At 42.6% G+C, this 71,517-nt stretch overlaps 3 protein-coding genes across 4 annotated transcripts in view; all 3 read left to right on the top strand.

The window, feature by feature from the left end:
* slc44a2 (solute carrier family 44 member 2) overlaps positions 1-13,062 on the top strand; it is a 31,194-nt gene extending 18,132 nt beyond the window's left edge. Inside the window, exons 8-22 of one of the 2 annotated variants that reach the window (XM_056279627.1) lie at positions 717-843; positions 1,073-1,156; positions 1,541-1,653; positions 2,341-2,472; positions 2,819-2,918; positions 3,211-3,303; positions 3,983-4,067; positions 4,775-5,037; positions 5,159-5,253; positions 5,373-5,476; positions 8,690-8,763; positions 8,943-9,013; positions 9,136-9,224; positions 10,165-10,249; positions 12,821-13,062. In XM_056279627.1, the coding sequence (XP_056135602.1) occupies positions 717-843; positions 1,073-1,156; positions 1,541-1,653; positions 2,341-2,472; positions 2,819-2,918; positions 3,211-3,303; positions 3,983-4,067; positions 4,775-5,037; positions 5,159-5,253; positions 5,373-5,476; positions 8,690-8,763; positions 8,943-9,013; positions 9,136-9,224; positions 10,165-10,249; positions 12,821-12,930 (1,625 nt within the window). In that variant the 3' untranslated portion in view covers positions 12,931-13,062. Of the gene's footprint in view, positions 1-716; positions 844-1,072; positions 1,157-1,540; positions 1,654-2,340; positions 2,473-2,818; positions 2,919-3,210; positions 3,304-3,982; positions 4,068-4,774; positions 5,038-5,158; positions 5,254-5,372; positions 5,477-8,689; positions 8,764-8,942; positions 9,014-9,135; positions 9,225-10,164; positions 10,250-10,661; positions 11,317-12,820 lie in introns of those variants that run through there. The other variant, XM_056279626.1, reaches the window with a different exon arrangement.
* A 4,037-nt stretch (positions 13,063-17,099) lies between these two features.
* odad3 (outer dynein arm docking complex subunit 3) lies at positions 17,100-41,888 on the top strand. Its single transcript, XM_056280518.1, has 12 exons — positions 17,100-17,240; positions 17,461-17,538; positions 18,349-18,540; positions 18,778-18,879; positions 20,622-20,747; positions 27,865-27,987; positions 28,608-28,757; positions 30,441-30,601; positions 31,154-31,310; positions 37,803-37,952; positions 39,247-39,331; positions 40,798-41,888. The coding sequence occupies exons 1-12, from the start codon at positions 17,100-17,102 to the stop codon at positions 40,920-40,922; spliced, it is 1,590 nt and encodes a 529-aa protein (XP_056136493.1). The 3' UTR covers positions 40,923-41,888.
* A 2,190-nt stretch (positions 41,889-44,078) lies between these two features.
* Positions 44,079-66,596, top strand: rgl3a (ral guanine nucleotide dissociation stimulator-like 3a). Its single transcript, XM_056279897.1, has 17 exons — positions 44,079-44,270; positions 49,601-49,887; positions 52,139-52,183; positions 54,051-54,220; positions 55,890-56,044; positions 56,218-56,529; positions 56,787-56,890; positions 57,277-57,361; positions 59,719-59,793; positions 60,837-60,923; positions 61,040-61,072; positions 61,190-61,311; positions 61,520-61,615; positions 61,836-61,971; positions 62,061-62,321; positions 63,994-64,105; positions 65,549-66,596. Exons 1-17 carry the CDS (start codon positions 44,079-44,081, stop codon positions 65,701-65,703), a joined length of 2,427 nt encoding a protein of 808 aa, XP_056135872.1. The 3' UTR covers positions 65,704-66,596.
* Positions 66,597-71,517: the final 4,921 nt, after the last annotated feature.

The raw sequence follows: 71,517 nt of genomic DNA, 5'->3' as shown, positions 1-71,517 counted from the left end.
CTGCCTAAAGGAAAAGACAGGGACTTCTGCATATGCCATCCAAAGAGATAAACCAAACAGGGCAAGGATAGGTATTCACAGCAATAATGGCTAGATTTCAGATTTCATAACACTAACATTGCCTGGGAGCCAGGAAAGCCTTTCTGCATCTATTCCTGTAGATTTTCGTTGTGTAAGATAACATGTATAAGCATCACTACATACAAATTCACATGGCGAATAGGAATGAATATTTCATATATAGTATATGTAAAAAAAAATAAAAAATATATATAACACACATGAGTATCGTGATACTATCTTTCATAATATTGTATCTGTTTTCAAAAATACAGCATCAAAAGTAGTGGCATTGCTTCATTGTGTTGTTTCCATCTCTGACCACTAGATAGCAGAAGTGGTATTCCAACAGGGCTGCACTGAACCACAACGACAGGCGTGGCAATGCCTGCTAGTGATGGTTGTGATTACTCTGATTTTACATATGTTGAGGTGTTTTCTTTATGATGTTTTTCTAAAATTTTTACAAAATATTGCAGTGCATCCCAGTGTTTGTTTTATCACAATCTATTGAATCATGACATCTGTATTGTGATACGAATCGTACTGCCAAATTCTTGTCGATACACATCCTAATTTTCGAAGTTTGAATATACTTCCAACCTCCCTCATTTTCTGTAATCACTGGTGGATTAAAGCCCCTTCTCTCCCTTCAGTTACGCGTCGCTGTCTGCCTGCCTTGGGAACAATGAAAGGTGGAGTGGTGGTGGTCGGCAATGAGACCACATTTGATGATGGAGAGGGGGACCATGTTAATGCCACGCAACTGTTAGAAGCATCAAAGTGAGTCTGCTTTATAATATGGCATTGCAGCATTGCACTATTCCAAAACCACCATCTCAAGAGGGAAAAACAAATCTACAACTTCTGTTAAGCTTTTCCAATTTAGCACATAGAGGATTCAAAATATGGTCTTCAGATAAAGCTTAAATACAACACTACTCATTTGCTCACGCAGTCACAGCAAACCAGAAGCTTGTAAAGGGGTTTAACAAACTGGTATTTATTACAGGAAGTCCAATGTGGTTCTGGAGGCTCGCCAGGTGGCCATGAGGATCTTTGAAGACTACACTCAGTCTTGGCACTGGATTTTACTGTGAGTCTGGCTATTTTCTGTTTATTTCAGTCATGACAGCAGAACACATAACCACAAACAATCTGACAGTTTGTGCATGTAAAGAAGATCCAATTTTTTTCACATTTAATAACAAGTTTTTATAGTAAATTGGTGTGGTAGCTAATAGGGGATATAAAAGGGCATCATCAATTGCTCAGAAACATACATTTATTAGTTTGTAAATGTTTAAATCAGAGCATGTGAGAAAGCATTTGACTTGGACTTATACTCACTGATCTGTTTGAACCCAGTATCTTGAAGAAAGTGTGTATTGCCCTCCACTGTCTCAGGCTTTTGCAAGGTTAAGATGGTAAGTAGTATTAATGCTCTCATCTGGTCTACCCCCCCCCCCCCCCCCCGCAGTGGTCTGGTGATAGCCATGTTTGTCAGCCTGATCTTCATTGTCTTGCTGCGGTTCCTGGCAGGTATCATGGTATGGGTCATGATCATCTTGGTAATCCTGGTCATTGGTTATGGTAAGTCATTGCAGAGATAAGATGGTGGCAGTTTGAGAATGTGCTGATTTAGCTGAAAGTATAAAACAAATAAATGTTCAAAAATCACATTTTGTGGTCTATTCCGTTGCCTACCAACATGGGGATCACCAGTTCAAATACCCGTGTTACCTCCGGCTTGGTCGGGCATCCCTACAGACACAGTTGGTGAGAAGCCGGATGTGGGTATGTGTCCTGGTCGCTGCACTTGCGCCTCCTCTGGTCGCTCGGTTACCTGTTCAGAGGGGAGGGGGAGCTAGGGGGAATAGCGTGATCCTCCCACGTGCTATATCCCCCTGGTGAAACTCCTCACTGTCAGGTGAAAAGAAGTGGCTGGCGACTCCACATGTATAGGAGGAGGCATGTGGTAGTCTGCAGCCCTTCCCGGATCGGCAGAGGGGGTGGAGCAGCGACCGGGAAGGCTTGGAAGAGTGGGGTAATTGGACAAGTACAATTGGAAAAAAAGGGGGGGAATCCCCCCCCCCCCAAAAAAACATTACATCTTGATGGGCGACTTCCCTTATGTGTTGGGAAATGTGTCATTGTTTTGTCAACTATTTCCCCAAACCTCACTGATAATGACTAAAATCTCGTGTGTGTGTGTGTGTGTGTGTGTGTGTGTGTGTGTGTGTGTGTGTGTGTGTGTGTGTGTGTGTGTGTGTTTGCTAGGCATTTTCCACTGCTACATGGAGTTTGCTAGTCTGAAGGGGGAACCTGGAGCAGATGTCACCATCCGGGACCTTGGCCTGCAGACTGACTTTTCTGTCTACCTGCAGATAAGACAGACCTGGCTGGCCTTCAGTGAGCACCATTCAAAAACCTTTATATCACTTTTAGGTCAAAGTATTTTCATCCAGTATACATACACGCCCCCTCTTCCACACCCAGGGATTTTATCTATTTATTTGTCTTGGATTAATATATTACAGGCTTCATAAGTGAGTGGTTCTATGTGGTTTTTGTGTGTTTAAGTGAGCACACGAAGACAAATTCCAATCAATTCTGTTGACATGGCAATAAAGTTTTGAATCTTGAATCACATACAAGCACTATGGACACAATGAAAGAGGGTCTGAGTGAAACGGGCTTTACATCAGTGTCTTTGCTCTAACCTGCTGTGATCAATTTCTTCCTGTCAACATCCCAGTGATCATCCTGGCAATTGTGGAGGTGGTGATCATCTTGCTTCTCATCTTCCTCAGAAAGCGAATCCTCATCGCTATCGCCCTCATCAAGGAGGCCAGCAGGTTGGTGTTAGACTCCTGTCTAGTCTTGTTGTTTTGATGATCTGTAGCAGGTCATGTTCGTGTAGCAGTGATGGTTATTGAGTTTTATTTGTAAGGCACATTTTCCTTCACTGTGGGGAAAAAAGATCAGTTTGTTTGGTTGTTTGTGTTGATGAAACTATGAGACAGTATACTACTATCTTGTTAGAAATGTTAAAAGTGCTTGTGGTTTTGCTTGGGTTTAGGAAATTCACTATCAAGCGTTATCTGTATGTTTTTTTTACATTTTCTTGGACACTGTTTTCTCCTGTAGAGCTGTTGGACATGTGATGTCATCACTGTTCTACCCACTGTTGACCTTTGCCCTTCTGGCAGTGGTGATCTCTTACTGGGCCATCACAGCTGTGTATCCTTGTGTTTATTCAATGCTAGTTAAAAAGAAAGTGAAATCAAATATATTATTGCATGACTATACTATAATTCATATGAGATACGTACGCTAGAGACTGGTCTAGCTTTTTTTTTGTTTTTTTATTTTGACATTTCCCCCTTTTTCTCCCCAATTGCACTTGGCCAATTACCCTATTTTCCCAAGCCATCCTTGTCACTGCTCCAACCCCTCTGCCAATCCGGGGAGGGCTGCAGACTACCACATGCCTCCTCTGATACATGTGGAGTCGCCAGCCGCTTCTTTTCACCTGACAGTGAGGAGATCACAAGGGGGATGTAGCACCTGGGAGGATCACGCTATTCCCCCCCGAACAGGTGCCCTGACCAACCAGAGGAGGCGCTAGTGCAGCGACTAGGACACATACCCACATACGGCTTCCCACCTGCAGACATGGCCAATTGTGTCTGTAGGGACACCCGACCAAGCCGGCGGTAACACGGGGATTCGAACTGGCGACCCCCATGTTGGTAGGAGACAGAATAGACCGCCACGCTACCTGAACGCCCCATAATCTGGCTCTTTGACATGTGTGCACTTGACCCTTTTTATTTTAGTCCACGTAGTTTAGGCTGGAAGTTTGCTATTCCAAGATATGCTCCATCTGTATCACAGTTTCCTTGACCAGCTCCTCCAGCTTCTTATCCACGTCTAATAAGCAGGTCTATAAAGTATTCAACAACTCGGACTGTGAGTACTCAAGAGAGATCTGCGATCCTAAGGTATGTCACTAATTGTTAGAGCCATGTTAATATCTGCTCATTGATCAGGTTTGCGTGATGCTCAAAGCAACAGAGACATTGCCAAGCAAACAAGCCACCCACATCTTTAGGTACAGAAAGAAGTATAAAGTCATTTAAGTACTCAAAACTGAGGTTTACTCACAATTTATTTTCTGGTACATCACACAAATGAAGTTAAAGGAATGAGAATTCAGAATCAGAATCAACTTTTTGCCCTATACACAGCCACATCAATGGCTTTTTTCCATGCCACCCGTGGGCATTCAAAGACTGTGGACTATTAAACTTCATCACAGTTCACAGCACTTCAGAAAATCATTGCGCCAAATTGTGTGTTCTTCATCAGGCAGAAGCCAATTAATAAAAGAAAATAAAAGTTCTAGTATTGTGCAAATTTGATTTCATCATTTTCCAAACCTAGCTGTAAATTTTCAACCCAGCTGCCCCAACTGCTTCAACCACTCACTTTAGCATCTCAGTACAAATACAAATACATAAAAGATAGGTCTTTTCAGCCACAATGTACAATGCTGTTATACTTATTATGCCTGGTATCGGCATTTTTATACAATGTGGTTTGTTGTGATTTGTCCCTAGCTTAACTGTTGCTTGCAAAATCACAAATGACCTGTGCTACTGTTCTGTACAGTCATGCTTTCTAATTTAAAAATTACTGTTTTCCACAGACCTTTAACACCTCCAACATTTCAGCCCAGTGTCCTGATGCTGAATGCCTGTTTGCTTTCTATGGCGGTGAGACCCTGTATCACAAATACCTCATCCTGTTCCAATTCTACAATGTCTTCCTCTTCTTCTGGTGCGCCAACTTTGTGACAGCGCTGGGCCAGGTGACCTTGTCAGGGGCCTTTGCCTCTTACTACTGGGCCTTCAAGAAACCCAATGACATTCCTGCGTACCCCATCTTCTCCTCCCTGGGACGGGCTCTTAGGTTAGAAATTGGATGTTTGTACTTGTGTTTGCGTATAACACCATTACTTTATTTTTCTAATCCTCTGTTACCCTCATCATCTCTTTCTTCTTTTTGGACCCTGACCACCCTTTTTGTCCAGATACCACACGGGTTCCCTTGCCTTCGGCTCTCTGATCCTGTCCCTGGTTCAGGTTATCAGGGTCATCCTAGAATATCTGGATCACAAGTTGAAAGGTTAGAAATGATAAAATTTGACTGACTTAATATGCCGACCGGTTAGGTTGAGGCAAGGGGTTGAGTTCACACATTTATGAATAATATCCATACATTAAAATATTCTCCTAACCTGTTAGGTGCCCAAAACAAGTTTGCCAAGTTTCTGCTGAGCTGCCTAAAGTGTTGCTTCTGGTGCCTGGAAAAGTTCATCAAGTTCCTCAACAGGAACGCTTACATCATGGTGAGCATTTTACATTGCATAGAGCTGCCTAATTGAGCTCATGTTTAAACATTACATACATGGGGTGTCCAGGTGGCCTGGCAGTCTCTTCCGTTGCCTACCAACACGAAGATCACCGGTTCGAATCTCCGTGTTACCTCCGGCTTGGTCAGGCGTCCCTACAGGCACAACTGGCCATGTTTGCGGGTGGGAAGCCGGATGTGGGTATGTGTCCTGGTCACTGCACTAGCGCTTCCTCTGGTCAGTCGAGGCACCTGTTCAGGGGGGAGGGGGAACCGGAGGGAATAGCGTGATCCTCCCATGCGCTACAGCCCCCTGGTGAAACTCCTCACTGTCAGGTGAAAAGAATTGGCTGGCGACTCCACATGTATCAGAGGAGGCATGTAGTCGTCTGCATCCCTCCCCGGATCAGCAGATGGGGTGGAGCAGTGACCGGGATGGCTCGGAAGAGTGGGGTAATTGGCTGGATGAAATAGGGGAGAAAAAGAGAAAAACAAAAAACATTACATACACTACCGTTCAAAAGTTTGGGATCACATTGAAATGTCCATATTTTTGAAGGAAAAGCACTGTACTGTTCAATGAAGATAACTTTAAACTAGTTTTAACTTTAAAGAAATACACTCTATACATTGCTAATGTGGTAAATGACTATTCTAGCTGCAAATGTCTGGTTTTTGGTGCAATATCTACATAGGTGTATAGAGGCCCATTTCAAGCAACTATCACTCCAGTGTTCTAATGGTACAATGTGTTTGCTCATTGGCTCAGAAGGCTAATTGATGATTAGAAAACCCTTGTGCAATCATGTTCACACATCTGAAAACAGTTTAGCTCGTTACAGAAGCTACAAAACTGACCTTCCTTTGAGCAGATTGAGTTTCTGGAGCATCACATTTGTGGGGTCAATTAAACGCTCAAAATGGCCAGAAAAAGAGAACTTTCATCTGAAACTCGACAGTCTATTCTTGTTCTTAGAAATGAAGGCTATTCCATGCGAGAAATTGCTAAGAAATTGAAGATTTCCTACACCGGTGTGTACTACTCCCTTCAGAGGACAGCACAAACAGGCTCTAACCAGAGTAGAAAAAGAAGTGGGAGGCCGCGTTGCACAACTGAGCAAGAAGATAAGTACATTAGAGTCTCTAGTTTGAGAAACAGACGCCTCACAGGTCCCCAACTGGCATCTTCATTAAATAGTACCCGCAAAACACCAGTGTCAACATCTACAGTGAAGAGGCGGCTGCGGGATTCTGGGCTTCAGGGCAGAGTGGCAAAGAAAAAGCCATATCTGAGACTGACCAATAGAAGAAAAAGATTAAGATGGGCAAAAGAACACAGACATTGGACAGAGGAAGACTGGAAAAAAGTGTTGTGGACGGATGAATCCAAGTTTGAGGTGTTTGGATCACAAAGAAGAACGTTTGTGAGACGCAGAACAAATGAAAAGATGCTGGAAGAATGCCTGACGCCATCTGTTACGCATGGTGGAGGTAATGTGATGGTCTGGGGTTGCTTTGGTGCTGGTAAGGTGGGAGATTTGTACAGGGTAAAAGGGATTCTGAATAAGGAAGGCTATCACTCCATTTTGCAACGCCATGCCATACCCAGTGGACAGCGCTTGATTGGAGCCAATTTCATCCTACAACAGGACAATGACCCTAAACACACCTCCAAATTGTGCAAGAACTATTTAGAGCAGAAGCAGGCAGCTGGTATTCTATCGGTAATGGAGTGGCCAGCGCAGTCACCAGATCTGAACCCCATTGAGCTGTTGTGGGAGCAGCTTGACCGTATGGTACGCAAGAAGTGCCCATCCAACCAATCCAACTTGTGGGAGCTGCTTCTGGAAGCGTGGGGTGCAATTTCTCCAGATTACCTCAACAAATTAACAGCTAGAATGCCAAAGGTCTGCAATGCTGTAATTGCTGCAAATGGAGGATTCTTTGACGAAAGCAAAGTTTGATGTAAAAAAAATCTTATTTCAAATACAAATCATTATTTCTAACCTTGTCAATGTCTTGACTCTATTTTCTATTCATTTCACAACATATGGTGGTGAATAAGTGTGACTTTTCATGGAAAACACAAAATTGTTTGGGTGATCCCAAACTTTTGAACGGTAGTGTATATATGCCAAAACCTTTGCGTACGCAGTTTCCCAGGCATATACAGGATTTCCAAAAAGTAAACTAGATGAGAGAACGTGTGTATCACCATGCAAACTTTGACCTATATGTATGCACAATTTGGGAACAATGGGGAAATTTGGGACTCTTATGGTAAAGCAGTGAAATAAAGCTTCATTGCCTTTTCTCTCAACATATTCCAAACTGTCAGTACAATTGTTTTGAAACAAGTATCAGCAGTATCAAATAATACAGTTGTAGTCTTTATCTATCTAGTTGTATAGGTAGTTTATCATGTTCCTTCTATGATTTGATGCTTTTTGAATTATGTGTAATTACCAGAGGTGGGACCAATTTGTTGTTTTCCAAATCACAAGTAAGTCTCAAGTCTTGACACTCAAGTCACAAGTCAAACAGGCAAGTCCCAGTGATACACTTTGAGTTTCAAGTCCTAAACAAGTCATTATGTGCCCTTCATCAAATTTAATACCATTTCAAAATTTTAACAACAGTAACAAGAGTAATAGTTAATATGATAAATTTACACAAATCATTAACTCTTTTTAAAATGTGTATTTATTACAGATTGATTCAAAGTGGATCTGTAATTATGGAAATGAAGAGTTGACTGGCTGCTCCCTTTTTAAAAGCATTTTATCTTTGGGCTTGGAGAAGGTACCAAGTCTTTCAAGTCAAAAAGTTCAAGTCCAAGTGAAGTCACAAGTCACCGGTGGTCAAGTCAAAGTCAAGTTGCAAGTCTTTTCAATTTTGTCAAGTCTTAAGTCATCAAATTTGTGACTTGAGTCTGATTTGACTCTAAGTCATGTGACTCGAGTCCACACCTCTGCTAATTACAATGTATGGATTCACCATCCCTGTACACAACCATGGTGCTGTGTGTGAGTGTTTGTGAAGGGAAATTAATGGATTTGGCATGTGCAAGGTTTCATAAATCCAATTATTTTTTTAATCTACACAGTTTTCTTGTTTTGTGCATACACAACTTTAGTACAGAATCCATGCAAAGTTTTGAAGCCCCAGGTCTGGACACTGTGTAAAATTATTTCAAATTTTGCCTCTCTAGATTGCCATCTATGGCAAAAGCTTCTGTACCTCAGCTCGAGATGCCTTCTTCCTTCTCATGAGGAACATTATCAGGTGGGCATTCAAAACACAACAGACAAGCCGAGAGATGTGACAAAGGTTACGTCAAAGCAATGTTGTCTAAATTACAGTGGCTCCTACAATTCTTAGATTTAACACCAACATCTCATCCAGTTACCTGTTTAATTTCTCATGTTATTTCATGGCCAACATCGTTTCACCTCTCCATACAGGGTTGCTGTTTTAGACAAAGTGACTGACTTCCTGCTGTTTCTTGGGAAGCTCCTCATCGTTGGAGTCGTGGGTATGGAAACTTCCTTTTTGTATTAAAGTCTTATTTTCTAAACCTCACTAGAGGTTTGTCTGAGCGTTAATTTGCATTCCACTTTAAAGTCAGTAAAAATTTACAAATATCTTTCTTTTCAGGGATCTGCTCTTTCTTCTTCTTCTCGGGAAGGATCAAAGCCATAGAAGAGGCCGCCCCGTCACTCAACTACTACTGGGTGCCCATACTGGTAAGAAACCACTATGTTGGGTCTGTGGTGCTGTAGTGGTGTAAGCATCGGCTTTGTGTTGATGCAGTTGCCCACTGGGGACCGGGGTTCGCGCCTCGGTCTCGTCAGATCCGACTATGGCCGGACTCGATGAAGCAGCAATAATTGGCAACGCTGTCTTCGGGAGGGGGGCAGAGTCAGCTTGTGTTCGTCACATGAATGCGTCTGTGGGTGTGTCGGAAAAAGCAGTGGTTCGGCCTGGATTCGCCTTGTCACGAAAGTAGCGAGGCATCTCCTTCAAGACAGTTTTTGGTCAAAGTGAAAACCTCTTGGTGTACTGTATAGCTGGAAATTAAACCTTTAAGTGTTGTGTTAAGCTGGAGTGAAAACCTTCTTGTCTAGTGTTTGGCTGAGATATAAAACTCTGTGATCATCTGGGTAGTGTAGCGGTCTATTCTGTTGCCGACCAACACGGGGATCGCCAGTTCGAATCCCTGTGTTACCTCTGGCTTGGTCAGGCATCCCTACAGACACAATTGGCTGTGTCTGTGGGTGGGAAGCTGGATGTGGGTATGTGTCCTGGTCGCTGCACTAGCACCTCCTCTGGTCGGTTGGGGCGCCTGTTCAGGGGGGAGGGGGAACTGGGAGGAATAGTGTGATCCTCCCACGTGCTACGTCCCCTGGAGAAACTCATTGTCAGGTGAAAAGAAGCGGCTGGCAACTCCACATGTATCGGAGGAGGCATGTGGTAGTCTGCAGCTCTCCCTGGATTGGCAGAGGGGTTGGAGCAATGGCCGGGACGGCTCAGAAGATACGGTAATTGTCCAAGTACAACTGGGGAGGAACAAGGGGGGGGAAGCCCCCCCCCCTCAAAAAAAACTGTGCTCCCTGTGTTCCTAACAGTGTACATGATGCTACAGTAGAAGTGTTACGTTATAACATTATGGTTCTCTTTGCCAAGACGGTGGTTGTGGGATCCTACCTCATCGCCCATGGGTTCTTCAGTGTGTACGCCATGTGTGTAGACACGCTCTTCCTCTGCTTCTGTGAGTAACTCTTAATCATCATTGAATTTAGTGATACAATGGTTAGTTTCAGTGTTCCCCATGAGATTTCTTATCTGACAGGGTCTTTTTATCGCCTTGCCCTCTGTTTAATCTCTCATACAACTATCTAAGTCTGAGCTGCTGGCCTCCTCCTGTTCTTGCCATGTTTCTGACTTTTCTTCTTATTTTCTCATCTCTCCCCTCTTTATTTCACCTTTCTCTTTATTTTCACACCTTATCTGTTTTGGTACATTATCTCATATTGTTCTACTTTGCCACTAACCCGATCAAACATGAACACACACACACACACACACACACACACACACACACACACACACACACACACACACACACACACACACACACACACACACCACGAACATTGACACCATACACGCCTGCTCAAAAGGTGAGGACTTGGAGAGAAACGATGGCTCCTCCGAACGGCCTTACTTCATGTCCCCTGAGCTCCACGAGATTCTCTCAAAAGTGAAGAGGATGGAGGAAGAAGAGCAGGATGGCACAGAGCAGGCCAATTCTGGACAGCTGGTGGACCAGGTGAAGGTGGAGGAGGAAATTCCTCTCCACGAGCAAGACGGAGAGGTCCAACTGAAGCAGCAGGATGTGCTGAAGCAGGACAACGAAAACGAAGAGGAGCAGCCCCTGCAGTCCAAGGCAGGGACCGATATACCACGGAAGGAGGAAGAGGAGGTCAGACAACTGGACGAGGGTGAAAAGAAAGAGGGACCAGAAGAGGGTGAGGTGGAGGGAGTGCAGGAGTCGAAAGATGACGATAAGCCCAGTGAAGAGGCACCTACACCTGTGGAGGCTGAGGAAGCAGAGACCGATGATAAGGGAGAGGAGAAACAGGAGGCAAAAAAAGAGGATACTACCTCACCACCACAAGAGTAGGCATTAGGGTTAATGTATTGGCAAAGACATAAAAAAATAACAGCGCTCGGTAAAACTGAAATATAAAATACATGTGCTGAAAGGAGCAACTGTACCTAACAAACTTGTGATGCAGACCTGTTAGATGTACACTTCACACTGAGCTAAACTAGATTACCTTGCTGATGTGAATGATATAAGCCTTCTTAGCCTTTCTCTTCTCAGAGAAGGCTGTTGTATGATGGTCAAAGCCCAGTACCTCTCTGTAGCTTGAAAAATATTGTTCTGTTGTGTTGGTTTTAGACAGTGTCGATTTGGAAATTGTGAAAATCTGTAGAATATTGTAAGTGCTGAACCTGTGCCTGATTATTATCATTAATATTAACTGTTTTAATCCTGTTAATGAACACACTACACAACCACTTAATATGATGTTTACAGTAAAAAAAACGTCTTAATGGTGAACTATCTTCACCGTTTACAACATTACCAGCTGAAGCCAAATGGTTATGGGCATATTTGATATACAGTACACATATTACACCTTTTTCTCCCAAGGAACTACTGTGTTAATGCAGTTGTATATGTCTATCATGTATTTATTATTGGTTCGGGCTTGTTGAGACCCCACCAAGATAGCTCACTCGGATGGGATCTCATGTATTGTTTCTCCACCTACTTGCCTTGGTATTCCAGACTGGCGTAAGTGCTGTGATTGTGCTACGATGACGCAACCATCTTGACCTCTAAGACTTTGCAAAACTTAAAATTGTTTACTGACCCTACATGCCTTGCTCTCGCTCTCTCTCTTTTTTCCTCTCAATCGATGTCCTTATGTCTCCCCTTCTCTCACTGCTGCATGGTGTGAACATATCTAATGACTGCTTCGCTTCTGACACGTTACGGCTCTGGATGCTTTTGTACCTTTTCTTGATCATCAAGATATGAATGTTGTAAGCAACTTTTTCACTGACACTAATGACATTCCATGTTTACTGGATGTACTTATTGATTAAAGGTAATTGCATTAATCACTACAGTTATGTGTTAATGTATGCATGTCGTGTGCTTTTACATTTGGATCAAGGAAAGAGGTGAGTTTGCATGTTCATTTAGGTATCTTTTAATAAGGTGAGCCAAGCTCGAATCCCTGTGTTACCTCCGGCTTGGTCGGGCGTCCCTACAGACACAATTGGCCTTGTCTGCGGGTGGGAAGCCGGATGTGGGTATGTGTCCTGGTTGCTGCACTAGCGCCTCCTCTGGTCAGTCGGAGCACCTGTTCAGGAGGGGGGGGGGCTGGAGGAAATAGGGTGATCCTTCTGTGTGCTACGTCCCCCTGGCGAAACTCCTCACTGTCAGGTGAAAAGAAGCGGCTGGCGACTCCACACATATCGGAGGAGACATGTGGTGGTCTGCAGCCTTCCTCGGATCAACAGAGGGGGTGGAGCAGAGACCGGGACGGCTTGGAAAAGTGGGGTAATTGGCCAAGTACAATTGGGGAAAAGGGGGGGGGGTGAGCCAGGGCCTTGTGTACATTTCTAATTACCTAGTTAGGAGACAAAAATGATTCCAGATATGAACATAGTAACAGTGTATACATATAAGAAGAGCTATTAGATAATATTAGCGTGTGGATAGGCTCTTTTGTATTCTCATCTCCTTCTGTCCTTGTCACAGTGGAAGACCTGGAACGTAATGATGGAACAGCAGAGCGGCCATATTTCATGTCCCAGAACCTGCTCTCAATCCTTAAGAAATCTAATGAAGAGATCAAACCTGTGGAATAACTCAAACTTGTACATGCATGCGTGTGCGTGTGTGTGTGTGTGTCAGAGAGAGAGAGAGAGAGAGAGAGAGAGAGAGAGAGAGAGAGAGAGAGAGAGAGAGAGAGAGAGAGAGAGAGAGAGAGAGAGAGAGAGAGAGTGAGTTTTGTAGTGGCGGGAGGGGGTGGGGTGTTAAGCTTAACTACCACAGGAGTGTGCCACATCTGTGCTATATAAAGTGTGTCTTCAATTTGTGATACTTTGGAAGAACAGCACATTTCATCTGTCACAATTTAATACAGAAATAACATCTTTATTTGGAGCTTATTTGTTTTATCTTGCTACATGTTTTCCCCCTTATCCTCAAGATTTTTATCAAAGGAATATGGGAGCTCACTTTTTAATTTAAAGTAACAACAGATATTTAAGTATTAATATGCTGCATTAATTAATTTTCTTTCTTTATTTTTCCATTTTATTTTTGTTTGAAGTTTGGTCTAGTGCCTGTTTGGTTGTACTTTGACGACTGGCTTGTTCTGTGTTAACAAGTTGGGCATTCCTATTAGTTAAACAGCCTGTGTGAAGGATCTAAAGGGTCTCTAATCTACCTGTGATGCTGCCAGCAGCATGCCAAATGTTTTATGTTTCAGCCTCATCAAGCATTTTGCATATTGCATTGTTCTCAAGTAAATTACCAAAGCAATTTTGTTACTCTGTAAGATAAATATTTCCGTTGCTTCAACAGCCGTAACAGATTACAAGTGGAAAGCACTATATTTTTTACTTGGCTAAAGTTCATGCTTTTAAAAAAAATTTTTTTTTACATCCAGTATTTCAATGAATGGCGAGAGTTTTGTTTTAATAAAGATAGAATGACTCTAATGGGAGGATACAGGTGGTTTCAAGCATTGCTTTCCTTAAATAGATAGGCCTCTGCATTTAGGCTACATTACTAAACAGTCAAATAGTTTAGCGAATCCGGGGGGCAGCCGGGAACCGCCGCAGCCAGGACGCGAACCCGAGTCTCCCGTACCACGGGCAACTACATTAACCAGTCGATTAAAGCGCCCGACCCTTTAGCCAAGGGCTAGCGAGTCTAGTTATCCGTGATCGTTACACTACCCCCCTCCTTTGGGAAGCGCGTCCCCGCGCTTCAGCATATCAGATCCCTCACGCCTCTGGGCGCACGCGCTCCCGGTGGCCTCACCATCCCACTTTTGACACCAATGTAACGAATTGGGGGGGCAGCCCGGGAACCGTCGCAGCCGGGATGCGAACCCGAGTTTCCCGCACCACTGGTGACTACGTTAACCAGTCGACTAAAGGGCCCGCCCCGTTAGCCAAGGGCTAATGAGTCTATTCATCCGTGGTCGTTACACTACACTACACCCCCACCCTCCTTCGGGAAGCGCGTCCCCGTGCTTGAGCATATCAGCTCCCTCACGCTTCTGGGCCCACATGCTTCTGATAGCCTCACGGTCTCGCCATCCAATTTCTGACACCAATGTAGCGGATTTGGGGGCAGCACGGAAACCGCCGCAACCGGGATGCAAACTCGGGTCTCTCGCACCACGGGCGACTATGTTAATCGGTCGACTAAAGGGTCCGACCCGTTAGCCAAGGGCTAGCAAGTCTATTCATCCGTGGTCATTACACTACCCTCCTCCTTCGAGAAGCGCGACCCCACGCTTCAGCATATTGGCTCCCTCACACTTCTGGGCGCACGCGATAGCCTGAAGGTCTCACTATCCCACCGCTGCCACCAACGTAGCGAGTTCGGGGGGGCAGCCGGGAACCGCCGCAGCCGGGACGCGAACCCGGGTCTCCCATATCACGGGCAACTACGTTAACCAGTCGACTGAAGGGTCCCCTAAGCCAAGGGCTAGCGAGTTATCCGTGATCTTTAGGGGCAGCCCGGGAACCGCCGCAGCCGGGATGCGAACCCGGGTCTCCCGCACCACGGGCGACTACGTCAACCAGTCGACTATAAGGTCTGACACGTTAGCCAAGGGCTAACGAGTCTATTCATCCGTGATCGTTACAATGGCATAGTAGCGCATATCATCACTTTGCTAAGCTAACCAGTCAAATTACCTCAGTTTCACTAGCCAACATATTAGCTTGAAAAAAAGTGAAATAGGCTGTGTGATTAATATGGAAAAGCTACTGACCTATATTTTCTGAATTCAATTCAATGTATTGATAGTGTAACCGGTGGTGTCTTGCGTGCGTTTGAAGTATTGGCCCAGACCAGGATATCTTTGGAGGCAATCTCTGTTTATTCGGACAAGGTTAAAATAAAAAGAATCAAAGTCCTCCGGTCAATACTAACATGTGCTCTTCAGCCCCTCGCATGTATTACACAAAAAGCGCGCGATTAGGGCGGGCGGCATACTTTATAGAGGGGGACCCACGGAAGTGACTGTGGGGGAAAAGGAGCTGAACAAACGTTCCGCACATTGACTCTGGGGGTATAACATGTTAGGTTAACAACACATACAATACACTCTGTTACACTAGCACATCTGTCACAATCCAATACAGTAGTGACATCTTTATTAGGATGCATAGGAACTTTTAAGCAGTAATTAACTAGCAACGTTGTTCTTTTGCGCCTTATCCGTACCCATCTCTTTCTCTGAGATGGGGTCACATGAGCTTACCACAGACGACCATGAGGGGTAAATCAAAAAAGTCACTGTTTTACCTGGTTTCCATCAGTTTTTGCATTTTTGAAGGTATACACGTGTTCCCAAAGGTCTCTGTAGTCTTGCCAGTGGGGTAAAGTGTCTAGCTGGGGGTGAGTGTTTAAATCACACGTAACGACGGCCTGTGCTGCTGATTTTGAGTTCCAAGATGACTCCGTCTGCTGCACTTGTTTAAACGTTTGTTTCACCTTCAGCTAAACAGCTTCCTCCACTGGCACGATTGCAGAGACCGTTGGGAACACGAGTATACCTTCAAAGATGCAAATGCTGATTGAAAAAAGGCAACATTTTAAAGATTTAGGGCTGTTACGTACGTATGTTCAATCACAATACTAATCTGTGTAAGAAACGGATACATACCAGATATGAAATTTTCTCCGCAAATTTCGCGTTTGATATTTGCTCTTCTGACCACGTCCTCCCGACGGATCGCATGAATCCACGCCTGTCTTCTTCGTTTTTCGATTGGAGTTTTCCCTTTCGGCATGCGATGAAAATGCAGTTGCTTGTTTTTACCATCTTTGCGATTTGTACAACCGGCAGCGCAACAACTGTGAGGCATTCCGTTTCGTTTTAAATCAATGTCTCCGTGATGATCTCTTCGAAATCAACGTAGTAACGTTTACAAACACAAGACTCGTGGCCCTTTTTTGCCTCACAATCTGCGCACGCACATTTGGCGCATGTAACCAAGGGAACACGTCTACAGAACCCCCTCTCAAAAAGTAGTTCCAACGTCCCAGTTTCGATGTCCCTTCAGGGGAAAAATATGTTGTCCCATCTCCACATCAATTCTCTACATTGGCCGACGGCCGAATCCTTCTTCTTGATATTCATTGAATTATAATAAGTCATCGTAATGTGGGTTGAATTCTATGAGGCCGGGTCGGCGTCCGGCCGGCCTGCTCCGCTTTACTTGTGTACACGTTGCCAGGCAACAGCTTTGCAAAATACCTGGTCAACAGACTGGATGAGAACTGCCCGATCGTACTGTTTAATGTGTTTTCAGCCGAGTAGACTTAAAAAAAATGTCATTTAACGCCGAAGCTACCAAACAAACCCTACATGAACAAATAGTAGAAATGCAGCGTAAGATCCAACTTCTTGGTAAGTTCATTTGAGGCTGACACGGCCTCGGTCAAATAAGGTGAAGTCGTTAATGTGTGATGAGGTCTTTATTGGCATTAAACTAACAGCAAAAAATAAATTCTGACTGATTTTGACTATTTAAATGGTAAATGGATGGTATTTTATATGGCGCTTTTCTGATTTATTTGACGTTTTGTTGTTTTTTTATTGTAGTATCCTCAGTAAATGGTATGGCTACCTCCGAGGAAATGGCATTAGTAATGAAATTGTTTCGAACACGGGTTAATGAGGACATAGCTACTCTACGGGATACGACTTAGCTTAGCGTTAAGATATGCCACAGGTTTCTTCAAACCAAATAAAAAGACCCACAGCGACTGAATGATCGGTTGCATGATGACTGTATATCCTCCAGAGGGGGACAGAACAGCGTATTACGAGAGCTCTCAAACCGCCATCAAGAAGAACAGGGAGTGGATCCTGCAACTCAGGCAGGAGAACAAGCGGCTGCATAAAAAGTTAGCTGACGCTCTTGCTGTGAGTACTTTTAAACGATAAGTCCTTTAAAAAAAACGTGTAAGAGATCAAAACCCAGCTCCGTCTTGTCTGTTATCACATGTTCACTATCCATTAAACAGTATATGGTGCCAAACCAGACTTAACTTTTACAGTTTCAGTTTTACCCTATTGCTGGCTACTATGCGTTTGACAATGAGGATACCGTTGTTAGTGTTCTCTTTTTGTTTGTGTTAACCAGGGCGATGAGCGTGTGATCAAAGAAGCCTTTCAGAACAGAGGCTCAGAGAAGAATGCCTTTCGGAATATGTCAGGGAAGGTACGAGCACCCACACAAACACTGTTATCTCATAAACAGCATACGTGAGTTTTGTCAAGTAGGGATTTTGACCATTTCTAGTCATTAACAGGGTTTATAATTTGAGTATTTGTTGCGAAATTCCCCATCATTGGTGCTGACAGAACCTTTTATACAATCCTGTTAACTTTTATAAACTAGATTATTCCATAGGGATTTAGTGCAAAATTTAGAAAATCAAAAATGTTCTTAAATGTAGGTCCTATTTTCCATCTATGTACCGAAACCAATGATCGGTTTGATATGCAAATTCGGGCGTGACCATTAACTAGCATTGCAATGGCCATGTGTACTACTCACAAAGGATTTGGGAATGTTTGTAATCACTGCATCGTAACATGGCGAAAGATGTACTCTTAGCCCCCCCCCCCCCGGTTCGTTGGTTTCGGTCGTTATTTATTTTACAGGGGTAGGGATACCTGCAGTCAATTTAGACTGAAGATGTCACTTAGATGAGTGATGAGACGTATCTGTCAATAAACGTTGTATCCAGATGAACTGATCCAACTTTTTTGACTAACTCGGGTAATTTTCTCAGACGTTAAACTGCTCAACCTAGACACACAGAAGGCTTTAAGAAACACTAAGCAATACTCCATGATAGGAGTAAACTAATTCTGATGTCTAAAATCGAGTAATTACCCCTTTAATATTTAATATTTAAGAGTCTGAGACTGCCTGCAGATACACAGCTACCCTGATTCTTTGCTCCCGCTTCCTCTGTCTTTTCTCCCCTTCTCTTCTTCTCTTCCCCTTCCCACACCCCTTTAGGAAGCTCTTGCAGTGCTGGAGCAGGAGGTCTTCAAGAAGGTGAAGCGTCTAAACAACCTGAGATATGACACTCAGGTCAGCCGCATGCAGCTTGAGGAGCTGCAGCTACAGTACCAGAGGATGAAACCAGAGAACAGCAGGAAAACACAGTCTGCTGATGCTCATATTCAGAGGAGAGAGGAGGATGACAGGGTAGGGAGCCTTGAGGCACACAAGCACCCAGAGCCTGTTGAAATGTGCAAACTATGATAGTAACACCTTTGCTTGTCAATGTTCAGTTCAGAATACATTCTTACACACATACTTGCAGAAAGACACAGAAATAAAGAACTCTGAATATGTCTATTCTGTGTGCATACATAGTAAGACCTAGAAATAAAGAACTCTGAATATGTGTATTCTGTGTGCATACATGTACTATATATTTAGAATGTGCGTGAGCTGGAGAACAAGCTGGAGAAGACTCAGTTAAAGTGCCAGGCGGCTGAACACATCATGAGAAGCTATCTCAAACTCAAAAACCACTTGCAGGTAAGTGCAAAATTTAAAGATGTGCTTCTCAGGTTGTAGATTGTATTTTGTGTCATAATGAGAAGAAGTGCTATTTTGTTGCTACAGTAAATCTGAATTTATTTGAAATGAACTCTAACTGCATTGAATGGCAGCACATTAGCTTTGGTCCTAGCAGTTTTTTCACAGCAGGTCAATCTTTGTCGTTCGTTCAATCATGTTAGAATTTGCATGCAATTTCCTTCTGTTGGCATTGTTTTCCTCCCACAGCCAAAAGACATATTTGTTAGGTGATTTTGGAGACTAATTTGCCCATAACAGTCAGTGAAATTATTAGACATATGGCCTGTTATGGATGCCTGATTTACCTAAGGTATCTTTCTGCCACTTATCCAGTGCCTACGGACTGGGATAGGGCTCCCAAGAACAAATTGTAGATAATGAATGAATTGTATTGGTCAACAATTTCTAGGCATCACCCCCAAATATATTGTCATGGATGTATTCACTCACTGAGCTGAGTTGTTATGGAGAGCTTATCGAAATATCCATTGTAAGATCAATAATTCAAATGGAAGTCTACATCACATGCACTTGCAACAGCTAAAGAACTTGTGTGAAATCAGTGTGTGAAAGCCTAAGTGGCTTGGGTCAAATGATTTACCATCCACACCCACACGAGGACACACCAGGGACAGGGAGAGAGTGAGAGCTGTAGCTGTACATACGGTGGTCACTCTCCTCTAGGTGAAAAATTCTTCTGACATCTTAATGTTTTTAACTGTTCATTTTATTTCTTGTGCTCTCAATATCGCATGTTTTTAGTAAATAGGCTTTTCAGTCCTTTGTAAGAGTGACAACAAAGGACAGGATTAGGAATAAGTACATTAGAGGGACAGCTCAGGTTGGACAGTTTGGAGACAAAGCAAGAGAGGCAAGATTGAGATGGCTTGGGCATGTATGGAGGAGAGATGCTGGGTATATTGGGAGAAGGATACTGAATATGGAGCTGCCAGGGAAGAGGAAAAGAGGAAGGCCAAAGAGGAGGTTTATGGATGTGGTGACTGGTGAGGGAGGACATGCACATGACTGGTGTGACAGAAGAAGATGCAGGGGACAGGAAGAGATGGAAATGGATGATCTGCCATGATGACCCCTAACGGGAGCAGCCGAAAGTAGTAGTAGTAGGTCCTTTGTAATGTCTATGCGCTGTAGAATCCCGGGTGGTGACGAGCTTTGTCACAGTGTTTTGTAGACATTGTCTGCTGATTATTTTCAGAACTGATTCTACACACATTAAGTGTATTAAGTGCTAAGCATTAACATTAAGTGCCAAGTGTTTGTATTGCTCTTATGTGTTCTGTCCAGGTTAATTGTCTCCAATAGGGGGTTGTTTAGTCAATTATTATCCCTGAAGATTTTTTTCATTTCCATTTTTTTATTTAGGAGACTTCATTATGGTCCCTTGTGAGGTATTTATATTAATGGCCAGTGTCTACACCTGCCTCTGGCCTCTTAACATTAACATTTTTCACTTTAAGCATTCAGCTGATGCTCTCTTCCATGAGCATATGCATTTAAATAATACTTAATTCCTAGATCACAAACAGAAATAACGAATGATTAAGAGTGTTGGCATTATCGCCATTGCACATTATACTTGGGAGAACTGAGTCCTTTGTCCTTTCACCTTCTTGTACTTCTGTTTCTCTCCTTCCTCACCTCTTTTTCCAACCTTCTCTTTTTATTTCACACAACTCCAGGAGGAGAGTCTGACCTTTCAGGGCCAGCTGGACCATCTGGAAGCAGAACTCCTAAAGCACAATGAGGAACTTCGTGACCTGAAAATCATGAACAATGACGCCCAGCTATCCAAGGATGCTGCCAAGGTGACCCGCAACCTCCTCCACTGTACTATTGACATTATCTAGTCATCAGAAGGACCGCTGTCAACATCATGACAGACATTATGATTATCAACATCTTTGATATCTTTACCCTTTACCCTTTACCCTTTACCTGTTAAGTTTTGTTTTTACAAAGGATAGTGTAATGAAAGTATTACCCCATACACAGAGATGGGCACAAATACATCAAAAAGTATCTTGTTACAATTTACAAATACTTGCTCATCAAATGTATCAACATAAAATACAAAATACTGGTCTGAGAAAATGTATTTAATTAAAATACAAGTAATTTGTAATCTGAAAATACAAAAATTCCCTACAAACAGATATCACATTTTAGGCATTTATTAGCCTCAGTATGGGTGTGACCTTAACCCCCCTATATTGAAAAGATGAACTCTGCTAATTTCCCCACATAATAGATTTGAAGTGGCCAATCTGGATATTTTGGAGGTCGGAGGCTGCAAATTCAGGGGTGCATGCTGGGTGGTTTCTGTCAGTCAAAGCGACCGTTAACTGACTGAGTGAACAGCTAATTGAAATGCAACTGGGGAAACTGAACAGTTAGGCCACAGTGATGCACTAGTTCTTTCAGGAGACAATAAGAATTGGCATTTAGCAAATGCCTTTTTCAAGAGCAATAAATATAAGCGCAGTGGGGTAAGTACATTTCTGAGATCTCCAACTTTACAAGCAACCAATTGAACGAGTGCAAAAGACACATAACAGTACCATTACAGCAGAGTATGATACAGTATAAAGTAGTAAGAGAAAAAGAGAAACACCCCCCTTCCTCCCAATGCCAACAACAGCCTAAAAAAAGAATATACTCCTTTGTGTACCCCCTAACACTGCAGTCCTTCCATTTCTGTTTTAGTTGTTCTTCAGCACAACTAATATCTAACCTTTTTTTTTTACATTTCAGTATTAGCTGTTTTTCAGCAGAACTAATTTCTCCATCAGTTCAGCGGTTAATTGCCTTTTGTGAGGTTGGTAAACCATGCCTGCAAAGGAGAAGAGACACTCAACAGGTGCCGATGATGGCAAAGTGGTGTTGAATCTCACAAAGAGTAGCTTAATCAGTGGATATGAATCCAGCGAGGAAAGGTCCTTTCTGGGGTCCTCCAGAAAGTGAAGGGTGTCCAACTCTTCTTTGCTGTGGCTGGGCAACATCTCTCTGCCCAGTTGGCTCTCAGTTCCTGTTGTTGGGATTGGAAACGGTAGAGGCAAACAGGGAAACAAGGTTGTTATAAATTTACGTTAAATTAAAGGATTTTTAATATAACAAGAATATTTAAAAACATGATGTGAAAATAGCTACTCATTTATTTTTTAATTGATGGATATTAATTTTTGATGATTAATTCATGAAATTGCAGTTTAACCTTAGTTTACCCATACCCTGGTCAGAGAAGATGAAATCATCTTCATTCTCTTAAGCGGTGTTTGATGAGGCAGTCTCACTTTCTGACATAAGGCCAAGCTCTTCAGCTGAGTGCAGAGAGGTGATGTATCTTCTTCTTCTCTGCAGCTAGTTTGGGAGGCAACCACCTCATCTTCAAAAATGGGTGGGCTGCTGTAGCCAGGATGGCTTCATTGACATCAGTCTTCAACTTTAAAAGGCTACTGAACCCTTTCTCAAAGCCAGCTATGGTGGCTTGCAAGATATGTGAGCAGTACCGCAGGTTTGCAACTTCTAGGTTATGTAGTTTAGCCTGAACAGCAAAGAGGGTAGGTATGAGCTCACCAGAGTAGCATGAGGTCTGACCTTGAAGGCGGTCAATTGCAATGGCAATGGGCTTGAGGACTCTGCAGTACTCCTCAAGGAAATCAAGCTCTACCTCTCTCAATGGTGGGAGTTGCAAGGCAGGCATGATCTCAGGACGCTTCTCATCAGAATCAGAATCATGATTATTGGCCATGTAGGTTTTCACATACATAGAATTTGACTCCAGTTGTGTGGCTGTCTCGGTGTACTTAACATATAATAACAACACTACAACACAACAATCTTCAGATATATACACAATGATTGACTATATAAAGGCAGAATAAGAGATGATAAAGTGCAGTGGTCCAGAGAATATATCAAAGATGCTGGAATAAATGTTAGCAGGTTACAAACATGCCTGAGGTAGAGGGACATGACAGAGTGTACCAGTATATGTACACTGTACTTTAAAGTATATACAAAATGGTTGGATTTATTTGACAACTTTAAGCGTTAATTTGAATGACTGCTTGCAGAAAAAAAAAGTTTTGATATCTGGTTGTTTTGGGGCACAGTGCTCTTTAGCGCCTACCAGAGGGGAGGAGTTGGTACAGGTTTTGACCAGGGTGTGATGGGTCTGCAGTGATGTTGCCTGCCCGTTTCCTGATTCTGGAGGTGTATAAGTCCTGAATTCAGGGCAGTTTGGCACCAATGACTTTCTCTGCAGACTACACTGTCCATCGTAGTCTGTCCCTGTCCTGTTTGGTGGCCGATCCAAACCAGACAGTTCTCCCGAAGAAATGTCAGCTGATTCAAACAGTCATAAAGAGAATTCCACCTACAAATGCAGGGTGTCTTTGGTTGTTGGTTGGTCAAGTCATTGAGTTTTTCCGCATATTTTGGTCTGCCAGAAGCATTCCATAGGGCTGAAAACTTTGCCATGGATGAATGATTCAGCCTGGAGAGAGTTGAATTGTCTTTAATTGCCCTTTTGGCATCAGTGGTTGAAACCAAACTCAGTGTGTGAGTGAAACACCTGATGTGAGGTAGAAAAATGATAGCAAACTCTGACACTTCTCCCTCTGGATCTATTATTACAAATGAAAGATCCCGTTCCTGCTCATTTGTCTCAACCTGTTCCTCTGAAACGACTGTGATACTGAACTCTCGAAATGCTTTTGAGAAGTTTGATGCATTGTCAGTTAGAGTAGCCACAGTAGTGTCAGTTGTGAGTCCATATTCTGAATACATTTCCTCCAGTAGTTCTGCAATGCGATTGTAGGTATGTGGACTGGGGAAAATGTCTGCAAGAAAGAGCAGCCAATTCAGGTTCTAGCATGTCTGTTTGTATCCAATGTACATTGACTCCTATATGTTTTTTTAGTTGACTAGATATCTGCAGTGGTGCAAACATGCTGTATACACTTAAGTCTCTCCTTCAAATTTGCTATTTTATTATTAAAGTCTTCATCGATTCCTCTCCCAATTTTCTTCCTGGACATAACTTTAGCACCTTGACAAAGTCCCTGTACCAAGTCTACAAATTCTTTATGCTCAACAATGGCCAACGGGTACATGCCTTTAGTGACAAAGGATGTGATGTGAGAGTCAATTTTATTTTGTGTCACTGGACCATGTTCAAAGAGGGTAATTTGTTTGTATGATGTCCTGTTTTGTTTTTGTTTGTTTTTTTGTTTTTTGTTTTTTTGTTTTTGCTTTTCCCACTGGCAAATTCCTTTTTGTGGTCTTCAAATTCCTTTGTTTTGTCAGGGTGCCTCCATTTCAAGTGGGTTTTAAAATTTGATGTCGCTGTAAGAGAGCCACATATTATGAAAATGTTGTTAGTGCACAGCTGACACTCAGCCTCTATCTTTCTGTTTTGGGATCTGCTTCACTATTTGGAAGTATTTCCCATCAAGCATTGTACATTTGAGCATTGGTGTGGCATCTTCTACAGATGTCGTAGATGATTGGCCAGCCTTTGATGGTTCACTGCCGCCCATCCTCTGAGATGACTGACTTCTACCTAAAGAAAAATGTATAAAGATGCCATTAAATTGATTGGGCCTACCAGTTGCAACATAAAACCAAAAGCATTAAATAAACAAAACAAAACACTAACAACTCTCATAATACACTCTAAAACACAGTAATTTATGTGTTACTTAAGCATTATGCAGGAATGGAGTCAATTCACTTTGAACTGTATTAGTCATCAGTCAATCACAACATCCTCTTACATCGCTTAGAGACTTGGGTTGGCATCAAGGGCTCGGCTCTTAGCTTATTATGCTCTTACCTCACCAACAGAACTTTTTGTGTTGTTCTGGGTAACTCTACTACCTCGATGGCTCAGTTTAGTTGTGGTGTTCCTCAAGGCTCAGTTCTTGCCCCCTTCTATTTTCTATATACATGCTGCCCCTTGGGTAGGCCATTCAAAATCATGATGTGCTTTACCATTTTTATGCGGTCAACGCTCAGTTATATATGCCGCTATAACCCACAGATCCTAGCACCCTAGCAAATCTCACAACTTGCCTCTCTGACATTAAATCGTGGATGTGCGAACATTTTCTCAAATTTAATGATGACAAGTCTGAGGTCATTCTGTTCAGTCCCGAAAACTCCATCAGCCCTTTTGTTACTAATCTTGGTGGTCTGTCAGATAGTCTTAAGCAGGTTGCTAGGAATCTTTGGGTAATATTTGATGCTAACCTCGGTTTTGATAATCAAATCAAATATGTTGTTCAGTCATGCTTTCTCATGCTCAAGCTAATCTCCAAAATTAGGCCATTTATATCAATTGCCGATCTGCAAAAAGTAGTACATGCTTTTATCTATTTTCGGCTTGACTATTGTAATGCACTTGTGCAAAACACCACTGTTCGGCTCATTACCGGTACAAAGAGGCATGACCATATCACTCCTGTGCTTGCACGCCTTTACTGACTCCCCATTATATTTCGAATTGATTTAAAAAAAATATTGCTCACTTTTAAGGCTTTAAATGGTCTTGCTCCTACATGCATTTCTGATTTGTCGACCAGGTATATGCCCTCTCAACCATTAAAATCTACAGATTGAGTCCTGCTGGTTATTCCTAGGTCTCGGTTTGTTACAAAGGGTGATCGGGCTTTTGCTGTTAGGGCCCCCGCACTATGGAACTCTCTTTCTGTCGAACTAAGACAAACCAAGTCTCTAGCTTCTTTTAAATCTCGTCTTACAACTTTTTTTTTATGAGAGCTTTTACAAATGTTTGATATTTGTTTTTATTTATATTTTTATTTTTACCCTTACTTATTTGGTCTTACTCTTATTTCTGCCTTGTCTGGGTTTATTTCTTTGCAAAGCACTTTGTAACATTGTTTTAGAAAAGTGCTATATAAATAAAGTTATTATCATTATCATTATTATCATTATTAACTCTCTATAATCATTTTGTAAAGCATTTTGTACAAAAAGACGAACAACATTTAGCTTTAGAGTCAAGATCAGAATGAACGATTTTTAAATTATATGTGATTTGCTTTCTATGAGTTGTTTTTGTTTTTTTACTTGGATTTTAACCCGTTTTGTTATTGTTTTTTTTAACCTGGAATATTAACCGGAACATCCCCTGGCATAGCAAACACTGTAAAATGTTATTCTCATCCTCAAGAAAGCTGCGCAAGCTATTGCCCTGACAACTATCAAGAATAGCCACGGGGTCCGTGGTGGTGTAGCGGTCTAAGCATCGGCTTTGTGTCGACGCAGTTGCTCACTGGGGACCGGGGTTCTCGTCAGATCCGATTATGGCCAGACTCGATGAAGCAGCAATTGGCAACGCTGTCTTCGGGAGGGGGGCGGAGCCGGCTTGTGTTCGTCACATGAATGCGTCTGTGGGTGTGTCGGAAAAAGCAGTGGTTCGGCCTGGATTTGCCTTGTCACAGAAGTGGCGAGGTGTCTCCTTCGAGACTGCCGGCCGGAGAGATGCAGTTGGCGAACACATGCAGTACGAGGGTGGGTGTTTGAACTAATATAGGGATCGATTGGCCACCAAATTGGGGGAAAAATCAGAAATAAATTAGGAAAAAAAGAATGGCCACTATAAAATGCCTAAATGTAGCTATGCTAGAAATTAATTTTGTCCTGAGTTACAGAAGTTGCTAACAATTAATCTCGCTAATGAAGCTTCCCATATGATGACTTACCACAAGATTCTATTGTTCCAGGCTGCCTGAGCGTTTCTGTGAGGTTAGCTGATATGCTAACATTACTAGCTAGTAAGTACTATATTTGCTAGTTCTAGAGCACGTGTGTTTGCCAATTGCTCTTTTCTTCTGTTGTATTTTAGAGTCATTCAGAAAGCTTGCCTTAGCGTGCAATATCTGATCATATTTTGATTTCAAACCTTTATCTTAAGGGAAATTTGCACCAAACACCAAAGCAGCTTCTTTGCTCAAACTACTGGTCACAAGGAACACAAATGAAATATGGTAGTTCACAATGAGTGCGTTGCTGGAACCTACAGGCCAGGTACGTGATTCACTTGTATTTAGCCAAAGACTGATTATGCTAATTGTACAGTTATTTCTACAGTTTAAACCTGGGGATAAAATCTGTCTAATTTGAGAATAAAATGGCATATTAAATAATGTATTTTAAGTATTTCAAATACTAAATAATATGGGGTTCAGAACCCAGGACTTTCTTGCTGTGAGGCAACAGTGATAACCACTGGACCGCTTCTGATTACATTGCCAGAGTACATGCATGTCAGTGCCTATTTCCTTATTCAAAATTAAAATCAGTGTTAAATATCCCATAAATATCTATAGAATAATGAATTCACAGGTAATAGCCCAGTCCTCCTCAACCACTATCTTCGAATTGTAAGAGGAGGTAACTATGTTGGCCAATGTATGATAGATGTTGGAAATAAGACTCGTCGTAACTGTTGGAGTCATGAAGAATTTTTTGATTTCAGTTATATTGAAGCACAACTTTCCTTCTTTTTCTTCTGGCACGCTAGAAATTGTTTGAGTCAAAGATACTTTAAGAAATCCTTGTTGGGAAGACCAAATTCATCTTTTAATTGATAAAATTATTTTAAACTTTCCTCTGTATAAAGATGTGTCGGATTGGCAATTCAATTTAACTTCCAATCGAGGATATCGAAGTTTCTTGACTGTGTAAAAAAGTCTGGATGATACACAGTTGGAAAATAGATTGAGACATGGACAAAAATCTTCACGATATCATGTTTGGTGATATTTTTGGACCATCTCATCAGTGATTCATGGCTGTCACGCTGTTTCTCTGTCTCTGTTTTCTCTGTCATTCACCCTCTGTCCTATTTTGTTCTCTCCCTGACTCATCCATCCTTCCTGCCCATATTTCATGCAGGCCCAGTTGCAGCAGCTGGAAGAATTACTCCAAAAGGAGCGTAAAGAGAGGGAGCGCATCATAGCCTGCTATAGGCAACAGGTGGAGGAGCGCAAAGCCTTGACTGAAAAAATAGAGACAAGAGTGAGTTACACTCAGTGGTACATGCATATATCTTCTTAATGTCAAGGTTATAGATTTTGTTTTATCACCTTTCCCTCTACCTTCAGACCAGAGATAATTCGCATTTCCAATTGACTGCCTTTATCATAAGCAAAATCTGGAGCTCTATGACTTTCTGATTAGTAAATAATTTGAGTACAAATAGGCAGTTGGAGTTCAGTCCTCTCACGATGAAGAGTGGCATAGCTGTACAATATCAACAAACATGACATACATGGAGAGAGCGCCAATGATCTCGGTAGAAAATCAACCTGCCCATCACTGACTCCAGCTTATGCAATTAGCTTCACAGCCGCCTTGATAAAATTGAAATCAGGTCCAGATAAGAAGTACGTAATCAAGTTATGGAGAGGTTTTCTGTTTGTTTTGTTTTGTTTTTGTTTGTTTTTTTGTTTTGTGTTGTTTTTGTTTTTTGTTTGTTTTGTTTTTGTTTTGTTTGGGATAGGTTCCAGCATCCCTGTAACCCTGAGTAGGATAAGCGGTTTGGATAATGGATGGATGGATGCTTTTTTTTATAGTAAAACTGAAAAAAATAAGTTTAGAGTACTGAGTTGATGACAGAAGCTGTAACCCACCTCCAGGCACAGAGAGCACCTCTGCAGCTGGATGAGCTTAGCAGCGAGGCCCAGCGCAGCACCACCAGCATGGGCGGCGAAGAGGAGAAGGCATCTTCAGTCTTTGAAGATGCCTTGCTACGCATTAAGGAGGCTACTGGAGTCACCAACATAAAGGTGCTGGTGGCTGCTGAAAGATGCTACTGGACATATCCAGTAGCATAATTAGCAGTAGCAATAGTATAATTATTTTCTTACTGATTTGCATGTAGATATGGGTTGTAGTAAATTAGTTTTATACATGTTTCTGTATATGTCTTAATCACCCATCTTACATGTGCATCTGCGCAGTTGTATGTTTACGTGTAGCTCAGCAAATATGCTTATGTGGGCACAGAACGTGGATGTATTTCATTGTGTGCATACCAATCTGGGACATATCTATGTTTTCAGGAGGGACATTAAAACAATCACCATTTCCATTCCTGCCGCTCATTCTTTCAAACACCTTGCCTTCAAACCCCTGCTGTTATGTACCAGCCCCCAAAGCCAAACACCTCCTTCCTCTCTGACTTCTCTGATTTTCTGACCCAACTATGTGCCATCTTACCATCTTTTCTCCTCCTGGGTGATTTTAATATGTACATTGATGACAGTGACTGTAAATCTGCCATAGAATTCCTGGAACGGCTACAGTGCTTCAACTTCCCCGCTCACAGCCGTGGCCACATCCTGGATTTGGTCAACTCCACTGGTCTCACAATACATCAATTCTCCAGCCTCAACCTCAATATCTTTGACCACCTGGCAGTCACCATGGACACTGACATCCCTATCCCCATCCCAAAAGTCAAATGCATAATATGTTTCGGAAATCTCAAATCTCTCCCCCTCAGCTCCTACTGCCTCTCTTGCCATTAAAATGTCTCCCTCCCCTCCCCTGCTGTCCGATAATCCCTCCTCATGTCAATTATTACAATGACTCACTCTCCTCCTGTCTTGATCAGCTGGTCCCCATTAAAACCAAAATAGTCTCATTCTGTTACTCAACTACCTGGTATACTCATGAATTCCATCAAATGAAATCCTGTAAGTGCCAGCTCAAAAGACTACAGGAAAACTGGTTTAACAGTGCATCTCCAAGCCAACACAGACTACCTTCAACAATAAAGATGCTGTCATCGCTGCCTGGTCCACCTACTACTCACACCTCATACACTCTGACTCCATCAACCCCAAGGCTCTTTTCCACAATTAACAAATTTCTCAAACCTAGTGACAATTCCTCCAATTCCTTCACAGTTAACAAGTGCAACTCTTTCCTTTAATTTTTCCAAACTAAAATTGACACCATATACAGCAACCTTAACTCCTGTACATCCAGAACTCTATTGCCCCCTTGCTCACCCAATCCTGCTGCCATAACCACATCACTTCTGTCCTCAGAATCTCCACTGGCTCCCTGTCCTACAATGGAGCAAATTCAAAGTCCTTCTTCGCACTTACAAAGCCCTTCATAACCATACTCCTTCCCACAGCCTTCGCTCCTCCGAAGTCAACCTCCTGTCTTCACCACACAGGACCAAGCACCAGACCTGAGGTGACAGCCTTCGCCATAGCTGCCCCTTCCCTCTGGAACTCCCTCCCCAAACACATCAGAGACAGCACCGATCTATCCATATTCAAATCATTAATCAAAACTCACCTCTTCAGAATTGCTTTTAATGTGTGATTAATGTTGTGTATTATATGTTTGGTGTTGTTCTTAGGTTTCTTTTAACATATTTAAAGCATCTTTGAGTATTTTGAAAAGCGCTGTATAAATAAAGTGCATTATGTTTTCATATATTTTGTGTATAGGACATAGTGGAGCACTTCATCTCTCAGGGGGAGACCCATAACCACCTGGAGGAGCTGAAAGTGGAGGATGAGGGCCTACTGCTGCAGCTGAAAGAGGAAAAGGAGAGCTTGCAGCAACAGTTTCAGGACATGAAGTACTCCGGTGAGACAAAACTCTCTAGGTAAGTTAACATTTCCCTTGAGTTAGGGCATCCAGGTGGCAAAGCCTGATAAACATGTATTTCATATAGGCTTGTGTCTATGTGTACCAATCTCAGGTTCAAATCCGACCTTCACTTTACTTTCAATCATTTGAAGATATAATTTGAAAGTGTGCTTTGTTTTTAAATAATGGATAATTTTCCATTTCTAGTTTCTTTAACTTGCAAATCAGTTGAACTTTTACTAAGCCTGTGGCTAGTTTGTTGGAGGGAAAACTACTTCCTGTGTGTATTGAAGTTGACTCCATCCTTCTGTATAACATTGTTTGGGACCTTATACAGACTACATCCAAAATGTGTCTCCTATTTAATTTTTTTTTTAAATCATAGGAAGATGGCAGTTACAGAGAATAAAGCCCTTCTGACATTGAAGGGTTAGCAGACAGTTTATCAAAATGATCTAAGAGAGCAAACTTATTCAAGAAGGCCCTAAGTGTTGATGAATTTGGGCCTCAGAACTATACTATATATTATTTTCTCTCTGTCTCCTTCCTGTGTCTATGATTTTACCAGTGATCAAAAGATGCTGGAGGATTATCAACAGCATCTGCAAGCTGAACAGCGGCGGTGCAACATGGCCAAAGAGCAGCAGGAATGGCTTGTCAAAACACTCAACACTGTCGGTTCTGAAGTGGAGCACCTGGCCTACAAATTGCAACATATCAAACTGGTAAAAAAAAAAAGTCTCCATGGATAAGCACCATACAATTGTCCCATCGTTGCTTTACCAAGAGAGTGTTGTCTCCAGCTTTCCACTCCTAAAAACTAAACTGGTTGAAAACAAGTCTTCTGCACATCATAGTGGCTATAATTACTGGTGCTCTTTTCACTCACCTTTCGCCATACACTTCCAGGGCTGTCTCAGTTATTAACACAACCCCTTAGATCAATGAAAACATCTGTCAAAAAAAAAAGGGAACATAGGAAGGCCGAACGCAGATGAAAAAAATCTACTCTTGGAAGTTTACCAACTCCATATGGAGGAGTACTGGTACTATCAATCGGCTTGGGAATCCCTTTCTTCCTACCATTTCCGCCTCTTCTGCTAATGACTGTGAAAATTTCTTGTCTTTCTTTGTTGACAAGATTGATGGTCTAAGGTCCAATTTTACCCCTATTGTTCCCCGCCCCTCCTCTCCTCTTCCAGCCGTCCAAATTTTTACGATTTTTTTTTTTTTGGCATTTTCTGCCTTTATTTGATAGTCAAGAGAGAGAGAATGACATGCAGCAAAGGGCCCAAGGCAGATTTGAACCCAGGCCACTACAGTAAGAACTCAGCTTTATGCGGTACACACTCTACCAGGTGAGCCACTGGGGCACCCCAGCCATCTGATTTTAATGTTGGAATTTGCTTCCGTTTCTCTGCAGTTCCTTGTAAATACCATAGCCCTTATGTACCCCTCCTCCAGTCCCTGTGATATAGTTCTGACAAAAATTTTAAAATCCATCCTCCCTGGCTTAGGTCCCAGCCTGGTCTCTATCATCAACTGCTCACTCACACCTGAGTCCGTACCTGACTATTTTAAAATTGCCTGTGTTTAACCTCTCCTCAAAAAACCCTCTCTCGATCCAGCAAGGGTACAAAATTATAGACCTATTTCCAAACTTTCTTTTTTTATCAAAAATCCTTGAAAAATTTGTTGTGGACCAAATCCTGCAGCTGACAGAGGGTCATAATATTTTTGTTAAATTTCAATCCAGCTTTCGTCACTAGTAATGAGACTGCATTACTAAGAGTTTCCGATGACCTTCTTATGCATGCTGATAAAGGTGAATACTCTTATTCTTCTAGATTTAACTGCTGCCTTTGATACAACTGATCATCCCATCTTACTTAAGAGGTTGGAGAACTGGGTTGGCATGTCTGGTACAGCGTTAAATTGGTTTCGCTCTTATCTGACCAATAGATATTTTAATGTTTGTATTAAAAAATACAAAATCTGATTAAAACTAAAATCTGACTAAAATCTGATTAGGATGCCTCCTGGGTGCCTTCCTTTGGATGCTTTCCGGGCATGTCCAACTGGGAGGAGACCCCGGGGTAGACCCAGAACTCGCTGGAGGGACTACGTGTCCAATCTGGCTGGGGAACGCCTTGGGATCCCCCAGGAGGAGCTGGAGGGCATTGCTGGGGAGAGGGATGTCTGGAGTGCCCTACTTAGCTTGCTGCCACCACGATCCGACCCTGGAGAAGTGGCTGATGATGAGATGAGATGATGAAGTGTATCAATCATGTATCCTCATGCACTCCCCTAATGTGTGGAGTCCCTCAGGGGTCTGTCATTGAGCCAGTCCTCTTCCCCTTTATACATGCTTCCTTTGGGTCATTTGTTTAGTCACTTTCAAGACATATCATACCACTGTTATCCGGATGATACTCAGATCTATTTCTCTGCCAAACCCAGTAACCTGAATCAACTGTCCTCCCTCCATGATTGCTTAGCTGCCACCAAAGCCTGGATGTCCCTAATTTCTTTCATCTAAACCCTGACAAAACTGAAGTTCTCTTAATTGGGCCTGAGAACTTTGCCATTGCAGTTGTTCAGTTTATTCGTCCACTCCATTCAAACATCAAACCTACCGCTAAAAATCTTGGTATCATCTTTGACCTGAATGTCTTTTTGATCACCATGTTACTAAGCTTGTCCAATCCTGTTTCTTCAGCTAAGAAATATTGCAAAAACCAGAAATATTTTGTCTTTTAAGGATATCAAAATATTAATTCACACTTTCATTTTCTCCTAGATTACTTCAGCTCCCTCTATTCTTGCCTCAACCAAGCTTCTTTAAATCATCTACAGCTGGTTCAAAATGCAGCTGCTAGACTACTAATTAGAACTAGCTGTAGGTCCCATAATACCCATATTCTTGCATCCCTCCATTGGCTTCCTGTAAAATTCATAATAATCTATAAGATCTTATTGATTACATTTAAAGCACTACATGATCTTGCCCCAGTTACATTTTTTCTTTTTCTTTATAAAAAAAGAAAAGGAACAGGTATACATGATAAACAAACAACCAAATAAAAAACATAGGAAAAAAATGTATGTAGAAATCCCCCCTCCACCAAGGCTAAAAAAAAGAAAAGAAAAAAAAGAGACTAAGCAGGGGCTTCTTATGCCAATTTCACACAATAACTATGTTTTTGAAGACAATGTAACAGTATACACATACATCTGTGTAAATATTATAGTTACAACCAGGTAAAAAGGACATTCAATGAAAGGGAAAACCTTCAATAAAGTCTAGTTCAAGTTCAAGTTCAAGTACTTTATTTGTCACTAGCACAGAAATACAAAGTAAAACATGCAGTGAAATGAAAGGGGGTACTCTGTCTGTCACTGTGTGAAAAAAGACATAGGCCTAGTAGATAGAGATAAAAGACAAAAGATCGGTGCATTCTTAAGTCAAAATAAACAGTAAATGAAAAATAAAAAACCTAGCTGTCTCAAGTATGTGAAAGGTCGTATATGTTGAGAGTTCTTATGGCCTGTGTCTATGAGAGGACTCCAGGTCAAAGTGAAGTTTTTGCGGGTTTTACACATTTTATATCAGAGCTTTTCTAAAGGTAGAAAGGACAGCACCTCCCTTAACCACTGCAAAAATGATGGGGCTTTATTCGAACTTCCAGTTAAAAAGAATAAGTCTGCGAGCTAGCAATGAAGTGCCTGCAAAGTTGTGACCTTACAGTTAGGGGGTGGTATGCCAGTGAAAATCAGGGGTTTACAGATATGCAAGAATACATTAAATATATGTCCCCAGTAACTGTTGAGAGAGGGGCATGCCCAGAACATGTGTCCTACCGAGGCTGGACTATGACTGCACCTCGGACAGCCAGGGTCTGTGGTGGAAAAGATTCTGACAAGCTTGTCCTCTGAGTAGTGAAGACGGGGAAGCACCTTAAATTGAATTAACCTGTGTCGTATACGCAGTGAGGAGGTGTGAGGTAAGCTGGCCCGCTACGCCTCTTCAGAAAGCTCTATGCCCAAATCCCTCTCCCAGGCAGTTTTTGTTTTGTCCCAGGATGTCTGTTTTGAGCAAGCTAGACAGTGAATGGAAAACATTTCTGATCTTCTCATTCCACTTTCCTATCACTCCGATCCTCAAACCTCAGTTTTTTATCCATCCCCCACTTCAACTGCAAAAGAAAAGCAACACCATGTATAGAGAGAGTCTGGCCAACTGGCTGCACGGGCGCCATATTGCTTACCAACAGGTAGTCAGCCCCATGCACGTGCTATTCAAAATCGTGCTCACTTCATGATCTCTCAAGCTGCACTTTCAAAGAAATAAGGAAAAACAGAGATGTAAAATATTCTGATATTCAAACTGTAAGTAGGTCAGCTGGCACCTGATTGGTCAAGCTTCATAGACCCATGACTTTAATAAATGTTGATGGATTTCCATGAAATTTGTATAGCGAACCATATTATACTAGTTTAGTGAGGATCTCTAAGAACAAAAAAATCATTTTCATTGTAATCCATAAGTAATTCGTGTTTCTGTTTAAGAAATAAAGAGTAAGAAATGTCAAGGAAATGAAATAACTCTGGCTAGCTTTCAGATTTGATTTTGATTATTGACAGAAGACAACTGACAGCTTCTCGTGGGCCCCACCCAGTTTGTGTATTGCATGTGGACTGTAGAGTGGGTTGTTGTGTGTTTTGATGGTTGGGTGTGAACTGCTTATCAGCTCACACCCCACCATCAAAGGTAGAGTATATAATCAGTCAGGCCAGTTGAGCCCAACAGCTCAGTCACATAACACATGCCATTGTGGAAATAAGAGATTATGGTATCTTCTGTACACAGCTTAAGATTTAATGATGCACAATGTATTTTGCATCATTTCATGTTATGAAGAATACCAGAAATTATGTATATTGTATCACTGAGTACCAAAGAGTATCATTAATTTTGAATTTTCCAATATTCAGTCAAGTATTCAGAGTTAAAAAAATTATGTATTTTGCATCACGCATTATCAGTAGTAAGAGTACTAGAAATTATGTCTTTTCCATCATTCAACACCAGTACGCACCAGAAATTACAGTGCCTCTCAAAAGTATTTATGCAGTGGTATGCAAGTCTTAAAAATGCTAATGACAGCCTCAGAAAATCTCAAAACTCTTTCTAAATAGTGTCAAAATTTTGTCTAAATTCTTTAATATAATAAAGTCATGTTCCTGTAAGTCGGGGGTCACAGAACAAGTGCAGTAATAGAAATCAGGTGGACGATTGAAGCACTCCATGTAATAGGGTAAGCTATGAGCCTTGTTATGTCATGTGACCAGCTTAATGAGATAACTGACCAAAAGTCGCCTCACTTTTGACGACTGCTAAATAAGAATTTAACATGACTATTGTGTCTGTCACCTTATTAATTAGTCACATGGCAAAATGAGGCTCACAGCTTACCCTGTTTTGTGGGTGTAATGTACCATGAATGGATCACTTTGTTAATTTCTATTACTAGATTTTGACCCCAATTTAGAGAAAACAAGAATTTATTAGATTAAAATTTTAGACAATATATTGAAGCTATTGAGAAAGAGGTTTGGCCTTTTAAGGCCACACCACTGTGTAAATAATTTTGAGAGGCACTTTATGTATTTTACGTCATTCAGTACCAGTACTTAGGTTTCCAGAAATTATGGATTTTCCATCATTTCAATCCCAGTTTCAGAGCACCAGAAATTTTTTTATCATTGCATATACCAGTAGCCAGAGTTGGTGGTTTAACACCAGATCAGGGGCAGAGGCTATGGTAGCAACGTGTTTCACTTTTTCAGTCCATGATGAAGGCAATGAGTTCAGGAAGAAACCCACCAGCAGTCATAACACAATCTCAGGCACTGAGCAGGGGCCTCTGCTGCATACATCTAGATTTCAACCCAAAGAATTTACTCCAGAGACTTTAGTTTTTATCCACTACACTACTGGTGTGGTGGGTAAATTGGTGATCAGTACCAGTATTACATATTTTGCAACGTTCAGTAGGCTACTAGTGAATGATAATGAGCAATAATATCAGGGACACTTGAGAAATATTAGGCCTCCCTGTTTCGATGTTTAGCCAGTGAAGCGACAGTTTTGTATCGGGGCTCTTGTCTAGTTTATCTCAACACTACCCACACGCTGCCTCGGCGCAGGTTCAGGCCTGTCACTCAATCCATCCCATATGACAATCTGACACTGTTTACATTTGCCTGATTTCTGTCAACGGTTATACATGGCTTGGATGTGCTATACAGCTGATTTCCACACATCAGTACCTTACAGACTCTTGGATTGCTCTAGGGAAGTTAGTTTATCGAAAAATCATAAACGCTGAAATGAATTCACAGAGCACAAGTAGGAATAAGCTGACTGGGACCAGCCCAGCCTGTGAATCTTCACGGTCCAAACTGCTCTCCTTTGTGCATCCTGTGGAAATCGATGCATCATACGGCCTTGTCCCGGCCGAACAGAACAGCCCCAAGCCGCACAACACCCCATTTCTCCTTCAGCTGCTACAAGTCGGTGAGAAATGGGCCGAAAACACAGGAAAAATCATTGAAACGTCATGATGACAGAGCCAGGCATTGGTAGGCAACATGGTGCCCGTCAAGCACGTGATAGACTCTCAGCCAATCACAGTGTGTGGTGCAAAGATCAAAGGATGGCCAGACTCTCTCTATACACGGCACTGAAGAAAATGTGACTGTGCTTGCAGTTTTAACCCCAAGCGTCTGGAATCATTTTTCCCTAAAGATTTGCTGAATCTTTGGACTGTTTTAAGCAGCTTCTAAAAACCCATCTTTTTAGGCAAGCCTTTTTATAGATCTCCAGCCCTACCTTCTGTTTTGGTTCGTTTTTAACTTGGTCTGTTACTCCCTGTGCCATGTTTTATATCCATTCAATTTATTTTATGTATTTACTCATAATTTTCTGATTGAGTGTAAAACACTTTTTAACTGTGTGTTTTCAAAAGTGCTATATAAATAAAAAAATGTCTTACTTATTTACTTATTTACTTTCTTGGATTTCAGTTCCTAACCAGTCTTTACATCATAGATGACCTCATCCATCCATCTTTCCATCCATCCTTCAGTCTGTCTTCCCATTCACAACCCATTCCCCCAACCATTCTCCCATTCACTCCCTCTCATCCCTCTAGGATGAAGATTCATCAGCCCTGCCACCCCCTGACTCAGAAGAGTTTGTAGTGGAGCTGCTGGGCCAATGTGAGCAAAAGTTGCAGCTGCTACAAAAAGAGCTCAAAGGAAAAGATCTGGCCGCTCTTAATAAGGAGATGGAGGATGAGGAGGTGAGACCTGTCTTGGCAGAGACAAAGGCAATTTGATTTTGTTTTCCTAGAATGTACAAAATCTGACCAGCATTTGGCTTCAATTCTGTTCCTGTCTGTGTTGAAGAGTTTATATTGGTGTTGTACTTGTACAAACACACTCAGTTTTGAACTTATATTGTATAAACAGTGCAGTGCATGCAAAAATATGCAACATGTCTTCTTAAACTCTAAATAACAAATGCATTATTGGCTTGGTCTTGATCATCCTTGAAAATTAATAATTTCTTCAACTATAGAGGCACTTCAGTAAGGCCTCAGCTAACAATGTGAGTTACAGGCGAATCCCAAAATATATATTCAGCCATGCCACAATGCTTGTTTAGCTTATCATTGTCGGCTGAGTGAAAAGCCAGCCATTAGAGTTACCTGAAATATTTGCTTATGATTACTAACGCATGGCAGCACTTATTCTGTTTGGGAACATAGTGTACCAAAGGGCCGTAGTTGGAAAATAGTTATGTTGTAACAGTGCCTGTCATTTGCTAATGACTGCAGGTATCCCCCAGCCATGTAAACAGCACAGTTGCAGAATGACAGAAACCAACGATTGGTTTCATATGCAAATTGGCATGACTATAAACTAAATGTACAGTGGTCAAGTGTACTATTCACAGAGGTTTGGGGAATAGTTGCAATCACAGCATTGTGAGATGGTGACAGATGTACTCTTAGCCCCCCCCCCCCCCAGTAGGGGATGGTTGTTCCGAGAGTACATCTGTCACCATCTTAAAATGCTGTGATGGGTGGCGAATGAAAGGAAAACCCTAAATGCTTGACCCCCGGACCCACTCAACATGATGTTGAGTGGGTCCGGGGGCGCTTTATGATGTATGGTGGGGGCATTTTCCTGGTATGGTTTGGGTCCGCTTGTCCCCTTACAGGGAAGAGTCACTGCAAATCAATGCAAAGTTATTCTGAGTGATACCTCTATCCTCTGATGAAACATTTCTATCCTGATGGGAGTGGTCTCTTCCAGGATGACAATGCCCCCATCCACAGGGCTAAAGGGGTCACTGAATGGTTTGATGAGTATGAAAATTATGTAAATCATATGCTATGGCCTTCGCAGTCACCAGATCTGCACCAGCATGTTTCTATTGAAATCTGAAATTGAAGTCTGTTGGGGTCTTAATGACATTTCCAGCATTAACCCAGGCCTGCTTGTGTGTGTTGTGTGTGTGTGTGTGTGTGTGTGTGTGTGTGTGTGTGTGCGCGCGCGCGCGTGCACGCACATGTGTACTGGTCTGAGCAGTTCTTTGCCAAGATTGAGGGGAAACTACCAGACTACAACACTCGCGTCACGCTGCCTGAAGACCATCAGCTGGACCCATTCGATGGTCAGTTAGGAGTCATATTTAATATATATATATATATATATATATATATATATATATATATATAGACACACACCGATCAGCCAAAACATTAAAACCACCTGCCTAATATTGTGTAGGTCCCCCTCGTGCCACCAAAACAGATCTGACTCGTCAAGGCATGGACTCCACAAGACCTCTGAAGGTGTCCTATGTTATCTGGCACCAAAACATTAGCAGCACAGCCTTTAAGTCCTGTAAGTTGAGAGGTGGGGCCTCCATGGACCAGACTTGTTTTCCCAGCACATCCTACAGATGCTTGATCGGATTGAGATCTGGGGAATTTGGAGGACAAGGCAACACCTTGAACTCTTTGTCATGTTCCTCAAACTGTTCCTGAACAATTTTTGTAGTGTGGTAGGGTGCATTATCCTGCTGAAAGAGGCTACTGCCATCAGGGAATACTGTTGCTGTGAAGGGGTGTACTTGGTCTGCAACAATGTTTAGGTAAGCGGTACGTGTCAAAGTAACATCCACATGAATGCCAGAACCGAAATTTTCCCACCAGAACATTGCCCAGAACGTTATACTGCCTCCACGGGGTTGCCTTCTTCCCATAGTGCATCCTGGTGCCATCTCTTCCACAGGTAAACACCCAGCTGTCCACATTATGTAAGAGAAAATGTGATTCATTTTTGCCTTGTCTGGTTTTATTTCTTTGTAAAGCACTTTGTAGCACTGTTTTAGAAACTGCTACATAAATAAAGTTATTATTATTATTATTATTATTATTATTAGTATTAGTATTATTATTATTACCAGACCAGGCCATCTTCTTCCACTGCTCCATGACCCAGTTCTGACACTCACATGCCCATCATAGGCACTTTCGGCGGTGGACAGGGGTCATCATGGGCACGCTGACCGGTCTGCAGCTATGCACCCCCATATACAGCAAGCTGTGATGCACTGTGTTCTGACACCTGTCCATCATAGCCAGCATTAACTTTTTCAGCAATTTGAGCTACAGTAGCTCTTCTGTGGGATCAGACCAGATGGGATAGCCTTCGCTCCCCACGTGCATCAATGAGTATTTGGCGGGCCATGACTCTGTCAAAGGTTCACCGGTTCCCATGCTTGAACCACTTTTGGTAGGTACTGACCACTGCATACCAGGAACACCCCACAAGACCTGCCATTTTGGAGAAGCTCTGACCCAGTCGTCTAGCCATCACAATTTGGCCCTTGTCAAAGTCGCTCAGATCCTTATGCTTGTCCATTTTTCCTGCTTCCAACACATCAACTTCAAGAACTGACTGTTCACTTGTTGCCTAATATATCCCACCCCTTGACAGGTGCCATTGTAACGAGATAATCAATGTTATTCACTTACCTGTCAGTGGTTTTAATGTTTTGGCTGATAGGTGTATAAACCAAATTGTGTCAGTATTTCTCCTTATCAGTCCATCACAAGTTATCATCTTTCTCAGAAGAAGAGGATAGTGAAGATGACGAGGCTGATGTCATCTCAAGGGAGGAGCTGAAGCGTCAGTCACAGCTGATCCTCAACTCCAAGACCAAAAGAAAGCCCAGGACTAGGAAGGGACAGCTGTGAGAGACGATCAGAGAATTCACAAATCAGAGAGTGATAAACACAGACACCTGGCTTAAAATGGCATCACGAATCTTTATCCCAAAGCGTAGAATGGAATACATGTTCATAGCAAACACGGTTTTGTGTGAGATGTCCAAAATATTGTAATGGACCTCTATGTTAGTTACGTTGTAGATTTACTGAGCAGTATTTGACAAAAGTGGTTACTTAATTCTTAAATATCAGCCTTCTTTGCATGTAGTTGAAGTGGATAACTTGATTATGGTGTGCATTGAAAAATGTTCTCTGCTGTGTTTTGTTGCCTCAACAGTTCCCTCCCATGTTTTTCACTGTTCATAACATCACGCCATCTCATGGGGAAAAAAAAGAAAGAAAAAAACACATTTATATTCTAATTCGTTTAGTGTTTTTAACCATGAGCTCCATTCTGACTGAGCCAAACAAAGTCAATCACCAGTGTGTCATGTACCCACCTCTCAGTAGGTCAGACTGGGAGGAATAGGTCTGCATCAAAAGGTTTCTCTATTTCATTGTCTCTTCTTCGTTGGTCCCATTCAGCTATCTTGAATTGAACGGGGTCATCTTCCAGAGAAGATACACTAAACCGTGAAATACAATGAAAATCAGTGACGTCCTTTATGTTGTGATGTATTCTGTAATATCCCCTTTCTGTATTCCTTGTTGGCCCACTTCAACAGAGACTCACCTATTGCTGCCAGACAGCGGCAGGGCACAAAGAGCTCTATACACTGTAATTAAAATATCCTTACATTAGTAAGGAACAAGACAAAATTTGCCCTCATGATGATAACGATCAGATTTGTCTCATTTGAAACTTGCATGCTTAGTGCTTGTTTAACTCAAACCTTTATAAACCAGCATTGATCTCAATGCTTCACATATCCTTGGTTAGAATCTGATACAAATGGATAGTTTGCTTGACAAGTGGGAAAAATAAATCTAGTGTGTCCGTCGTTTAGACGCAGCTGAAACTATGTTTTGGCTTTCTTTGGACAAATGAGCATTAAAAGGTTTTATTGTCAGCTGTTTAGTGTCATTGAAGAGGGCCACCTTGACATCTTAAGTACAGTAATTCCTCATTTGTTATTTAAGATGAAAGACAGTAATTCACTCTGTGATCCCATCTTTTTCTTCTTGACTTTCTTTCACTTACACGTGGTGTTTGAACGATTTATATAATCAGACAGCTGACGGGGGTGGAGAAAAGCCCCACTTGGTCATTAGGATTAAGCGTTCATTGTTCTCTCTCTCTCTCGCTCTCTCTCTCTCTCTCTCTCGGTGCGGGTGTTTGAGTGTGCAGGGGTTTTGTTGCATGCACGTGCGCAGTGCACCCTCATATTGAGTCCCAGAGCAAAGTAAAAAGGGGGACAGGTTGGGTTTTAACCCGACATAATGTTGGTTGCATATTCCTTTTATTCCAAACGTGAACGGCATTATTGGCCGTCAGCTAGTGCTTGGTGTTTGTATTGGGTTTTGTGAGTAGGGTAGATGACAGACGGACGCTTTCTACTGGCGCTATGACGTATGACGGTGATCGACAATCAGAGACAGCTGATGCCTCCTGACACAGTTTGAATCACGGGTCGTCTCATCGCCACCGAAATGTGAAATAAATAATGCATCATCAGTCAGCACGGGTTCCAACACACAATCGCAGTCAGTTAAAACGTCCACCTTGCTTGAACAACGTTGGTTTACTCACAGGTAAGTATTTTTCCCCCCTCAAAACAATTGCCCTTCCCTTCAGCCCACACTTTCATCCGGGATTCCATCGATAGTAGATTTAAGTACACAATTTGTCAGATATGCTATATTCAGTAGAGCATCGGCGCCCCACATACATATTTCTCATATCAGCGGGTCACTGTGTAGGATTTGCATAGACAACCTATCCATGCGTATGCAACAATATTTAGAGAGCCGGGAATGGAGGGCAGAGAGTTTGGATGGGTTACTCCGATGAAGAGAGAATTGAAGTGGAACGATCGGATGTGACAGACACAATGAAATGGGGCACATTAGACTATTGTATAATGGAGACGAACCAGGAGGAGGGCATTCCAACACACCCACAGAGAACAATCAAGTCTTCAGTGGAAGGCGGTGTCACTGTAATTATATGGAGTAGTTGGGCAGTCCTAAAACACGTCTTTAACATTGTCCTCCGGATAAGATGCGGAGAGAAGACGAGAAGAGTGTTTCCTTTTCTGGGTTCTAGATAACTGCTACCTTTTAGAACCATGGGTGATTCTTCCTGGGGGCCACAGGTGAGAGAAACATCCGCACCTACTTTGCTCTGAACAGAAGCCATAGTATGGGAGTTTTCTGATCTGTGGATGAATGAGGGGACCTACAGCTTTCAAGACCTACTTTAGGCTTAACTAGACCTTTTAACCAGCAAGGTCCATCTCTTACCAGTATGCTCTCCAGGTGTCTGTGATTTATTTTGTAAACTGGAAATAAAGTTTTGGCACGATCAAATGAGTATTTCCAACAAACTCTTTTAAGTAATCGCACCTTCATGATTTGAATGGCTTATCAGCCTACTCAAAGTTGATTCAAGGAAAAGATTCATTTTCTCACGCAAGCCAAACCCATTCATTTATTTGCATGGTTAAATTGATTTGCTCAATTCATTAATCTGATTTCTGTGTGACCTGATTTTGTAAAGAAGGCGCTGCTCTTTACATGGAATGATGTTGGGTCATTATGACGAAGACGTCCAACAAAACCGAATTAGTCTTTGGTGCAATGTTCACATTTGTGTCATTGCTTGGTAACTTCATCTTGACGCGCTTTTGACTGCTGAACAACCACTGGCCCCATTTTTGAACCTGATCTTTTCTAAATTAATGGAAAGTCATTGGAAAGTCAGCGTATCTACACCTTGCCCTGTAAGAGGGCAAGAGGTAGATATGATATGAGATATAAATCAGGGGAGTTATTGATGGTCGGATCAATTCTCATTTCACTAACAAAGCAATTCCGTGTTGCATGATGATGATAAAGATCTATGGCAGATTTGCTGGAACTTTCTGCACGTTCTTTGCGACACAGATCCAGCAGCAGCCATGGTGTCGATCTGACTAGGAGCATCTCCCCAGCGTGACGTTTACAGCCAGTGTGTGTTTGGAGATGAAGTCCTCTCTGGCTGTGTGCGGAGGGAGTGGTGGGAAGAGGGATACTCAGGGCCTGCGGTCACGAATGGGGCGGATGAAGAGACTGCTGTACCTGAGGTCAAGCCACAGCGGAGACATCCACACAGACACGGAGCCTGGTGTCTGGCTCAGGAGCTTTCAGTCACTGGACACCGATGGCAAGTGTGAGGTGAGCCAGCGGAGAATAGCATCCGTTAAGGCTTTGTTCAGAGGGCCAGCACAAATCCGTTTTGATTGGTGATGTCTGTGTAGCGAAATCAGGGGGCAGCTTGGAATCCGCTGCAGCCGGGAAGCGAACCTGGGTCGCCCGCACTACGGGCGACTGCGCTAACCAGTCAACTAAAGGGTCCGACCTGTTAGCCAACCGGCTAGCAAGTCTACACATTCATACTCGTTACACAACCCCTTCCTTCCTTCCTTCCTTCCGGAATCGCGTCCCTGCACTTCAGCATACCAGCTCCCTCACGCCCCTGGGCGTACGCGCTTCTAATGGCCTCACGGTCTCCTCATCCCACTTCTGACACCAATGTAGCGAATTCAGGGGGCAGCCGGGAACCGCCGCAGCCGGGATGCGAACCCGGGTTGCCCGCACCCGCACCACGGACAGCTGCGCTAACCAGTTGACCAAAGGGTCCGACCCGTTAGCCAGCCGGCTAGCGAGTCTAGTCAACGAGTTGTAGATGTAACGCGTATGAATGAGTCGTTCATGCTCGTTACGTCTGCACACACAAATCCGATCTGACCACATGCAAATAACAGTGCGGACAGTCTTAAAGATCTGATTTGAGAAACAATTCCGATTTGCCTGCAGTGTGAACAAGGCCTCAGCGTTGCATGCCAGTTTATCATAGCTGATTACAGTGTGGGCATGCCACTGGAAAATCACTCCCAGTAAATTTGGCCAGTGCAACTCAGCTTCATTCTGCAATATGCCTTGGTTATAGACATATCACAGAATGAGTCTACAAATATCACATGTTTCAGTAGTCCTGCAGGGCCATTTTATATCCTGAGAAACTTGCTGATTTCTTTGATTGACTATCAAGTTCTTTTCTCAAAACGTTTTACAATATCTCAACAAGAGTGCACAGTGATCCAGGGCCAGGGGACCTCCTCAAATGTTGGCAATAATGCCATTTGGGGTTGCAGAATAAAATAGTAACACTGGGGAATCCACCTCACCATGTATCTCATTATGTTCTGCTGGAAGCCATGTAGAAGTTATTTCCCATATAGACCATTTTTGCAGGATAAAACAAAAAAGGTCATCTTTCATTGTTGCTAAAATGTAGAGAATCAATTCCAAAAAGGGTCACCAGTATGTAAACCAGGGACTGAAGTTCACTACCCTTAAAAAAAAAGAGGAAAAAAATAGTTTGTCTTCTTATGGGTTCCTCATTTTAGAATCAAACACTTTATTTAACTTGCAACATAATGTGCTTCCTCTAACCTGAAGTTGATTTATTAGGACCTGGGCATATCACAGCCGTGCAGCAGTGAATTATTAGGGGTAATTCACTGCCACAGTGAAATGACACCCATGCCCGTGTGGATGGAGATTAGAGAGTGCCATGATAACAGCTGTCATGTGCTTGGTTTAAGGCGATTTCTACGTCAGACAGTTGTCTGGAAACTTCTGCTATTGTTTCCTCGCTGTTCAACAGTTTCACTTGACCAGGAGACATTTGTGACGCTGAAAAGGAAGCCTGTCTGTTGCTCCATGACAGTATTGGATTTCTCATACATACAATGTACCATTTGAAAACTGCAGTCAGTGAGCTGCTTAGATGAAAATGTTTAAAACTTATTCACTGGAATGTGGGAAAATGTCAAAAGTGTGTAGGTATTCTCTCATTGGTCTGCAACCTCATCCCTGATTCATGTGTCTAATCAACATTAATTAAGGGCTCTGCACTTGATAGCACCCGGGTTCTTTTGTTCAGTGTGTGAGACCAAAATTGACCATGACAAACAGTGAATAATGGTTTTGGATATTCAGAGGCGAGAGACGGCCTCATTAAAAGTAATACAAAGTTTCTCATTCTTTGCTTTGGGACTCAAGGCTGTCCTCTGCCAAATGAGAAGTGAACAGCTTGGTTGAAGACATGCCATCTGTCAGTGACGAGTGTATGTTAGGCTAATGTTTAATGCAAATATTTACCAGGAATCTAGTTTGTTTCCTTACAGTAAAACAAACCTTTTCAGAAGAGATCAAACATATGTTGAGCATACATAAAGACAGATCAGACATGTTATTTTGCATTTCCCCACCACACCTTTTTCATCATAAGGAAGTAGGATAGGATATGTATGCAGGCTTGAGACTGACGAGAAAAACTGTCCCAACTGGATTCTAGGAAGAATGTTTCAGAAATGCGGAACAAGAATCTTTGGCTGATCAGATGATACGTGTTGTTGTTAGCCAAGAAATCTTTCTTTTTTTTTTCTTGTCACTTCTTGGAGGCTCAATTTTTTCCTCGACCGTCTTGCATTATATTTCAAATAGCTTAATGGAATGACTAATAGAGCTTTTGAAAGGTTAGGTGCTTTCCCTGTTATTGTCTCATCAGACAGTCAACATTATTCCCGTGCTCCTGCAGTGTCGGATCTGCGCATGCGCAGCAACACCTGGTAGAAACAGCCGGTCAATAGGATGGAGTGTTTAAACAGCGGTGGTAAAGTCAACGAGACTTAACCGTACCGGTCTGCATCTATATGTTTACAGAGAAACTACGTCATTCATCCAGCTGACGCGGTTATCGTGTAAGAGGAGTTGCTCTTCTAGGGTTAAGGTTTCAATCCCTCCCTCAATTGTCCCAGCAGGTCTGCACTCAGGTTATTTCTGTTTTCATGTCTGGTAACCTCATTGAGAAAGTCGTTGCTTCCCAGTTCGGTGTCGTTCTCCCTCCGTGGCATAGCGGGAAACCCGGTTTAACAGCACCGGTAACGTGGGAGGTGAAGGGTGTGATTTGGGAAGGCAGGCTAATCTGAAGATGTAGAGAGATGTCCGGCTACAGCGCAGTCATTTCCACTTCGCTCGGGTCAGCGGGACGTGACTATGGCAGCCCACTCTAACTAAACACTTTTTCGGTCGTGTTTTCCCCCACGCAGCGTGGAAACATGGGCAAATGGCGCCTGTCAATGGTACGTGAATCAGGGTTTACGTTGCTTGATACTTAATTCCTGTTTTCTGACTCGTTTTTAGCCGAATGAATCACTCATGCTTGGCAGTATGGCACGGAATATCCCTAGCTAGGTCGGGTTTTGACAAAACCGTTGTGAGCTGTGTACAAGATGATGGTTTGTCCGTTTTAATGAGCTTTTGCTTGGCCGGAGTGACAGCTTTGGTGTGCGTGCGTGCGTGTTGCTCAGTAAGACATGATGTTTGTGGTACTCTGTGTTCTCTTCAGTGTCCTATCTCAGCAGTAAATACTGGTCCATGAAGTGCTGTCAGGTATAAAACAACACTGTGGGCTGCTCGCCTCCAAACTAACTGGCATCAGCAGGCTTACCGCTTTCACACCTCTTTGTATTAAAACCTTATATGCTGGATATTGCCTGTGATGTAACTGTCCAGTATCGACTATTTGGTCTAGTCACAGTTGTGTACATCTGTCCACCTGTACCAAAGCAGGTGGAGGTGATATGAGTGTTTTGAATGGAACCTGTTTTCTGTTGTTTAATAGGGCAGATTATGCGTTTTCATCATGCGTGAGAGGAAAAACAAAAACTCACAGGGGTTTGTCTCTAAAAGATCCTCATGGGTTATTTGTGTCAAAACACATATTTTTGATAGACAACTATTAATTGTGGGGTTTTACAGCGGAGGCAGGCAAATATGTCAGCATTGGTTCATCGGGCCCCATAGAAAATAACGGGCAGAAAACAAGCTTTCCTCACCCCCAGCAGACGGCCTGACTACATCAGCTTCCTATGACTTCAAGGCTGTGTTAAAAGCAGAATCTCAAGTATGCAGTCAGCCGATACTGTGTTTGACCTTAAACAGGGTGGCTTCACATTTATCCTAAGTTATTTGTATTTGACATGTACGGCTGTGAATGCAGTGGAAAATATGTCCTCCATATGCACATGTAGCCCCACAGATATTTAGGCAGGTTTGATTTCATGGTGTGTTAAACGGTAACAAGTGTATGGCCAAATTAATTAAATTCAATAAAATAAATGTTGTTGACATTTTACACTCTTAATGCAGTAAGAGTCTATGGCAAATGAAGAATACTAGGATGTTGTTGGATTTTCGGGGTTCCAGGTTTCATGTCCAGCCTTTATGAGTTTGTATCCCTCACAAAAGAATGAATTTGTAATCCTACTTGGTTTGAGAAGGTGTGAAGTCAAGTAATGAAACTGAGGGCCTTGAATTGTCAAACTCCAACTCCAACTTGTGCTGCTCTATCTTCAGGATTGCCATTCTTTCATTTCTTACTGAACTTCTGTTGTGTTCAAAAGAAAAACTATTGCGGAGAAAAACTGTGAGAATCATTTCATCTTATCTGTTGGGTAATCAGTAATAGTAGTTTCTACCTTGCTACATTTTAGTGTCATGTTCTGCATGTAGATACCATAGCACAAGGATTCCCATGACCCATCTGTGGGGATATTGTTTGGCTTGGGACCCTCCAAATATTTTATGCTGTAAAACTAAGCGAGGAGAGATGAGGAAAACTAAGCTGTTTAGGCCTACACAGACATGACACTTTTTTTCCTTTTGTTTTTAATCTCACTTTTTTATGACAAGAAATGCTTTGCAGACTGAATGCATTTTATCTGTACCCAAAAAAATGTGTTTATTGTGGACATCCCATGACCATGTGGCCATATGTTTTGACCTATGGTTTTGAAAACCATTTCTGTAGCATATAAAAGACCTAACGCTTTTTGACATGGTGGTTTATTATTCATGGTTTATCAGTACAAACAAACAACAAGTGGTGACTTTATGGATCCATGTCATGGTCGGAGAAAAGAGTCAGAACCTCTAGATCTGGTGGGGCTTCAGTGTTTTCCTCAAGGAAACTTGAGGATGGATGCTTGCATACACATGTCTTACAGCTCGGTCATCTACTGGACAGATCTGTCCCCAGGTGTGACCACTAGCCACATTGTCACCACAGTAGTCCCAACACAACAAGAACGTCTTCATCTTTAACAGGTGCTGGGACAGAACCTCTAGATCTTGTGGGGTTTCAGTGTTTTCCTCAAGGAAACTTGAGGATGGATGCTTGCATACACATGTCTTACAGCTCAGTCATCTACTGGACAGATCTGTCCCCAGGTCTGATCACTAGCCACGTTGTCACCACAGTAGTCCCAACACAACAAGAACGTCTTCATCTTTAACAGGTGCTGGGACAAATGGATCTGCCACTTGTCTCTAACTTTGTGTTAAATAAAATAACAAAAATGTCAAGTCTCTTTTAGGGCTCTTAGATGTAGAGAATGTACCTTTTCTCCACTCATTCTGTTTTGTTGTTTCTCAAGGACCCAGTGCAGGAATGGGGGGAGGAGGTGGAGGATGGAGCAGTATTTGGCATCACACTGCGCAGGGATCCTGTCCAGCCAAGTAACTCGGCAGAGACCCCTACAACCCTCAGCTTCATCCAGTACCACACAGTGAAGGTGCGGCGGCTGAAGGCTGGCACCATGGAGCGCCTGGTCACTCACTTGTTGGACCCCGAGCACCAGGAAGTCGAATTCACTCGCATCTTCCTCTCCACCTACAGGGCCTTCACCTCTGCCAGCACCCTCATAGAACTGTTGTTTCAGAGGTGAGATTTCATCCAGATGGCAGGGTTTGAACTCCTCCTAGAAATTTGCCAAACTATGAAATGTATGTAGCCTGAAACGATGAGGGCTCTGTGCTAGTTTACAAGTCAGTCTACACTGTTTGACTTGAAGTGTGAATAAAAGCTATAAAGATGGATTGAATTTAAACACTATTTTCTAACATAACTTTAATCATCATGCATTTTGCATTCACTTTCTACTGAAAAAAATATAGGTAAAAAATTAGCATTCTGTTTAAATATTTTTCTCCATAAGAGCTCCTCGAGTTCAGCTTCTCTTAGCTGATCTTTTTTTTCTGATACACACATCATCAAACATAACTAATTTACATACGACCACTCAGACCAAATCATCAAAATATGAAACCCCGCCCACCCTTACCATCAACCCATATTGTACTTATCAGTCAAAGATCAGCTCATGAATATTAAGGTAGGACCAGACCATTCCCTCCATTCTCGAGACAGTTGTGAACAGTTAAAGATAAAGGTGTAAAAAAAAAAGACAATACAAGTCATTGACAAATAATTATTGCTGAATTATTATGCTGTCTTCAGGCTTTTAAGACAGGGAAAGTTATTTCTGATTACTGTTTCCAGTCTAAAGTATTAAATTCATAGATGTCTATACCTAAACTGAAAAGTTCAGCAACAGATATTCAATGGTAGGATACTACTGGGGCTGTTATTATAAGCCCACCGCCAGAATCTGCTTAAAAAATACAAACACTTGAACGATCAAACTGCAGAGATGGAGAGGTGGTGCTGAACAGGAGTACCCACTTGTGTATCAACCAGAGTTGAGAGCATGCAACTAAACACTGCATGCATCGATTTCAATATTGACCATTAGACCTGTAGCGAATTCGGGGGGCAGCCGGGAGCCACCGTGGCTGGGATGCAAACATGGGTCACCCACACCACGGGCAACTGCGCTAACTGGTCAACCAAAGGGTCTGACCCGTTAGCCAACAGGCTAGCGAGTCTAGTCATTCATGATTGTTACATTACCCCCCTCCTTCGGGAAACGCGTCCCTGTGCTTCAGCATATCAGCTCCCTCACACCTCTGGGCGGTCTCACCATCCCACTTCTGACACTAGTGTAGCAAATTCAGGGGGCAGCCGGGGTCTCCCGCACCCCAGGCGACTACGTTAACCAGTCAACTAAGGGGTCTGTCCCATTATCCAAGGGCTTGTGAGTCTAGTCATCTGTGGTAGTTACAGACCGTTGTCACTGACCATGGCAAAATTTAATTTGTTTTTTTTTTTTGTCGCATGTCTTCAATAACTGTTGGCGAGTGTGTTGTTTTAGAGTTTAAGTCAGATATTCCAGAATGAACCCAAAAAAAAAGCTCATTCTGTTCATATTTCATAATCATTATCTAATCGATTTTAATTATTTAGTTATCCATTTATATGTTTTGGTCACCCTCAGTAAGTTCATGTTGCAGATAAAGATTAAAATGTGACTATTTTAATGGATTAAAATGTGATTATTTTAATGAGACATGAATAAAAATGTTAGTTTGTATCCTAGTGTAGCTGTCTGTTGTACCGTCAGGATGACTCTGATGTAGACTTGCAGTATTAGTTGTCAAACACACACCCTCATATCTAGGGTGCTGGTGGCAACAGGCTTCCTGTGAGTTTGAAATGCTCATCCTGTGTACAACCTTGGAGAGATGTGTTTTCTGCTCTCTAGCTGAGAGGCTTTTGTACAGGGGGTGTGTGGTTCATCCCTCCTTTTTTTTTCTTTTTTTTCTTGGAATTTCTGTGACAATTTTGTCAAAGTGCAACTTCAGTTCATATTATTTTGAGCTAAGTTATGAATACATAACCGTGTTAACTGGCAAGACCAGCTTACTTGTCAGTGGCAAGAAACATCCCCTCTAAAAAAAACAAACATCTTTGAGGACTGGGAGATAAAACGCTATATAAATGTAATCCATTGTTATTATTTTATTTATTATTGGAGGCAGCAACATTTTTATAACTCAGGAGTGTTACTGTTTATTCCCAGGCTGCCCCCCTGCTGCCACAAGAAGGTCAGACTACAGGATCCTCTCTGGTAGTGGTCATGCAGCTGGTGGTGGGGACATGGGGAAATAACCTGGGAACTTCCTGTTGCAGGATGATTGCTGTCACTACCACACTGTTCTAATGTGTGTAATATTTAATGTGTCGCCTTCAAATCAAATGATGTTCTGTAACTAGCTTCTATCTCTCTCCACAGAGATGACTCAGTCGCTAACCTGGATAATACTGTGTGTCTAAGAAGGTAAAAGAGCAAACACCTTTCAGTTACATAATCAAACCTTCTTTTCAGTCTGCCGTCACTGAATGCGGGAAGTGTTCTTAGATAACATTGTGCATGTGTTGTATTTGAACACTTAAGGCTAATGGCCAAGGGCGTCCGGGTGGTGTAGCGGTCTATTCCGTTGCCTACCAACATGGGGATCGGCGGTTCGAATCCCCTTGTTACCGCCGGCTTGGTTGGGCATCCCTACAGACATAATTGGCCGTGTCTGTGGGTGGGAAACCGGATGTGGGTATGTGTCCTGGTCACTGCACTAGTACCTCCTCTGGTCAGTCGGGGCACCTGTTCGGGGGGGAGAGGGAACTGGGGGAAATAGTGTGATCCTCCTACGCGCTACGTCCCCTTGGTGAAACTCCTCACTGTCAGGTGAAAAGAAGCGGCTGGCGACTACACATGTATCGGAGGAGGCATGTGGTAGTCTGCAGCCCTCCCCGGATTGGCAGAGGGGGTGGAGCAGAGACTGTGACCGCTCGGAAGAGTGGGGTAATTGGCCAGGTACAATTGGGAGGAAAAAAAGGGGGGAAATAATAATAAAAAAAGGCTAATGGCCATTACTTTCTTCAGTTTGGCCAAGATTCAAAGGTGCTCAAAGGCAATGGTTCTCAGGTCCTCAGGTACTGCCAGAGCTGCAGGTTTTCTTCTCTACCAGGTAGTAATTACATTCAACTTTTGTGTTTAGATGGCTGGAAATAAGGTACTTATATCTGAAGATTGTTGTATATCTGGAGATTGTTGTGCTGTAGTGTTGTTTTTCTATGATATAGTACACTGAGAGAGCCATGAAACCGGAGTCAAATTCCATGTATGGGCAAACCTACATGGCCAATAAACATGATTCTGATTTTGGTTTAGCCTGCTCAATTGGGGGTCACTGGGTGAATTTTACAATCAAAATATTTATTTGCTAATTTCTACACAGGCTGTATCCAAACTAGATAGAAATAGATCAAACTGACATATAACTTATATTTGTAGAAAATGGAATTTCATTCTATTGTTCTATGAGTGATGTCATCACGTCACACAAACATGTCAAGATGTTGATTTTTAACCAACATGGCTAACCATTGTTGTTTAGCCTCACAAATATGGAAGTTGGCTTCTGAAAAAAATTGTATAAGGTTGACAGTAGGGTGGACTTATTAATTAATGGGGTTTGAAAGCATTTAAACATAACACCATCCAGAACCTAACATACAAAAGAAGATTGACAGTTTTAGAGTAATATAAGGTACATTTACCCGACCAACCCTGGAGAAGCGGCTGATGATGAGATGAGATGAGATAAAGTACATTTTTTGCCACGTAGTTGTGACTCAGCTCTATCTCGCCCATTCATTTTAGATGCTATTTACACTTACTACTCGTAGAGGGCGCTCACAAATGAAAGAACGATGGAAGATATAGCCAGTGACCTGTCTGTCTTATTCAGGAAACCATCTTTGGTTGAAATAATTGGAACAACAGGTGAATGTAATGAAGTACCCGGTAGAATAGAAAACCAGCAGTACCTGAGGATCTGGCTGAGAACCATTGCTTTAAGATCTTGCAGAGGATAATTGAAGCAGATATTAATTTACCAGTGACTATTCTTCCTTCTCTCCTTCCTTTTTATTTACCATGAAAATTATTCATTAGTGTTATTTACCATGAGAGATTTCATTTCTGGGTGTCATTTACTGATGTTGTCTCGCCCATTTCTTGTAAAAGAGATCCTTGTTCCTCGGCAGGACTCCCAAGAAAAGGCGAGAATCAGCGAGTAACATGGATCCCTCCTCTGCCACTTTATGTGCTATTTATCAATCTCCCCTACTGTACCCCCCTTCAGTACCCTGCACCCAGTGATAAAGCTGTGGTTGGAGGAATATGCTGAGGATTTCCGTGACCCCCCGCAGTACCAGACCCTCAGGAAGCTGTGTGCCCACCTACGCCACCGCCTCTGCTTCAGACGCATTGCCCAGACTGCTGAGAGCCTGCTGAAGAGTATCCAGGAGCAAGGTGCAGGAACAGGATTTTTCTATATGGGATATATAATCAAGATTATCCTCATTTTCCATAAAGGAGGACTGTTTTTTTTTTTTTTTTTTTTTTTTGGTTGATTTGTTGCTCACATAGAACACAAACACAGGACACAGAAAGTTAAAAGGAGTGTTAGAAAATAGAAAAGTAGGGTTTTGGAGGAAAGGGTGGGGTCTGTACTAATAACACAAAATGAGTTTTGATGAAAAGCACTGCATGGGCAAAGAAACTGTTACCGTGCCTGGAGGATTTTGTTTCTGATTTGTTTGTTCTTCGTTCAAAAATGAAGTCTTAAAAAAAATCAGTATTTGTTTAGCCCTAAATCACAGTTGCAGTCTCAGAGGGTTCTTTGCATTCTCACAGTGACATCAGGTAGATAAATTAAATGACAATGGATGACATGCTCTATCCTTAGATGACCCATCTAATGAGGAAAAATGGCCAAAAAGAATAATAATAAATTTAAATTTTAAAGGAAAAATGGGAGAAATGTCGGGAGGTGCACCGGATGAGGGTTCCCTCTTCCAGGATAGATAGGCAGTTGGGATTGAGTGTGCTGAAAAAGCTCAAAGAATTGGATCAAAAGCAACACCAAGGAACTCTCAGAGATTGCCTGTCTAGATTCAATGTTCTCATCAAACTGATGCCCATGTCTCACGCGGCCAATAACTAGCATCCATGTGTTGCTGGAGTTTAGATGTGAGCTACTAGATGACATCCAGTTTTTAACCACAGACAAGCATAACTCTAACTCATGTACATACAATTGTAAATTTCTGCATAGCAATGGAAACTGATTTTATAGCTGCAAATACTTTTAACAAGAGTTGCCATATATAAAAAGAATCGCAAAGGGCTAGGAACTGGATGCCAAAGTTCACCGTGGAGTATTTAGAGGTAGCATTACTCTTGTGGCTTTTTGCTCCAGTCAAAAGACACCAAGTGGGTGTTACCTCCGGCTTGGTTGGGCATCCCTACAGACACAATTGGCTGTGACTGCGGGTGGGAAGCCAGATATTATGTGTCCTGGTCGCTGCACTAGCACCTCCTCTGGTCTGTCGGGGTGCCTGTTCGGGGGGGGGGGGCTGGGGGGAATAGCGTGAGCCTCCCACACGCTACGTCCCCCTGGCTAAACTCCTGACTGTCAGGTGAAAAGAAGCGGCTGGTGACTCCACATGTATCGGAGGAGGCATGTGGTAGTCTGCAGCCCTCCCCAGATTGGCAGAGGGGGTGGAGCAGTGACTGGGACGGCTCAGAAGAGTGGGGTAATTGGTCGGATAGAATTGGGGAGATAAAGGAAGAAAAAAATCCAAAACAAACCAAAAAAATCTGTTTCCCTCTCTGTTCCCGTGCAGCTATGCACCGTAGTTCTACCCAGTATTCAGTAAGTCCACACAAAAACAATATCGTAACAGATAGTGAGCAATAAAGTTTCACGTGTAATGACCAAACAATTACCGTGAAGAACGATGTTCTCTCAGATAAATAGGACTTTATCCAAGAAAGCAAATCCAGAGAGGACAGCGCCACAGTCCTTAAGCCGGTCCAAGAGCATGCCAAGGTCAACAGTGTCAGAGCCTGTTTGTATTGAGCTCTTATTGAGTGGTCAATTTATTTACAGTTGGACATTATTTTGTCTCTGTGATAGATTGTACCTCCTTCCACAAGTCTGTGACTAAGCAACAAGGTGAGTCTAATAAGCTGGAGGAGCATGGAGATCAGGAGGAAGGAGTTGAGGACAGACACAACTTCATGGACTTTCCTGTGAAAGAAGTTGCCGAACAGCTGACCAGGTTGGATGCTGTAGGTATCCATCTTTTATGTGTGCATATGCTTACAGTGCACCAACAGAAATTTCAATGCCAATTTCTGTGGATCTTCTTTAGCTCCTTGCTAAGATCTCTCCCTAGACATCTTTTTCTTCTTTTTTTTTTTTGTTCTTCACCTCTCTGCATCTCCCCATCTCTCTCCAAAAGGAACTGTTTGTCCGAGTGGTGCCCTTCCACTGCCTGGGCTGTGTCTGGTCCCAGCGCGACAAGAAAGAAAACCGGAACTTGGCACCCACCGTCCGCGCCACCATCGCCCAGTTCAACGCCGTCACCAACCGTGTCATCACCTCTCTGCTCTGTCCACCCACCGTCAGTCCTACCACCTCCTCGCCTGCCTCTTCTCCTATCTCTCTCATTTCTTTCTCCTACCCCTCCGCTGTCCCAGGCTCGCCTCACTCTTCACACACTTGCCACATCCACAGAGCACGCGTCATTGAGAAGTGGATCGCCATCGCGCAGGTTGGCATCAAACAGCAGACACTCAGAGAATGGTTAGGGATATTGTACAATGATGTCAGTGCACAATAAATAACTGACATGTGGAAACTAGCCTTGTTAAATCAGTATATCTTCATAAAGTTAGACAGGAGATAACATAGTTGGCAGCATGGTATTCTGATGGTAACTCAGATGAATGTGCCGGGCTAGACTGAACCGTCAGGTCTGTGATAAAACTAATTTGTCTTGCTTGCCTTGACCTTTTGCACCCCCTACAGGAGTGCAGACAGCTGAGGAACTTTTCTTCTCTGAGGGCCATCCTCTCAGCCCTACAATCCAATGCCGTCTACCGCCTCAAGAAGACCTGGGCTGCCGTCAGCAGGTCAGTGAAATGGAGGAGGGAGAGGGATGCTGTTTTGGTATTTCTGAAATGGAACAGTTCAGTTGGAAAGTGTGGCTTGCACCATGAAAACGTTTTTAACAGACTACAAATTACAATAACAATGGAATCTGTGTTGTTACTAGGAACTTCTTTGGCTACTTTGGATCTGTAATTCAGAGCCAAACAAAGTACTAGCAAAGACTAGTTAGCATCTTGTTTGGCTCTTGAATCATAGATGATCAGGCTCGGAAAAAAACGCTGTGCCATTTCACAATTCCTGAATAAATAGCAAAACTTTCTAATCGCTGTCTTGTTTAAGCTCACTTTTGAACTTGAAAATGTATTGAAGAAAGTCTCTTGATAAGTTTGGCATTGGTGCTTTTCAGGGAAGTGATGGCCAGTTTTGATCACTTATGTGAAACCTTCCCCGATGAGAATTGTGTGCTGACAAGCAGAGAGATCCTGGTGGAGGTAAATGCTGTGTTTTGCTCATTTCTGCCATAATGAGGCATGGTCATCCTTTTTATTGAGGGAATGACCAATAATTCTAAAATAATTATTTTTACAACAACAGAAATGGGAATTCATTTGAATTGGTTTCAGTGCTGAAATTGTTTTAAGACCCTGAATGTTCCTTTCGTGCAATCTACCTGCAACACTTTGTGCTTTGTTCCATAAGGTGATGCTGAGTTAAAAGTAAGATATGAAGGTTTGCATAATGATATGATGTATTAAATATGCCAGTCCGAGGTTAGCTCCTCTCCTTGCTATTTGTTTTACTGGCTTTATGGTCCATGGTTTGTTACTAGACTCAATGTTGTCTGTACTGTTAGTGCCAGTCATTAAGGACAAAGCTGATAAAGTATACAGGCCTATAGCTCTAGCCAGCATACTGTCAAAAGTCCTAGAAAGAATCCTGCTGGATAGAGTGCATGAATTTCTCAACTCCATGGTTAACCAGTCTGGTTTTAAAGCTAAATATGGCACTGACTTATGTATATATGCCTTAAAGGAAATTGTAAACAAATATAGAGGCCAAAACTCATCGGTTCTTATGTTGATGTTTCTAAAGCTTTTGATCGTGTTAATCATAGAAAGTTGTTTGTTAAATTGAGTCAAAGGGGGGGGGCCTAAATACATTGCCTTAAAGGAAATTGTAAACAAATATAGAGGCCAAAACTCATCGGTTCTTATATTGATGTTTCTAAAGCTTTTGATCGTGTTAATCATTGAAAGTTGTTTGTTAAATTGAGTCAAAGGGGGGGGCCTAAATACATTGTGAGAATCCTGGCTTATTGGTATGCCCACCAGACTATGCAAGTGAAATGGGGCAATAGTGTTTCAGCCCCATTTGGGGTTAGCAATGGTGTCAAACAAGGGGGAATTCTGTCTCCAGTTCTCTACAATTTACATATTGATGATTTGTCCAAGCAGCTGAAAGCCTGTAACATTGGGTGCATGATTGGTAATACCTTGGTGAACCATATTATGTATGCAGATGACCTTGTCATTCTTAGTCCCTGTAGCAGTGGTCTCCAGCAGCTCCTTGATATATGTTGTGTGTATGTGGAGCATGATATCAAATACAATGCTAGTAAGAGTGCTGTCATGATCTGCCGAACTAAAGAGGTCAATCATCTAAAAGGTCTTGATTTTAAATTGTCTGATAATAATCTTGGGGTATGTAATAAGGTGAAATATCTTGGGCACTATATTACTGAACAAATGACAGACGATGATGATATTTATAGGCAATGCTGCATGATGTATGCACAAACAAACACTCTATCACGCAAGTTTGGTATGTGTTCAGTTAGTGTGAAGATGTCTCTGTTCGGAGCATATTGTACAACACTCTATACATCACACCCGTGGTCAAACTATAAAAAAGCAAGCTTACAGAGGCTTCGAGTAGCTTATAATGATACTAGGATAATACTGCTAAAAAGACCTAGATGGTGTAGTGCAAGTGAAATGTTTGTGGCTGCAGGAGTCAATACCTTTCAGGCTCTTCTAAGAAAGCTTGTGTATAAGTTTATTTGCCGGCTCAATGACTCTGATAATGTAATCATCAGCAGTTTAACTGATATAAGATTCAGTGCTATACGCTACCAATCCCGGCAGTGGGACCACTGGTACAGCTGCCTTCTTATACGACACTGATTTGTCCCATTTATGTTATTTATTGTGTTTACTCTCTGTATTGTCTGGGGTTTGTCTTTTACCTATTTGTCTTTATCTGTTATGGACCCTGAGTCTGCAATAAAGAATTGAATTGAATTGAATATGGCTGTTAACACTGTTGGACCAGTTTTTATGAAGTTATGAAAGAACTGATTACCTTCATGGCCAGTCAAAATAAACAACTATAATTAAAAATGGCTTCTCGGGTCATCAGTGGAGCAATTTAAGTAACTGCTGATTTTATAACACCCCACTAAAACATAGTTGGGTGTGTGCATATATATATATACATACACACACAACACACACACCAAAACACTCACATTCATACACAGGAGCAGCTATCTGCTTGTATATAACTTTTCGCTTTGCTCAAAGGCGTGTGTGTGTGTGTGTGTGTGTGTGTGTGTGTGTGTGTGTGTGTGTGTGTGTGTGTGTGTGTGTGTGTGTGTGTGTGTGTGTGTGTGCAAAATTTGGTTGTCAATCAGCCCAAACCCAACTTGACATGAGGACAGATACATAACTACTTATAGCATGATGTCATCTAACCACAATGTCTTATCACAAGCCTTTTATAAAAGGGGGTGTATTTTTATATCAAACTCCCGTTACATCAAATGAGATTATATTTATCTTATTTTTAGGATGGGAGTCACCCTGAAGAGGATGCCAGCCTGGAACCTAAATCACCCAAACTCTGCCCCATATCCAGACAGCTGGTAAGACTGATATCAACACAAAATAATGCCATATGTTTAGAATTGATCCTTTGGTTCCTCATTTTTAAGCTGAGGTCTGTTCTGCTCACTGGCTTCGTCATCAGTTTCACTACCCCAAAAGTCACATCCTCACTAAGGCCAGCTTATGCAAACTTAAACTGAAAAAAAGATGACTAAGTAGGCTGCTAAAATAGACCCCATATTTCCAGTTCCTCTGTTGCCTTTCAGTTTTTTTCATTTAATGTGAAAACTTGCACACTTGCAATAACATTACTATTACCACTATGCATAGGTGGCAGGATCTGAAAATAATTGTGGTTGCTCATCTAAAAATAGATGAAAAAGCACATATAGCACCCCCCCCCCTTGTTCTCCCTGACAAAAAAGCTCCAAAAGCACCAAAACTCTAGACCAACTTGTCAAATGTAATTTTTTTCTACCTACTTAAGAAATATTATAATATAGTTTGGAACATTACTGATATTCAATGCACACAGCTTACTATTATAGACCATCTGTCTTGTATTTATCAAATTTTTAAACAAAACTTGGAGTTGTAAGTTGCTTATGGCTTTAGTTAAAGTCATGTATTTGGTAAAGTCACAAAGACAGTCATACATCATGGAGTTTGGTTCATTTTATTTGATGGTTTGTGACACAACCAATCTCATTCCAGTCTCTAAGCAGATATTTGGCTCATCAACGATGTCTTTTTGATTTGACTAAGCATATTTTATTTTTTACCTTATTTTTTGGAAGTAGTAGAATGGGGGGGGGGATATTGGAGCTGCTCAAGCTCCTCAGCATTCACAGAGCTGGCACCTATGCCATCATGCTTTATGTAGGACACATTGTAAGACTTGGCATTGAACATGTGCATGGAACTGGCCCAGAGACAAACAACAAAATAAATAGACAGACGTTGAGGTGCAATTACCCAGGTGAGAAGCGAAGAAGATGATGGTGGGGATGATGAATGCAGTCACCAAGTGTAAACATGGTTTAGTTCCTGAATATGATTTGGTCTCCTTGCTGTCCTGCAGAGTTCCAGCAGTGGCATTGTGCCATACCTCGGCACCTACCTGACTGTTCTCACCATGCTCGACACAGCGCTAACCGACACCGTGGAGGTAAACACACACCTCCCTAGCATGGCCTGCAAACTGCCACTGTTTGTGATCATTGCCTTATTGTATTAAAACAGGTGTTATATGTGATATATGACATTGTTTTTACCATTCCAAAGGGCGGTCTCATTAACTTTGAGAAGCGCAGAAGGGTAAGTGCCGCCCTCTAGTGGTACACTAAAAGAATTCACTTACTAACAGGTGGCATTCTTTTCAATTCTGTTGCATATATATTGGGGGGTTTTTTGTTTTGTTTTTTTCTATTTCAGGAGTATGAGATTCTTTCCCAGATACGTCAGCTTCAGGCATCCTGTTCCCAGTACAGCCTGCCAGTAAACCACACCATTACTGCCTGGCTACAGGCCCACACACTGCTTACAGACCAGGAGAGGTAAGAGAGACATTTATCAACAAATTACAACAAAGAAAATGTATTAAGAGACACAATCAATATTTTAAGGCTTTTTTTTTCTTGATACTCTTCTGTAGATCCATCCTGTTCATTCCAGATTCTCTCTCTCTCTCTCTCTCTCTCTCTCTCTCTCTCTCTCTCTCTCTCTCTCTCTCTCTCTCTCTCTCTCTCTCTCTCTCTCTCTCAGCTATGAGCTTTCCCGTGATCTAGAGCCTCCAGTGGACCCCTGTCCCAGTTCACCCAACTCATGGAGCCACCGCCTGCTCACAAGGAAGCTTGCCACGTAAGTTTGCAAGAGGCTGAATAACCTAACACATTCTCTAAGGTGTCCTTTTTGTGACAGTAGCTTCTTCTGTGTGATGAAAATTATTATCCACTCTTACTCATTTACATGATATAATCCAAGGTCAAAGCAGGTCTGTCAATGGTCTTGTAAGAGTTCAGAGGCAGTTTGGCTGCTCTCACTGATAAATTGAGTATCTGAAAAGTACTTGTGTGTGCAGGTTACGAACAGCCAGCGAGAGCTCCAGCAAGAAGACCCATGCTGACCAAATCAGCGTGTCGTCCTCCAGTTCCAGCGGCTCAGAGATGGAGGACCTGTCCACCCCACAACCGTCACCACTCAGACTCAAACTCAAGGTATGGACAAAGATTTAATTCTGATTCATCTTTAGGGAACTCAGGTTGGATCACGACAGTATGCATTTCCCTTTCCGCCTTTCTCTCAGTCTCTTTCAGGCTCGCTCCACAATGTAGCTGAGGATTTCTCCCTCACCTCCTCCTCATCCCCCAGTTCCTCCACCTCCTCCTGTAGCTCCTCCCAGCCAGACCTCAGCTCCTCCTCACTGGTCATGAGCCCCGAGTCGTCATCTTCCACTTGCTGTCCGCATCCTTCGCTGCCCGTCTACAACAAACAAGGGGCAGACTCGTGCATCATCAGGGTCAGCGTGGAGTGTGGCAACAATGGTAACGTCTACAAGAGCATACTGGTAAGGGGGACTTAACAGTGGAACTGCCATATTCTATGTGCAAAGATGATTGGTTGACCGTACTAAGACAACAGAGATTTGCTTCATTTAGTTTGGAATCATAGTCTACTTCAAGACTGCACTTGAAGTCCAACCCAGTTCTGTTTTGGCTTCTAACACTCATTCACAAACTGATATTTTTGTCACACATTTATCATTATTATCTGTGGGGATTCGAGAGGGTTGTGACCCCTCCCAAAATGTTTGGGAGGGAGTGTTTCTAAAATTATATGCTGTTGTAGGATATTAAATATTTTGCCTTTTTTGTTAACATTATAAATCCTCATTGGTAAGAAAATTGGCAAAATATATATTTTTCTGCACCACCACCACACTTCTCTCCTAGCCTCACATTCCCTCATATTTTGTCACTTGGTATTGCCCATGTAATTTCATTCGGGGTAGGATTTCACAGAAACACCGTTGACAGAGATACAAGTAAGACGTTCTCTATCACCTTTAACACGTTCAAACAAATCAATCTTTTGATAAAAGTTTTTAAGTGTTTCTGATCTGTCAGCTTGCTTTTCTGGGTTAAAAACATGATTCAGACAAGCTTGAGTTAGCTCGATTAAACTGCTGCAAAAGCATCTATTTTAATGTTAAGCATTCAATCAGGATATGATATAAATAGTATGTGATGTCAGCTGCTGAACTGAAAATGTGCAGTCAATACTGGACCTACTTGCAATAACAAACTACAGAAAACTATCCCGTATTGTTCTTTTCCCAACAAAGTCTCTCAGCAATTGTACTTCACAACTGACATTATGGTCCATTTTTGTAAAAAAACTGAAAGTGTGGAAGGACTGTTTGAAAACCACAGTCAGTACAAGAGTATGTTATACATGTCTCCAAAAATAACAGTATAGCAATCTTTTTAATACTTGGAAACACAGTTAATGTCTTACACTTAAAAATGAACTAAACCTAGGTGTCCGGGTGGTGTAGCGGTCTATTCTGTTGCCTACCAACATGGGCTCACCAGATCGAATCCCTGTGTTACCTCTGGCTTGGTTGGGCGTCCCTACAAACACAACTGTCCGTGTCTGCGGGTCGAAAGCCGAATATGGTTATGTGTCCTGGTCACTGCACTAGCGCCTCCTCTGGTTGGTCGGAGCACCTGTTCGGGGGGGGGGCTGGGGGGAATAGCATGAGCCTTCCACTCACTACGTCCCCCTGGTGAAACTCCTCACTGTCAGGTGAAAACAAGCGGCTGGTGACTCCACATGTGTCGGAGGAGGCATGTGGTAGTCTGCAGCCCTCCTCAGATCGGCAGAGGGGATGGAGCAGCAACCGGGATGATTCGAAAGAGTGGGGTAATTGGTCAGATACAATTGGGAAGAAAAAAAAATAAACCCTGTGCCACTTTTGTGAGTTGGCTACATTGACAACAGTCAACAGTTTTATCACTGCTGTCTCATTGCTATACCTAAATCCAACACAGCCATGATTAATCTTATTAGATTCAGCTGTGTTTATCCTGCTACACTAACATCACTTGGTCCCAGATCAGCTCAGCATTTACAGATGCTTTTTCACCTTTCGGTGGATGCAAACTCATCAAAAGAATTTAGTTGCTCTACAATGGACTTAATGTCTGTTGATACCTACTCTTCTGTGTGCTTCCCAGCTGACAAGCCAGGACCACACCCCTCAGGTTATCCAGAGGGCTCTTGAAAAACACAACATGGAGGATGTCAGCTTCCACGAGTTCAGCCTCAGCCAAGTGCTCAACGACAAGGGTGCGCTGCTGTCATTGTAGGCCTAACTACCATGTGTTTGCCAGTATAGTTAGTCTTCTCATAATGTTAAATCCTGTAGAGCTGGTGATGCTATATAGTTTTGCCCAAACTGAATTCTTCTGCTGTTAACAAGCAGTCCAATAGTTTTCTTTGTAAGCTCTCTGAAGCTGTGATCCAGTGTGCAACAGATTGTCTTAAATGATGATTACATGTCTCATTGTGCAGGAGGGGAAACACTGGGGTGTCCGGGTAGCATAGCGGTCTATTCCGTTGCCTGCCAACACAGGGATCACTGGTTCGAATCACCATGTTACCTCCTGCTTGGTCAGGCATCTCTAAAAGACACTATTGGCTGTGTCTGCGGTGGGAAGCCGGATGTGGGTGTGTGTCCAGGTCGCTGCACTAGCACCTCCTCTGGTCGGTCCGGGCGCCTATTTGGGGGGGAGGGGGAACTGGGGGGAATAGCGTGATCCTCCCACACGCTACATCCCCCTGGCGAAACGCCTCAGTGTCCGGTGAAAAGAAGCGGCTGGCGACTCCACATGTATCGGAGGAGGCATGTGGTAGTCTGCAGCCCTCCCTGTATTGGCAGAGGGCGTGGAGCAGCGACCGGGACGGCTCGAAAAATAGGGAGAAACATTGAAAAAAATACATTCAAGCTTGACAGTCTGTAGTAGGGATCGATTTGATTAGCTGGCCCACAAAATCTTCTATCCGTTTATGGAAATTGACTGGTCGAGTGCATTCATCCCCATAATTGTCTGTAATTTCCTTGGCTTTTATGCTGTCTCTCATTAAACTTCTTCACGTTATCAAATGAATGCTATTTGGAAGTGTCACCAGGCACCTCTGCTGCTATAGCGTTTGACTTTGTGGTGTTCACGATTCTTTGTAGCTTTGAGTTGGCGGATCTTTAAATGAACTAGTTAAATTTGTGGTGTTGAAGGATTTCACCCTGAATCCTCCTTGCGTTACTTCGTCCTGACTCATCTTGCCCACTCCAATTCTGTTGACATGTTTACAAACCATAAAAAATATCCATACAGCTGACATGACTCTTCCACCTGCTTTGTGTTAAAATACTGAACCCACAATGCAGAGCCATTGTGTGCCAACGCCACATACATTTGGTTAAACCACCCTGTGGTTTAACTGAGAAACTAATGGTTGGCCACACACCAGCTAAAATTTGTTCACTGGCCTCACGGCTGATGCCTGATGATACTGGTATAGGAGCTGATGTATTGTGCATCCCCTATTTTTGCCACAACTTTAGACATTTGTAAGACTAGATACAACTGATATGCCATAGTGATCAAAGCTGAGGATGAACTAAACCACACAGATGTGAGCTCAGACCCTAGTTGAAAATGTGACTCAACCACATTGAGTCCTGGCAGGCAGGATTTTTTCTTCTGATGCACATTCTTCTTTTCCTCCCAGAGCTCCAGATTCCTGACAAAGCCAACGTTTTCTATGCCATGTGCACTTCAGCCAATAATGATTTTGTCTTGCGCCAGCGCTGGAGGAGCCACACCCTTCATCATGGCTCCTCTTCTAGCCCAAGGGCCCAACCCAAGAACCGCCATGCCAAGTGAAGAGCACTTCTCCTGACTGAAAGGAAGAGTTACATCTAGAAGGATTCTGAGGAACCACACATCTGTAGCAATAAACCAACATCATCAATTGGTCTCTATGAAATTTTCGTTCAGCAGGTCGGAGAGTCCTCTTGAGTTTCCGCAAGTAACCTGAGGGCTTGGAGTGAAAAATGATTGAAAGTATTGGCATCAGAAGATGCTAGTTCTCACTGGGGGAAGTGTGCGCGCACATGTTTGTGTTTGTGTGTGTGTGTGTGTGTGTGTGTGTGTGTGTGTGTGTGTGTGTGTGTGTGTGTGTGTGTGTGTGAAAGAGAGAGAGAGAGAGAGAGAGAGAGTGAAGTGAGATCTACATGTTTGGATGTTGGGCCAAAAAACTGGGATAAAGGGAAAGTTCTGGACATGTTTAAGAGTTGAGACAGGAAAAATTGGGGAAATGTATGTGGGGAAAAGTGAGGCCTAGAAAAGAGAGGGGCACAGTCAGGATTCAGAGAAGGAAGTCATGAAATTTGCGTTTTAGATGTTATTCTATTATTCACCCTAATCATGAACTACATCAGAGAGACAAACAATATCTTGACCTCTCTCTTTTTAAAAAAATCTGTTTTATAAATAAGTAAGCTATGATATTAGGACCTATACTGTTAACCTACTGAAGTAATACACACACTCAATGTAAACTCCTCAATGTACAGACTGTTTTTCAGTCTTGCCATTCTTCCACCTAATTTTTGGTTCTTGAACATAGGTTCAAAAATCTAACAGTGAGAGTACTGTAGCTGTGTAAATACATGGAATGAGATTCATCTACGTCATAACGCTGTTATAAAAACATTTTAGTGCATGTTTGGCTGCAGAATGGACAAATGAAGTGAGGTGAGCTCGATGGTTGCATGCATTATAGAGCCCTTCACCTCCTATCGAGCATTCGTGTGGTTGCACCACAGCTCACAAAACGAGGTGGTGGGAGTGAGTGAGGGACCTGCACTGATGCTTGGTCAGACGGCATTCCCCTGCATATCCCGGTCACATTTGCCAAATACTTCACAATCCTTTACGTTTTCACTCTGTCTTCAATTGAAAAACAATTGTGTAGCACAGAAACTGTTAAAAAGGTTGTTTTTTGGTGCAGCAGGAACATTCAAAGTCACATTAACACTGTCAGAACTGGCAGCAGCAATAACAAGTTAAATATTTTTTTCGGTTGTCCTGTAGCTATAGAGCTACATTTTTTATTAATGAGGTAATTTAATCATCTATAGATCCTGAATATGTTTCAATGTTGAGCTTTTAGAGTGCTTCTGTGGCGTAAATGTATGTCAGTGTTTAAGTATTTGTAACTCATCTTCCTCTTAGTCTTTAAAGCTACTGTGGTTTTCCACTCTGTTCTTTTTGGATCCTTTTGTACCATCATGACAATTTTGTCCTGAAAATTGTCATTGGGGACATGTACTGTTTGGCATGGGATGGCTTGTAAAGAAACTTCTAAAATGGGAGTTATATTTTTTGTACAACTTGAATGAACATGATCAACCTCTGTCTGCACTTGTAAAATGAAGATAATCTGGTGTGCATCTGGGGTCTGTACGTGTGCACCTGGATATGTGTGCTCCTGAGTCTAGTGACCTGCTCTGTAAAGTTCTAGCTCGGGATTTAAATTAGAAGAGTTGCCCTGCCAGATGCTGACGGAGGACGGCTGTTGGCCCCTACCGCCTGTTTCTTACTGACTGTGGAGGTGAATGGGGGTCGGGAAACCAATCCCTTAAGAATCCAATATCAAGGACAGCTTTGCTCACGCTAGTATGAAGGTACAAGAGGTCTTTGGAGGTCTTCATTGAAAACCAGTGTTGCTCACTTCACCCGAGTGTGATGCATAAATTACTGTAAAGTAGGTGAGTCTGGAGAATGAACTCTGTATGTGGACACCCAGAGACTGGGGAGTCAGTTTTTAGGATGTGAGGTCATCTCAATGCTTTGGTATCCTTCCAACAAGCCAGGGAGCTTTCAGGGATGATCCAAAGGTTAATTTCTTTGCCTCTGGAAAAAGGCGTCATCGAAATATGTGTTGGCCAGAAGGTATTGAGAAATAGGTCCAAGTGAAATTATAGAACTTCTTAGCCATTTTATATTTATAATGCAAGTTTACCAGATCCCTTTAAGTGGATCTGGTAAACTTGCATCTGCTCTGGGTAGAACATTACATCACATACTAACAAGTTGGCCAGGGAGTCAGGAGAAAGGTAGGTGACAGGACAAACGTTTGGTTTGGCCATCATGAACTGTGAAGGCCGAGTGTCCACAAATCACTTCAAAGCATCCATCCCATTACTGGCCGGCTCCGCCCGTCTCTCCCTACCATGCACTATGTGCTTTATGTGTGAGTGTGAGTGAAATTCTCATGGTTATGTGTTATATATGGTTTATGTATGTATGGTTTATGTTATGTGTGGTTTAACATGCGAGTATGTATTAATGTTTTGTTTCAAGAGATGCATTATTTGTAACCCTTAGTCTCAGCACTTAACCTCTGTGCCCTTATTTATAATTGTCAAACACCTATTATTAATAAAGCAATTTTCTCCAAATGGTGCTTTGCTACCATGTTCTTCTAATTCATACGTTCTCTTGTACTGTTTGATTTATTAACTTCTGATAAGATAAGGGTGGCACGGTGGTACAGTGGTTAGCGCAGTCGCCTCACAGCAAGAAGGTCCTAGGTTCGAGCTGTGGGGTAGTCCAACCTTGGGGGTCATCCCGGGTCATCCTCTGTGTGGAGGTTGCACGTTCTCCTCGTGTCTGTGTGGGTTTCCTTCGGGTGCTCCGGTTTCCACCCACAGTCCAAAGACATGTAGGTCAGGTGAATCGGCCATACTAAGTTGTCCCTAGGTTTGAATGTGTGTGTGTGTGTGTATGTGTGTGGGTGGGTGGGTGGGGAGGCCTGTGATGGCTTGGCAGCCTGTCCAGGGTGTCTCCCCGCCTGCTGCCCAATGACGGCTGGGATAGGCTCCAGCATGCCTGCGACCCTGAGTAAAGATAAGCAGTTTGGATAATGGATGGATGGGGGAATGGTAAGAAAATGGGTAACCTATTCAAAGTGAATTTGAGGGAAATTGACAAGACTGCTTTTTTTCTCAGTAAAATAAACATGAAGTGTAATGGACACCAGTCCTTATGGGTGAAGGTGACTTGCATCCAGAAGAAAGGTGTTCACATCTGCACAGACTTCAGGTTAACATTAACATGAGGTGTGTTTTGTGTCTTTTCTTTTTCCAACTGCTGGAGAGCAGGAGGCCCAAACTGATAGATGAACCGGTGGTTTGCCTCCACCTGAGGGCGTCAGATTGTCAGAGTTGTTTCATAATTCATTTTTTGGTTCATGTTTCGTTTGTTTGGATTCTGCAGGAGTTCTGCAGGGCACCTGTCTGACAATGGAAAAACCTTGACGTCTAGACTTCCTTGCATGTTTTCTCTTTGAAGATCTACAAGTACTTCCTCTCTGGAGGTCTCTTGGCAGACCAGAGGAACACGTCCTTACCTGACCGTGGACTAGCGTCTCTGTGTCACTGAACCACAAAGATCATCCATCTATTGAGGGACTAAGCACTTACTCAACAAACAGTATGCAAAATAATAATAATAATAATAATAACTTAATGTATCATTACGTTACCTAGATTTTGACCCAACTAACGTAACATAATGGTTAAATGCTGTCGAGAAATTAGCAAAGGGACGGCAAAAAGAGTAGGTTAAAGATTCAAGAACTTTATTGTTATTGTGCAAGCACAAAGAAATTGCAGTTGTGACAACCTCAAAATGGTTCATACATAAAAGAGATAAGAAATATAAAGAGAGGCCGAGGGAGGTTGATCAATAGAGGTTCAGGCCATCCATGTGACCTAAAACAGGAGGTCAGGGTTCAAACTGGCAGATGTGTGTGTCCTAGCACCAGAGATAGACCTGGTCCCCTCACTTTCTCATACACACACACACACACACACACACACAGCAACATTAAGTGTGCAATTGAAATGGCCTCCCCTCCCCCTGCAGGACCTGGAGAGGGGGCAGCTCCACCTCACAGGTCAGGAGGTCAGGATCCGTCTCGCCTCTCCTCTGTTGCCGTTCGTGGTTTGTCTGGGATCCTAATTTCCATAGACAGACCTCTCCCCTTTCCCCATCCCCTCTCACACCCTCTAAGCTTTTCCTTCTGCTGCCATCCTATTAACTTTACAGCCAAGCCAATGCAAACGTCTGCACAACACGTGTGTGAACCACAAACACTGGTTAAAAGCACGTGTTTAGCTTTTGTGTGTGTGTGTGTGTGTGTGTGTGTGTGTGTGTGTGTGTGTGTGTGTGTGTGTGTGCATACGTGTGTGCACGTGTGTGTGCATACGTGCGTGTGTGTGTGTGTGTGTGTGGGTGTGTGTGTGGGTGTGTGTGTGTGTGTGTGTACTTGATGCAGGGATTTCTCAGGGAAACTGTGAGTGATGCGTTCAGTTGTTCAACATAGTGACATGTCCCGAGCCGACTGCTGTATGTCTTCACATGGCTTCTGCCCTCCACTAATCGGTCTCTTTCTCTATCCTCCCTACCTCCTCCCTACCCTCAACACTTCCTCCTTCTAATTTCCTTTTCCTGCTCCTCTCCAATTCTTTTTCCACATCAGTTTCTTTTCCTGTACTCTCGTTCCTGCACGTTTAAGGTATCGTGCTCTTTTAAACATGTTGTTGCGAATTCAGGGGGCAGCCGAGAAGCAAACCCGGGTCTCCCGCACCACGGGCGACTGCGCTAACCAGTCAACTAAAGGCTCTGACCCGTTAGACAAGGGCTAGCGAGTCTAGTCATTCCTTGCCGTTACACTACCCCCCCCCCCTTCGGGAAGCGCGTCCCCGGGCTTCAGCGTACCAGCTCCCTCACGCCTCTGGGCGCACGTGCTTCCAATGGCCTCACGGCCTCACTATCCCACTTCTGACGCCAATATAGCGAATTCAGGGGCAGCCGGGAACCGCCGCCGCCGGGACGCGAACCCGGGTCTCCCGCACCACGGGCGACTACGTTAACCAGTCGACCCTTTAGTCGACCTTTCAGTCGACTACGTGAGGGACCCTTTAGTCGACTGGTTAACGTAGTCGCCCGGAACGACTAACGAGTCTAGTTATCCGTGATCGTTCCAATATTAAGACTCTGTCAGTCCACATATTAGTTACATCGTTTTTGTTTAACTCCCTCTGGTGGTGATACTGGTAATGTCACTAGTTCGTGTCCATTCTAAACCCCAGAGATCAATTTGAAATGGATGGGATTCAGCAGTGGTGTTGTGTCATTTAGCCATTAATGTTGTTCTATCTGTTGGTAAAGGTTTCTAAAAGCCTGGTGTGCCATCTGCTTGTTCATCACACCAGCTGAACTTTTCCAGCATCGCCACTACTTGCCCTCTCCTCCCACCTGGCTGCTATTGTGAGGACAGGTGACGCTGTTGCAGAATCAATTCTCCAGAGAAAGTCGAACCAAAGTTTCATGGTTACCCAGCATCAATTAACATGAGCAGCTACAAACACATCCAGGATTTGGAAATTAATGCATTAGACACTGTCTTAAATATGCTTAAAAAATGACAAAGGACCCCTCTTAATAAGTTAAACTTGAGGACTGTAGCTTTAAGTAATAGTTTTTATGCATTTGGTGTATAAATGAAATTCAAACTAAATCAAGAGGCACGTGGGTGTAATATATACATGTGTCTATTGTGATTCACTTTTAAGCTGACACACTTTAATGTCCTATGCATGTGCATCAGGACAGACTGGCTTTCCC

This window comes from Lampris incognitus, chromosome 5 (assembly GCF_029633865.1).
Source record: "Lampris incognitus isolate fLamInc1 chromosome 5, fLamInc1.hap2, whole genome shotgun sequence".
Taxonomy (NCBI): Eukaryota; Metazoa; Chordata; class Actinopteri; order Lampriformes; family Lampridae; genus Lampris; species Lampris incognitus.
Note: the sequence above shows the minus strand (reverse complement) of the source record. Positions and strands in the feature narration are given on the sequence as shown.

Excerpts from the sequence above, each read along its gene's own strand:
- odad3 (XM_056280518.1), top strand. The coding sequence starts at position 17,100 with ATGACTGTATATCCTCCAGAGGGGGACAGAACAGCGTATTACGAGAGC. Across the intron at positions 20,748-27,864 it reads TATCCAAGGATGCTGCCAAG|GCCCAGTTGCAGCAGCTGGA; the intron begins GTGACCCGCAAC and ends TATTTCATGCAG. Across the intron at positions 28,758-30,440 it reads CTGGAGTCACCAACATAAAG|GACATAGTGGAGCACTTCAT; the intron begins GTGCTGGTGGCT and ends TTTTGTGTATAG.
- rgl3a (XM_056279897.1), top strand. The coding sequence starts at position 44,079 with ATGAAGTCCTCTCTGGCTGTGTGCGGAGGGAGTGGTGGGAAGAGGGAT. Across the intron at positions 54,221-55,889 it reads GAAGAGTATCCAGGAGCAAG|ATTGTACCTCCTTCCACAAG; the intron begins GTGCAGGAACAG and ends TCTCTGTGATAG. Across the intron at positions 64,106-65,548 it reads CCAAGTGCTCAACGACAAGG|AGCTCCAGATTCCTGACAAA; the intron begins GTGCGCTGCTGT and ends TTTTCCTCCCAG.